We start from the raw sequence: 72,089 nt of genomic DNA, 5'->3' as shown, positions 1-72,089 counted from the left end.
TCTGTAATTTGAAATACACAAAGGCATCATAGAGCATCATAACTTTATGTCCAAGTTTGTTTATTCATACAATATTGCTAAGATCTGTTCACATAACCTAAGCAGACATTTTGAAAAACTCCATTCATTTAAATGCATGAGAATTCTAACCTTCAAGACTTTATATTCTATATGTCCTTGTATATGTTATGGGCAGGTGCCTGGTAAGGAAAATCTAAAAGCCATATAAATGAGATGTTTTAATCTATTATGGCTATTTTTCCATTCTCAAAGTCTATAAGCTTATAATTCTAATCAAAGCCCAACCATCTACTATTTCATAACTAAGCCACACAACAGGTATCATTTAAATTGCTTAGAAATATACTAAGACAGGGGTCCTTGATTCCCTTTTTAATCTACCCTGGAGTTTTGAGAGTGTTAATTAGAACATTTTTGGCATAATTTAACCAAATATCTTTTAGTTTATTGTCTGTCATAGAGATGGAACAATCATTTTATCATATACTCATTATACTTCTAGATAACTATTTACCATTTCACTCTTTTTCTCTCTAGACTAAGTAAATGTAATTCCCCTAATCTCCCATTGGATCGGCTGTCTCTGTAATCATGGATCTGGTGCTTCCTCGGTGACTCATTCTAGTTTCTCTACTTATGTTTCGAAGGGTAGAGCTGAATATCCATCCCATTATCCTAACAAGGGCCTGTCCTATTGCCAAGTATCTGAGGCTCTTGTTGGTGTGTTTCTTTCATAGACTGATGTGATTCAAAATGACATGAGTCAATTTACCAGTATGCTAGATACTTTCCTTTAAATGATCATTTCATGTGGTGGGGGAAAGAGTAATAATGGGGAGGGAAGTTTAAGTGAGGGAAAGAGTGGGAGGGTATGAGACAGAAAGGGATGGGAAGGATAACTAATACTAAGGACATTTGACACAGATACATGGAAACCTACTTTATGAGCTTCATAGATAGAGAACAGATAGATCATAGATGGATAGATGAGAGATAGAGACATAGAATATAGATAGATGATAGATAGATAGATAGATAGATAGATAGATAGATAGATAGATAGACAGACAGATAGAAAAATGGATGGAAAAATATTTTTCAAAATAAAAAGACTTTAACTAGGGATAATGTTCTTCTCAGAAAACAGGTTACCAAATAAAAGGCTCAGTGCCAAGTATGGGATACTGCCCCTGAAATTGCTGGCTAGGGGTATCCCCAAGACCCCAAAACAGTATTGACATGGTTCTTGTTTGTCAACAAGAATTTGATAGTAAGACCCTATTGCTTAAGATACCACATATGTTGGTCAGAAGACATGGAGAAATCAACTTGGCACTAAACAGAAAGCTTTCTCTAGGCTGGCTAGCTTACATAATACTAGAAGAAATTGTGTAGGCTATTGTGTGGGGAATCATCAACAGTCTTAACCAAATGAGAACTTGTGATAACTTGTGTGGCAAGATGTGCCTATTGGCACAATAGTGGTATGAATGTTGTAGATGTAACCAACCACCTTCTGTTTGACTTTAAGGGTTTCTCAACAGGAGGAAACACATGCCTGGTGCCATAAAGCTGGCTGAGAACACATGATTGAAAGCTCACGGCATGCAGAAGGCAAATCCGTTATTATTACTCTGCTAAATAGAAATAGTATAAAATCGCCCTCTTAACATATATTTCTGAAAACTCACCAGGAAGTTTTAGTGAAGTGTATAGTGATTAATGCAGAAACAGAACAACATTGCTACACTCATGGTGAATTCTTAGCAACTGTGATTATCTGCATAAGGCCTGCACGAGATCAAGTCAGTCAACATTCCTCCATGGAGGGGAAAAGGGACTCCCCTCCCTAGCTAAAGAACTATTGAAAGTTGATGGCTTCTGGGAGAGGGAGAATCATTTTTATTTGATGATGTGACCTTTGTTATGTTGGTTCTGCTTCTGTGGGTACCCCAACACTCAAAGATATGGACAGCAAAAATATAACTCAGTGTTATTAAACAAAAACAGTGGACATTAATTTGTGTGGGGGGAGTGAATCTTGGAGGAGTTAGAGGGAAGAACGGAGACAAATGTGATAAAATGCATTGTATTAAATGCTCAAAGAATTACAGAAATATTATATTAAAATATCTTCGTACATGCTTTTGCAAATTAGAATTTCCTCCTTTATGACTTGATTTTACTTTCTTTTTTTAAAAAATCATAATATTCCTCTATTATGAAGTATCAATTTAATTAATTTCAAGAGTTCTTTTGTACTAATGATTTCATTTCTTTGGTGTTGATTAATGTTTCTAATGTTCTGTGCAATCAAATGTATTGGCAGTTATTTCCACTACTGTTTTTATGGAAAGTTCTTTCCATTACTATTCTAGTTTCATTTGAACTGTGATAAAACTCCCTGATCAAAAACAACATAAGGAAGGAAAGGGTTTCTTTGTCTTATGATTACAAGTTATAGTCCATCACTGCACAGACATCACGGCAGCAATGTCATACACAGCACAGCCACAGTCAAGGGAAGAGAAACAAAAACACCCATGTTGACTCTTCCTGCTTCCAGCTAGCTTTCTTCACATCATTAAGGACCCTGCTCCTTATATGGTGCCTCTCACAGTGAGATGGGCTCCACCTACATCAATTAACACTCAAGACCATCACCGCAAAACATGCACACAGGCCAACCTGAACTGCATAATTCTTCACTAAGGCTTTCTTTCCAAGTGATCGTAAGTTAGGTCAAGTTGACCTTTAAATTAATCTGGAATGACCATTGAAGCTAGGAAAGTAGACAGGGACTATGGTACTGGGGGCCAGGCAGGGAAAAGGACCTCAATAGAGTGAGTGGCAGAACTGGGGGGAGAGGCATAACTAGGAGAGAGAAAGGAGGATGATATAGAGAGAGGCAGAACAAGGAAGGAGAAATAAATAACATTGTGGATGTCTGAAAAAGTCATGAGGGAGTATATACTGAAATATAGTGTGTGTGTGTGTGTGTGCGCGTGTGTGTGTGCATGTGCCTGTGTCTGTGTCTGTGTCTATGTAAAATTATGCCCCACAGAATGATAGTACCTAGTTATTTCCCTCAGTTACCTCCAAAAGTCTGAAGTTAAGCTTTTGTTACTGAAGACACCACAAACTTCAGAGACAGAACTTAGAAGATTCATTCTGGTACTGACCTAGAAGTCTCCTCCCTGAGGGTCTAGCTCTCACAATATCAGAAGATGCCAAGAGAAAAAACTAATCAATAGTCTTAGCCAGCTGTAAGCCTGTAAGCCACAATGACCAGCCCAGCAAGCGATACCCCATGATAGATATAATAGTGACGGTGAAGACATGTCCTCCTTTAAGACTATTCCCAGATGATTCTAGGTTGTCTCTGCATCCCTGCAGGCTTTGTTTTGCAACTTCTATTTCTCTGGAACTCTGTTGCAGCCTCTTTAACCCCTCTGTAACTAGCTATTCTATAGTGCACGCGTGCGTGCACACACACACACACACACGCACACACACATACACACCTGCACTCCCACACACAAAATGCACACACACAAACACACACATACTTCATACACACATACACACACATAAACACACACACACATGCACATACACACACAAATAAGATTGGAATAAAATAACCTGTGTTTGCATAAGCCAACAATCAAAAAAGGTAGGACTATTTAGCAAATTATTACCAACAAAACCACTGTACATTGTGAGTTTATTGTTTCTCTCAATTTTGACATTGCTATGGACATTGCATGTTCATATACCTTTCTGTAGATGGAGCACACATATATGTCTATTTGTATAAACATGCAGAATGGAAGCATAGAAGGGCACCATATTATTAACATTTGCTTGTCAGAAGAGTTAAAATTGTATGTGATAAAAATTATTAATGTTTTCTTTATAAAATTCTGGATATTTTAAACGTTTTGAAATTGAAATTTTTGAAAGTTAAATTAAAAACTATATAACGCAAGAAATCAATACATTTCAATGTAGGTTTTTCTTTGATTTTTCTATAGAAGTATAAAATATAGAAACACTGCCAAATTAAAAGGCCATATCAAATCACACTGCAAAAGAAGAATAATTATAGCATTTCAGAGGTCCCAATTTGCATTTGAGCAGAGTCTGTTACCAAAAAAATCAGACATGTCTGAGCATGACTGAACATGTGTAGAAGCTCACAGGTCAGACCCATTGGAGATTGGTTTGCATGAGAAAATGTCTTAAGGAGGTTCCTTAAAAAGTCTAATCTTGAATAGTTTAGAGTTAGGCCCAAGCTTTTAACAAGCAGAATTGGAGGAAAGAGCTAGTTTTCAGCACAATATAGAAATAAAAAGTAAACCTCTTTAGTATTTATTGTTTTCCCACCCAGCCTCCATATCTGAGGTCTAGAGTCAAGGACAGTATACTAATTGAACTTTAAAAATTACCAAAATAGCAACAATATTAATAAAAAACAAGCAAACAAAAACTTCTGAGATGCTGAACAGTTAAAGTTGTGTTCTTGGGGGACCAGTTATAGGCTTAGCAGTGAAGTGATTGTCAATACAAGACAACATCAGATGCAGGAACGGTTCCAACATACATGGTTCCAAAAGTAGCAGTCACATAACTGGTGGTGGCAGGGACCTTGGCAGTATCTGGAAGCCTGGTCATGCATCTACAGCGCTTTCATACAGTAGTGACATCACAGGCATCAGGGAAGCCTTTATATTCTGTTCCTTCAGTGGACATTATTGAAGTGTTTCTTCACATTCCCGTGATCTTCTCAACAAGCCTCTTAAATGAGCAAATACTACTTTATTACTATCATAATGTCAGCTAAGTAATGTGTGGGATTCAGTGTTTTATCTATTGTCTTAATCAATTAGACAACTATATAACAGAATGAGACTGAGGGCTGATAAAATTGTCAATTTTATTTCTCACAGTTCTAGAATTCAGGAAACTCATGACAAGGTTCTAGCAGACTCAATGTCTGATGAAGACAGTCTTCCTGGTTCATTGAAGAGTCCTTTTTATCCCATTTTTTCTCCAGTCAGAAACTAAGCCATAAACCATTTGCTCCACATCCTAAGTACAAGGTACTTTGCTTCAGTAGCTGACCTGCCTGTCTGGGTTGCTTTGAGATAAGAAGCTGCAGTCTCAGGTTTAGCTCCTCTTAGTAAAACACAGGAGGCTAGGTAAAGCAGCCTTTGTTCTACCTCAGCAGGGAATTGCACAAGGGAAGTCTTGGGAAGGACAGGGGAGGGAGTCCTGTCACTGTCCTTTGTTCTCAGCACTTGTACAACTTTCAGAGTGTGTGATCACGTGATAAAATGTTCACTGAGAGTTTGCACATAAATTTAGGTCATAAATTGAATAAGAGGTTTATAACAGAGAATGTCTACATGCATATCCACTAGGAGTAATTACTAAACATCCGTCATTTGTTACTAGCTTATAGGTTCATGGAAAGTTAAAAACCATAACTAAGTTGTCCTTGAAGTTTTGTATAGATAAACCCAGTCAATACCTGTGATCCTGTGGTGTATATTTTCTTTATGACCTTTGGTTAATTTTTCTTTGTAACTCCTTAGGATATATACTCTAGGTTTTAGAAATCTATTGTTATCTCAGAAGCAATTAGGCAGTTCTGTTATAAAAGAATATAATGTCTTTGTGTTGCCATACTACCTCAGTCTGGGGTCTTCCTTCAGCAAATTTTTGGATTCTTACATCATAAGTGTCTGCTTTTTCATTGTGGAGAGAGGGGGAGAGTCTCCCTGGGGTCACCAATCCCATTCATGAGTGCATTGGTTACTTTTTGTTGCTGGGATAAAATACCATAACCAGAGCCATTTAAGGAAGAAAGAGTTTGTTTGGCTTATGACCCTAAATGGATAAGAGACTATCATGGATGAAAGGCATAGCACCAAGACATGGCATCAGGAAGAGGCAGCTGGAATCTCACATGTTGAAATGCAAGCAGGAAGCAGAGAGAGCCACCTGAAAGTAGTTCAAGGCTTTATACTCTGAAAGCCCACCTCCAGTGACATGCTTCCTTCAGCAATGGGATGTCTTTTAGCTGCATGTTCTTGGCTACTGCTAGACTATTACTATTCTGTTTTCCCTTGCTGCTTGTCATTGTAGCTGTGTGAATTGATTATTTACATCATTTTTCCACAAGTAAGTATGCAATGGGAAGTTCATAAAAGGCCTCAGCTTCCATTCCCTCTGAATTCCAATGTGGCTTTTTGAGCCCTATTTTATTGTCCTTTGAACCCACCGCCCTGTGGTTTCTTAAAGCAATCTCTGGGAGGCACTCTTTCCCTTGCCAGCAGAAACAGTTCACTTCCTTGTCAGAGTCTTGGGAAATGTTTCCCAATTCTTCCCAAATGCTGTACCAAGTGCTTCTATAGTTCCTACATTCTAGTGATCCCACCTCAAAAGACAAAGATCTGGATAGCAACATCTGCTGTGTCCTAGAAGCATTCCAATTCCTCAGTTCCCAACAAGTCAGGAGACATAGGTGGGTATCAGGTCCATAGTTTTCTCCTCCTGCACAGTGTGAAAGCCTGTCTTGCTCCCACCTGGAGCCCATCTTTCTCCAATCCTTTTGCAGCCAGCACTTTGGGAAGAGTTTGCCACTGTGCTCAGCTCTCCTGGGAGTTTGCCTCACAGATGAGAGCTTGGGTGTCATGAGTCTCTCCCATCTTCTGGCCTACGTTATTCTGGTTGTGTACTTACAATTTTCTTATGTAACTGCAGGTGTCGATCATTTTTTCCTATGGTTTGCTCTGTCACTTCAAAGTTTAAAAGAAAATAATGGCCTCTCCAAAGAGTTGATAACATATTTTCCTCTGTGTTTTTTGTGAGCTAATATTTCAGCCATCCAAAGGTTATTTTGATTACTAGTTATTATTCTTATTACTTTTTACAAAGTATCCTATGTTCTCTCTCTCTCTCTCTGTGTGTGTGTGTGTGTGTGTGTGTGTGTGTGTGTGTGTGTGTGTGTGTGTGTGTGTGTGTTGTGAATGGGTACAAGTGTTTCCAGAGAGGTGCATCTCAATGGAGCATTAAGTACATCAAGTGGCCTGTTCTGTTGTTCTCTGCCTTATTCACCAGGCTGGTGGCCAGCAAGTCCTACCAGCCCTCTTGTTTCCTGTCCTCCAAGACATTTGGGATTACAGATGCACATATGACTGCATGTACTATTTTATATGGATTCTTGGATTTAAGTCCAGTTTCCACACTTTCACAGCAAGTTTTCTTCCTAGATGAGCCATCACCCTAGTCTTCATATCCACCCCATTCTTACAGAGTCATCCATAAGAGTTGGTCCTGGACTCACTTCCAATACCAAGATCTTCAGATGATCCACTCCTTTGCCTGACACTATGTCTTCAGGTAACCTGTAGGAACCTGTATGGAAATAAACATGTCCATCACTATGGGTCTGTCTGCCACAGTGAAATAAACCCTGGGTACTCCTTTAGCTTTGTCTCCTCATGAACAGACTGAAGGAAATGAAACCTCTACTCTGTATCTTATAAGCACAATTTCAAGACAGTGGCTTCCTCTGAAGGGGAGAGACAGGATACTAGGATCAAAGAAGAGGGCATAGGGAAATACAAAGTATTGATGCTGTTCTGGAGCTTAGATTGGAAGTAGCATCCTCAGAGATGATTATTACTGCCTTTTGTAATACATATGTACGTATCTTATTTAGAAGATATAATTTCAAATAAAATATAAATTTTACATAATAAAAACATTCTCAGGGACAATTAAAAAAACACACACGAGCATTCAATTAATAATTTCTGTTCCCTCTACCCAGTCTCATTCTTACAATGAGAGAAAAAGTACCTACCACGCTCAGGCCAACCTTCTCCCAATGATTGCTGAGAATAAGGTCTGGGAGTTGGCAGATTTACTTAGAGACCTTGCTTTGTGATAGAAATGAACTGAAGCATCTTCCTTAAAGGGTTGGACCTCCTTTTGTGAAAGCAAACATGTAGGCAAATTTACAAAGAAGACCATTTTCCTGTAGGTGCTTCCTACACACTGCAAAGGTCAAGGATGCAATTTAGTTCTTTTTCCAATATCCTAAGGGAACAAATGCAGGTCCTTGTACTTAATAGGTGGACAGCTGATTGCAAATCAACGTATGAGTGAAGAAGTCTGGCCTCACAGTTTCCAGGAAGACTTGTAAATGTCACTCTTGAAATGGTAACATGATTCTCAACCTACTGAACATTTCATAATGAACCACCCACAGACACAATCTAGTATGAATATCTCCTATGTTCCTCAAATCCTTTGTGACCTATGGACACAATTGTTAAATGTGAGTCATGTTCTGACCACGGCTCCCACACAATGGGTATTTTTAATGCTCCTGCTTTTCCTGAAGTCAAGCTTTCAGGAAATGGTTTTTGCAATAATGACCTCACCCTCCCTGTATCCCCTTACCCCCACCACAGCATCCCAGAATAGCTAAACAGGTGTCCAAATACCTAGAATTATCCAAGAAACTTCACAACCTACCTTCTGCTTTCTGTCAAAGTCACAAAGCTAACTTGTTCCTTAGAGCTCTAAAGGAATATGCTTATGAACCAGGCCTGCCCATATTTATGTGTTATTTATATCTAGATACACTTTGTTCTTGATGCTGGCAGTGTCTACACAGAACTAAATCAGTATAACAGTTAAAGTGTAAGTTCCAGAATTCAATAGCCCATGGGTCCAAATTATGTCTGTCACTGTGTATATGGCTTTAGGGAGATAAGTTGGCATTTCAGAGCCTTAATAGTAAGAAGCATTTCTTGGACTATGGTGAAAATCAGATAATAGAACACATGTAAGCCACTGGACTCCTCTTCTGACACACAGTAAGTGTGGAAGCTTGCCAGTTTTTACTGCTGTGTGGTTTCCCCATCTCTCAAGCCCTGTCATTCACTGGGACAATGTCAACCACATTGTGGTCACCGGGACTACTTAGCATTTTTGGAGATCATGATGCCTTCAGAACCATCAACCCCCTAGTTCAATCTGAGGAGCACTGTCTAGCCACTCTTTTAGAATCAAAGCCCACAAGGAAGCCTGGATGTAAGAATTGAAGGACAGTTATAACTACCTGGGCACACTTAAGTTTCAAGGCAAACAGAGAAGCCCCCCCACATGAGTGGAAAGTGGGGCATTTTTACCATGACATGAGCCCCCTGGTAAAAGTCTTTACAGCATTAAACCATGTGGTAAAAATTAATTAGAATGGATTATATTTTTTCAGAGCTCTATTAACTTGGGAACCCAACGGCAAAGACAGCGATTAAATGGCCATCTGATTACGGGAAACTGAAATCCTGCTAGTCAACCAGACCAGCTGACAAACTTCCCAAGGGTTTATCTGGGACCCTCCAAACAACACAGGACATAAACTACTAAAAAGAGGTCCAGGGCGGCCGACCCATCATGGTTGTCCTGGAAAGCAGACAGGAGCACCTCAGACATCAGGGCAGAGGTTGTGATACAGGCATTGTGTCCTCAAGTCACCAGTATTCAGCTCAGTGGAGGAGCACAAAGAAAGCTGTCCCAGGAGCTGGTAAGAATGACTTCACTACTTTATGTCACATACCACAAACCAAGATCCTCCTGGCAAGGCTAGGAAACACAGCAGTAGTCATTGTCTGGGCTCTGGCAATCAGTGATCCACCAGTTGGCTCAGAATGAGGCAAATCTTTCAGGGGACATTTCATGAAAATAGACCCTTTGAGGGCTCCTGCTTCTTAAGGTTGAGGATCAACTGCAAAAGAACATCAATCCATACCTAAATGTTATTTCATGACCCTCAACGCATCACCAAAGTCTAGTCAAAAGAATAAGCTGTCTATATAGACTGCTGAGAGATGCTTCCAGCGGTTAAGACTTAATGGCTGTCCCAGGGAGAGAACAATCCCTGAGGTCTCTCTATGAAGGCAGCATTTTAGACAAATGGCCTATGCATAATCTCGCTTAGCTTTATTCTTCCTGGACCCAGTATCTGGAGCTACCCTTTGCCCTAACTTGGGGAAAATAAGAAATAAACCAATTAATACTTCCATGAATAGACAAGGAGTGTTAGGTCAAGGCACATGTAGCTCTCCAGTTTTCATGAAGATACCTATTCTACATGACCACATGCAAGGAGTATTAGCCATCCGAACATCATTTTCCTTACCCACAAATCTTTTCTTGAAGAAATGTTTTGTGGGTTTCTTTGAATGCTCCCTCTCTGACTCATTGTTCATTCCTCCAAAACCAAGTTGGTTAAGGCTTAGCAAGCTTATCCAATTGGGTCACACTCTTGAATTTTTCAAGGGGGAAGAAAAACTGGGTGGGTAGGGGGTGCTGATTCTCTCCTTGAGCCATCTCTGGTAATATTACAGGAGGCAAAGCAAAGCACCCCGAGGCACAGAGAACATGTGGGGGTTGCCCTTTATGTTAGAAGTCCCAAAGTCCAGTCTTGTGGTGTTTGAACATTGAAAGGGGTCCCAGAGTATTCCTGTGCTCATGGAGTAGCCTAGATCAGGGAGGAAAAGGAAGGAAGCAGTGGTCTCAGAAGAAATATCTAGGTCACCAGAAAATGCCTAGAAAGATACTATAGACGTATCTGGGAAATAACGATTTCCCTTCTACCATTCAGGAGTGGCCATGATTGAATCCCTCCTACTTACTGGCTGTTTGCTGTGTACAAGCTACAGACTGTAGCACAGATTATCCTGTTAACTCCTCAAACTAAGCAAGGAGAGCCATGACGTCATCGCTCCTTTTTTTTTTTTTTTTTTTTTTTTTGTTAAAAAATGGTCAAGTTGGGTTTTGAACCCAATCCCTCTGTGACTGGAGTGGAAAGAGAATGAAGGAAAGATGCACAGAGAAGCTAAGAGCCAGTAGTCTGGGCTCTCTGATGGAGAAGCTGTAACACTCAGGAAGCTCAGGGTATTTGTTTTATACAGTCAAAGAGAACTGTAGGATTATTACACACAGATAAACACAGAGTCACGGTTATTATATATACATACAAACAAGGAGTAGGGTTAACTAATCTCCATAGGAGCCATCTCTGGAGGGATCGGTCTTTGGGTGACAAACATCTGTGGGGAAAAAGCTACAGTGAGCATTTTCTGCAGGCATTATGAACATTTCCACTCAGACCCAAGGAAAGCCTTGCTTAGCCTCAGCTGGGGATGTCTTTGTCACTCCCATGGGGCTGAGGCATTAAGGTCCTTGACATGGATGTGTCCACGTCAACAACACAAATTCACTCAGGACTTCCTTTGCCCTTTAGACAAGCCTGCAGATGCTAGCCCGGGGGTTCTCAACCTTCCTAGTGGGGCGACCCTTTAATACAGTTCCTTGTGTTGTAGTGACCCCCAATCATCAAATTATTCTTGCTGCTACTTCATAACTGTAATTTTGCTACTGCTAGGAATTGTAATGAAAATATTTGATATGAAGTAGAGCTGATATGCAGCCGGCAAAGGGGTCTTGACGCGCACAGGTTGAGAACCACCGTTCGGACATGCTCTTTTGTTCTCTTCATCTTTCCAGAAGCATTCTGCTCCACTCCTTAGCTGAGGAGCAGCTATGCCCCCCAAAGACAGCTCACTCCATTGGTTGCCTCTGAGGGTAAGCCTTGATGCTGTAAGGCCTTCGCTCTTCACTGTCCTCTAAATCTGTCAGAACACAAGCTGACTTCCTCTTTTCCCTCCCTCTTGAAAACCCTCTCCTCTGAATTAAAGCTGATATGTATCTCATTCATCTAAAATCACCATTGATTTTAGATTTATTTGTTTTACAGTATGCACGTGACTCTTTTGCCAGCATGTACATATATGCTCAACACATGTGTGCCTGGGCACCTGCAGAGGTCGGAAGATTAAGTCAAATCTTCCAGAGCTGGAGTGACAGGGAGGTGGTATGAACCACAGTGTGGGTGCTGGGAACTGAAGCCAGGTCTTCTGCAAGAGCAACATTGGATCTTCTCTAGCCAATTCATTATTTTTTATACATATCTCACTAATTCATTCAATAAAATATACATTGTCCTCTCTCCTCAAATATGAAAGGGCAGAAAGCATGATGCCTATTTCTTCTGTGTCTCCCAAATGATTACAGTGAAAATTTTATTTAGTGTAGGTTTGTGCCACCAATAGGAAAATGATACCATTACAGCCTACATTCGTTATCCAAATAGTCCTTCTTGTTTATTTCCCCAGTGTTTGCCCTCAGTCAAATTAACCTTCAAAGGTTGTTTAATTTTGTTGCCTCTAATGAGACTCTAGCATTAGACTTTCCACTCTTTCTATACATAGACTATGGAAAGTATGTATCTATACATTAGTAGGCCTGTGTACATGTGTGAAAAATGTTGTTTTGATAAAGCAAGGTACATCGAATAAAAATCCACTGCAGTTTGTGTAAAGCAAGCACCCAGTACCACATTACTGTCATAGTAACCGACAACTTCTCCGGGGATGTGAGCAACATTCTCAGGCCACTGCTCAGCCAGATGTGCTGACAGCCTTGGGAAAGGCTTTAATTGCAGTCCTAAAGTAATCTCTGCCCCTTTTCCCATTGGACCGCTTGTTTATAGTCTGAAATGGCTGAGCTGGTTCTGCAGGTTTTTCTAGTCCCTTCTCTGGGCTCAGAGCAAGAGTCCCAGGTTCAGTCAAGTGTAAACAATACCCTCCCCAAGGTCACTCCGGAGTGACTGCACAGCCACGGGAGGCAGAGGGATTAGGTTTCCGGATTGGACAAATGAGAGGAACACGCTGCATCTATGCCAAGCCATGTGTTTGCACAGAACAAAAAGTGATGAGAAAATAACAAATTGAGAATCATGTTCGAACTTGATCACTTCCAGGTTTTTTTTGGTTTTTTTTGTTTTTTTGCAAAATGCAAGATTGACTTTCTGGGGGGTGGGGGGACGACTTCTGGTCTTCGCTGTATGCCAATGTCCCAAACCCCTAAACTCTGCCATTGTGTAAACTTATGAAGTTACAAAGAGAGCAAGTATGATCAGTAGACTCCATATTAACAACACACACTTAGGGAGGCAATGAGCCACATTGCCATGAAAGAAACAGGAAACCGGGCTGGGCAGGCACGGGATCCAGATATTCCATTCACTAATAAGTCTTGAGTACTTTGCCGCCACCTGTCATGTGTGCAAGCTTGCAGTCTGGGGGCAGATATACATGTGTCTGTTCGCAGAATACGATGAAGAAGTCAAATAAACCATACACATAGAAAGAATGACAGCTCAACTCTTCCCATCTTCAATGGCTCAAGCCCACTATCTAAAACGATGAAACAAATGTAGAAATGAATGGAGGTTTTTGTTAGTTAGTTTGTTTGTTCTTTGCTTTTTTGTTTTTTGTTTTGTTTTGTTTTGTTTTTACAAAGCTACTGTTATGGGCTGGGGAGATGGCTCTGCAGCTAAGAGCACACACTACTCTTACACAGGACCTGAGTTCAGCTTCCAGAAGCAATGGCCAGGGGCTCGCAAGGGGGATTTGATGCCCCATTCCAGCCTTCGAGGGTACTGCATTTACACAAATATGCACAGGCACGAACACATACACCCACACATCTTTTTTTAAAAAGTAAGCTATTATTCCTTAAAAAACAAGGAATCCAATGGGAATAAGGGCAGACATTACTTTAGGACTGCAACTAAAGCTGTCTTTCCCAAGCTCAGCACTGCAGTGACCTGAGAATGTGTCTCACGTCCCAGGAGAGGTTCCCAGTAACTACACCAGTAGCATAGCACTGGGAGCTTGCTTTATACAACACCGTAGCTAAGATAATAGTGCAAAACCTCCCAATGCTTTTGTAGATCCACCAACTAGAATTCCTGGGCTGGGGGGTCCTTACACCTGTATATTTAACAAGTTCTTAAGATAGTTCTTAGGCAGTTCGTTCTGAGAGGGTCTTCATTGAGTATCCAAGTTTGGAAATCAGGCTCTAAACAGAGTATAACACAGGGATTCAGAATCACATAGACAACTGTCATTCAGTTCCCATATATCTGTGACTCTTCATAGCCAAGTCAACACTAGGAACCCAGAAAGTGCTTGGTAAATATTGAATACAAAGAATTTAACTTTAAAAGGGGCTCCTTCAGTGTTCTTGATGGACAGACACAGAGAGGAAAATTTGGGAGAATCTAAGCTTGACCTTAAAAAAAAAAAAAAGAGGTTGAAGCTTTATTCAGTCTTTTAGATAACACCAGCCTTCCCATACTGCTTACGCATTTAAATGTTGACTCAATCTGATTCTTAAAAAAAAATTATGATTTTGAAATTCCCCAAGCCACTACCACTCCCTTAGCTACACCAAGGTTCACATAATTGTTTAAATCTTTTTTTTTCCTTCTGGGACTAGGTCTTTTGTGCCAAGCAGGCAGGGTTACTGCCCTATAAACCTACTTTCTGTCATTAGCTTTGACTGTTGACTGTTTGACTGTTGCTGTAATGATTAGACAGGATTGAGCAAAGGGTATTTTTGCAGTCTGTAGGGAAGAGCCTGGAACATAAACATTGCATCTCATTACAAAGTCCTGAATGTGCAGACCATGCTGTTCCAAATGGCATGATTAGATAAGTACCTGCCATGCCTATTAACTTCAAAGAGAAATGGAAGGCAAAATTGAGCCCATATGCCATCTGTCTTTGCACTTCAGAAAGCCATATGACCTCAATTTCTGCATCGAGTTAATTTCTGAAGCAGGTCTACGGGATACTTATTGCTGCAGACTTAATAATTACCCCCAGGTTGGCCCCTCTCAAGCACACGATGATGGGTTTTGTACCTGCAGCTTCTGGAGGTTCAGATGATCCCTTGACCATACCTGAGTGTGTCCTTCTGAATGACCCGTCATTTGAAAAGACCCTGAGGGACAAAATGGTGAGGCATGTGAGTTGACCCATTCAGCCTCAAACATGAAGATTCAGATGTTGAATCAGGTACCGTGTGGGGAGACTTGTTGCTAAGCTGGCCAGGGTTACAACCAAGGTTCACACTGGGGAATTGAAGAGCGTATAAATCTGGTTTCCCTGCTCTGTCTGAGACACGCTGTTGGCAAACTCCCTGCACAGGACTTCAGAGGTCCACAGTAAGATTTCTAAGTCATTAAGTCCCAACACAAACCCCTTGTTTCTTCTGCCAAAGTTCTTGAGAGGTTCCTTGTGTGTATAATATTTATCCAAACTCCATAGCCAATGGGATTAGACATGTTGGAGATCAACCTGAGGAGAAGAGAGAAAAGCCAGTGAATCCAGCAAAAGAATCCAGGAAGGAGGGCAAAAGTTGGGACCTTTAGCATGGGGGCTTCCTTGAAACGTACTTCAGTTATCTCATTTCTGACATGTGTTTGAGACTCACCTATGAATAGGAGACCCTGTCATCCAAGCGAAACATCCTACATTTTGCCCTTTTTGTTTGTTATATGCTTTCTGTGGGGGGCACATCGAATGATAGGCTAGAAACAGGCTTTCCCTTAGGGTTTCAGGAAAACCTAGGCTTGTGACTTTTTACATGAGACTTGAGATTGGATGTGGTAGTGAACACTTGCAATCCTAGCAGTCAGGAGGTGGAGACAGGAGGTTAAGGAGAGTTCAAGGTCAGCATGGCCAAAAGAGACCAAGCCGGAAACAAAAAATAAACAACAGGTGCATTTGTAAATTAGTTAATTAATTAATTGTGTACAAATTGAGAAAGACCTCGTCACATCACACAAAATATAGGAACAGCACTTCAAGAAGAAAGAGAATTTGTATTCGGCAGATCTAGTGCAAATCTAGTACATGAGAACCCAGAGCAGGCAGCAAGCCTCCGGGCTGCCTGGTTGGGGGCCTCACTGAGCTGGGCCTGAACTGGGAGGTGAGACTGAAACAGCCCAGTGGTATTAAAGAGAGAAGCTGTGGTAGGAATCGGGGATGGCGGCGCAGGCAATTGGTCTTAGCTAGAATGGAGGGTGGAGGTTGGTTTTACTATTTTAGGCCAGTTGTATGGGTGACTTTCTGTTTCCATTCGAGCCCCAGCCGGGGTAGGTGCATTCCAGAGATGTATAAGCCACAACCGTGGGCTGATTCATCTCTAGTCAGCTCCCTCACAAATTCTCCACAGTCGCAAACTTGACATTTCCAACTCAAGCCCTGGTTACAGCCTCCCCTGACCCCTTCTAGATGACTGTTGGCTTAGATGGGATTTCTATCACTGCAACTAAACACCGTGACCAAGAAGCTAGTTGAGAAAGAAAATGGTTTATTCTGCTTACTCTTCGATAGCACTGTTCATCCCCAAAGGACAGGACAGGGCAAGAACTCAAACAGGGCGGGAACCCGGAGGCAAGAGAGGCCATGGAGAAGTGCTGGTTACTGGCTTGCTTTCCATGGTTTGCTCAGCCTGATTTCTTATAGAATCCAGGACCACCACCCCAGAGATGGAGCCATCCACCATGGGCTCCACCCTCCTCTATTGATCACTAATTAAGAAAATGCCTTACAGCTGGATCTCCCGGAGGCATTTTCTCAAGGCGGGTTTCTTCCTCTCAGATGACTTGAGTTTGGTGTCAGTTTGGCACAAGACTAGCCAGCAGACCTGAATTGTTCTGTGCTAAGACAGAGGCCACCACTTAAGAATTTTGTCACCTTCTTTCATTTCCATCTCAATGTTTCTCTCAATCTTTACCCTTCTGTTTGGAAGAAAGGCTTCCTTCACCCTTCAGGTAACTCTGCCCTTCTTTTCTGGAACCTGACTAACAAGCCAACCAGCTGGGCTCACTCCAGCTCATTAATTTCTCGCTGACCCTGGCTCATCTATTACCAAACTGACAGTTACTCACGTGTTGCTCTCTTGAACATTTCAAGCTGGGTTCTGGTTATTTGTTTAAGCCAACCTCCACCTCTCTGGGATTTTACCTCAGAACTCAATCTCTATCTGGCTTCCAAATTTGCCTGTGGATGTGTGGCTCTACTGTACCTACTTCCATTCCAGAACAGCTCTCTCACACCTCTGCTTGCTGTGAGATGCTAGTCCTCCCATGTTTCTAGACACAGCGTACCTCCTTTTGACTCTCTCCAGAAACACAACCTTGTGCAACACTAACACCATAGAACTAACCGGGAGTCTCGGGCAAAAAGAGATTTCTGATTCATGAGCTCCTCCCTCTGGAACCTGGCATTTGGTTTGGCTTAAGCCCCTCCTCCACAAAAGCATCTCTTTGTGGAACTACCCCCCCCCCCTTTCCAGCACTAGACTCTTGGTTTTGTTTTCATCCACCCTACTTAGTGAGTCTACATTACGTGCCAGGCTCAGCACCATACATCTGTCTCACCTCCTGTACATGACATCATTTCCTCCTCACAGCAAGCACCCCTCTACTGATGAGTTTATAGCACCCCTGTGCTAGAGAACATTTGAGAAATGTGTTCAAAACCACATGGGTATTCAGTGATGAAACAGGGCTGAAACTAGAGCCCTCTAACTATAGAACCTTTGCTAAATAAAGTAGTTGTAACTTTTAAGAGAGAACTCTCTAGAGAACGGGAGAGTGCGCATTTGTCTCTGGGTTGTGTGTGTTTGGGGTGAGTGTGTATGTATGGGCTGTGTGTGTTTGAAGTGAGGGTGTATGTGTATCTTTATATGGTTTATGTATGTGTCTGGTATAAATGTATGTATATTTTTATATGGGTTGTGTGTGTTTGGGGTGAGGGTATGTGTGTATGGGTTGTGTGTGGGGTGAGGGTATGTGTGTATGGGTTGTGTGTGTTTGGAGTAAGGGTGTGTGTGTGTGTGTGTGTGTGTGTGTATGTATTGTGTGTGGCAGTGAGTGTATATGTATGTATCTGTGTATGGGTTGTGTGTGGGTGGGGTGAGGGGTATATGTGCATATCTATGTATGGATTGTGTGTGTTTGGGGTAAGGGTGAGGGTGTGTGTATGTGTTTGATTGTGCATATATTTGTATATGGATTGTGTGTATTTGAGGGGCATGTGTGTGTATTTGTATAGATTGTGTATGTTTGGGGTGAGGGTGTGTGTGTGAAGCAGGGGTAAGGGAGAGAATAATGGTAAGAAAGCTTTCTAAGACCCTACTTCTCGTGCCAGCCTTTCTGGTCTGGATTAGCTGCTGCCTGGCTACAGAGCAGTTATTAACACTCTCTCCTGTGCTTGTCACTAGGCCTGTGGGGGCCTGCCCTTCCTTCCTTTTCTCAGCCTTCTGTTGATGGCTATGCCGGAAAAATGACATACTGGCTAGCTACCGCTATGTGGACCGGATACATGCTGTACCTGCTGGGGTGGACTTCCTGATGGAGCCTGCTGTCTGGTGCCTGGTCCATCACAGGGGCTAGTCTACTTCCCAGAGAGGTTCTTTTTCAGTCTGTTTTGTCTCTTAAGAAGACTCTTCCCTGCTTTCTTCAGAGAGAATTCATCCTCACACACTGCTGTGGTCCTTAGCTTTGGATTGATGCTCATTCTCAAGATAAGCTACAGTTAAGTTTCCTGGATTACCAGTCCCAGAACCTTCTACTAAGTCCTTCATTCTTCAGAACTTTAGATGTGTGCTACCCTGAGTTGAGTCATTAGAACATGCTCTTCCAAAGTAAAGATGCTACCAGAAACCCAAACAAGTTTGTTAAGTAAATTTGTCCTTAGAAGGAGAAACTGTCCAAGGGAATAAAAACAATGATCATCAAAACAGGGGACAACAACCAGTATTTTCAAAATGCTTTACAGTCAGCTATTTCCCTGGTCCTCATTTCCTGTGGAAAGACTTCTGTGATTTGTGGAAAGTCACATAGCAAGAATCTTGGGGACAGGACTCAACTTTCCAGGCTGACTTCAAAGCCCGTGTTCCTCCCAAAATGCTTCCTACAAGCTCAGTCAAATGACCTGCTGGGTCTTTTGAAAATCTCAAGCAGAAACTCCCCTGGTTGGCATTATACATTCTCTAAGAACAAGTATCTTCAAGCAGAAACCTAAAACAGTGAAAATCAAGACCCAGGGACTTCTGTATTCTCTTTAACAGTAGCAATTCTTAGTTCTTTTTCCTTACTACTTATGAAAAATTGTAATTCCCGGGGGCTTAAGGGGTTATGGGACTTTAGAAGAAGAAGCTAACCAGTCTAAGCAAAGCAAAGGAACCTCTGCTCCATACTCTTCCTTCATCTAGAACAAAAATGGGTGCAGATTCATTCTCAGGTCCTTTCTCTTGAAGGTAGCAAGGCTCTATCTTATAGGTAGCCTCCCTCTTCTACAACAAAACTAAACACATGACACATAAACTCTTTATCAACCTTTCTCCAGTACAAGAACCAAGCGAGGACATTTTAAGACTTTGGTTTATTGAGAACAATGAAAACACGGGAGAAAATAGTTTTCTATTGACACTGAAGTCTATAGAGTCATGGGACGTTGTGTTCTAGCCTAAATGTCATATTTGTGACACACTTATAAAAAGGTATGGATGATATAAACAGTAAAGTCGAGAAGGGAAAATTATCTTTTTGTTGAGTAGGCCATACCTCTGGCCAACAGACTTGCTGTCCTCTGCCTTGAAGAAACATTTTGTTCCCAGGTCTTGGGAACAACGAACCACACCCATTACAAGTTCTGGATAGCATTGTTCTTGGGGAGTAAGAAAACAACTCATTTAAAGGCCAGAGGTGTCCATTTTTATGTACAATATGTTGATGACCTTTCTTTTTCCTGAGGAATATTTGTCTGATATGTCTATGCACCAGAAACCAACCCAGATTAAAACACAGCCTTGCTTCTATTTTCCACAGAACGGTCAGTGCTTCTGCTACAAAGCTAGTTGCACCAGATTACATCAGTCCCATGATTCAAAGTTTTCTTTGGCTTCCCTCTGAATGGAGAACATATTTCCGCTCCTTTCATGGCATAGGAGACCTTGCCTTTGGCTTCATTGCTCACCCCTCTGTGCCATGCTCCAGCCACACTGGCCGACACCACCTTCTAGGAAGATATAAGGTTCCATTTTCCCCACCACCATCCCTCTGTATCATATAGTCTCCCCTAACTCTCCTTCACATGGCTGAAAGTGTCTGTTTCTACCTGAGTATCATCTTTCCTCACAAAATTAAAAATAGAATGGCTGTATGATCCAGCTGTACCACTCAGGGATATGTCCAAGGGGATCAGTCTGTTCCCTGCAGAAACACTTACACACCCGTGTTTATTATGACACTATTCACGACAGCCAGGGTTGAGGAATGAGCCTCCTTGTCTATCATCAGATTAATGAGTAAAGAGAGCACAGAATATATATATTCACAATGGGGCTTTATTCAGCCAAGAAGAATAATAAAATCATGTCATTTACATGAAAAAATAGACGGAATGTATCATGTTAACAGAATCCCAGTCTCACAAAGACAAGAGTCACATGCGTTCTCTCAAATATGAAGTTCAAGAGAAAAAAATGGTTCCTGGGGGGTTGGGGATTTGGCTCAGTGGTAGAGCACTTGCCTAGCAAGCACAAGGCCCTGGGTTCAGTCCCCAGCTCTGGGGAAAAAAAAATGGTTCCTGGAAGTGAAAGGGAGAGGGACATGGATGCGGAGGGGATAAGAAAGAATAATAAAAGAAGATATATCAACAGATCAAATGCTCTGTTGAAAATGTTATATTGAAACCCATTACATTCAACAGTTAATACACGATACAAATGAACAAATAAATGGAGGAACTGCACCACCACCACCACCACCACCACCACCACCACCAGATAAAAATATCTGCTTCTTTCTCTAAAATTTCTTCTCCTTCATTACTTTCCAACTCCCTACCCCCTCTTTATTAACAATGTTTATCATTCCTGGACAACACACTAGTTGATGTGCTTACTTTTTATTGTTTCTTTTCTCCTGCTAGAAAATCTTTGTGTGACTTTTTCCAGAACCCACTACCCTGAATCCAATTTCTCCATTCTCTCAGGATGCCACTTACAAGGCAAGTGGGTTTGATTTCTTCCTTGTATTTGGGAAAGTTGGAGGGTTCGAAGGTGCTGCTGACAGTTAAGGAGAGGACCAAGCTTTTCTCATCATTAAGTCCCTCTTGATTCACGTGTTTCCCTTTCGTCAAACACATGCACACACACACACACACACACACACACACACACACACACACACACACACACAACATTTAAGTCAGGAAGGAGAGTTTACCAAGCATCTTATCTCAATACTGAAGAAAATAAAGCAAACATTTGTCCCAACTACACTGGAAAGAGTCTAATAAACACAAGACCTCACACTCACCCAATGAATTCCTTGGAGTGGTTGGGATTGGTAGAGCCTTTTTTTACAGAGCTTTGGGAGAAAGAAAGCTTCATTTGTCTGCCCAACAAACAGTTGGAGTGCCTCACCCCTGAGACGTTTTCCCCCATGATGCTGTCTAAGGAGCCCCCTTAGCCTCCAATCACTTTATAGTTCATTCTACTCTTTCCTTATGGCATTTATCTCTTCTAAACACATCCTTCTGTTAATGTTTCTATAATCATTGTCTTATTTGGTGGTGGTGGGAAATAGAACTTTGTGGAAGCAGAACCCCTCTGCCCCCACCTGCCTATACACTGAGGCCTCTCCTTATATGAGCTCTTGGAACATAGAAATCCCCACAGGTTGAGTATAGGAAAGGATGAGATCTCTGCTCTGTAGAAGTTAGCACTTAGTCCCTTCACTATGCTAAGCTTCTTGCTATTCGAAAATTATTTTTCCATCTATCAGCCTTGCCAGTAACAACTTTATCCCCCCAGGGTCTCTTCTTCAGTGACCATGCCACATCACTGAGCCCCTTGCTACTGTGTTTGCTATATTAGATTCGCAGAAGCTGCCCAGGTTTGTTAGTGATTTCTGACCCCTAGAATTAATACTTCATTTTCCCTCAAGCCAACTGCAAGCTTTCCTCAAGAAAAGCATATGTCCTAAGCCAGACAATCAAGGAAGAAGAGACATTTTTGAAGAGAATATAATGAGGTAAACTTTCAGGATACTATTTCAGATGCCTATGGTACATGTGGCTACAATGTCCAAAGAATAATTTGTGCCTATGGATTTGAGTATCAGGAAGGTTCAAGATGAAATGACTTGCTGGAACTCATTCACATGCATTTAGTACTGCTAAACAATTGTTTGCCGGTGCTCTGGTAGGGACAGTAAAGAGACAGAGATGTCTGAGGAAGAGAAAAGAAAGTACAAGCCAGCAGAACATGGGCATTGAGAAGCAACCACGCCAGTGGTAAGAAAGGGCCAGAAGGTGGTTGCTGTGGATACCAAGAAAGTTTAAATTTTCCAAAAAAAATAAATAGATAAATAAAGTATTGGCCAAATGTCAATAAGAATCTACATTTTTAAAAGGCTAGACAAATGCCCATCAGATTCCGCAGCTGAACCTAAAAAGAGCAATTTCAACTGAGTAATGAGAATAGACGCTTGAGTGAGAGGGACTGAAAACAGACCTTTACAAGGCAAGTAATTAAAGAGAGTTAAGGCAATGCGCCCTGAAGACAGGGAGAAAGACAGGCTCATCCCTGAGAAGGGGCTTTTAGACAAAGCCTCAAAATTGGGCTCACAATTGGACTCTCATCATCCATGCAGTTCATTGTATGCCAATCACACTGCAATAAAGCAGTGTTTTCAAGAGCACGTTTTAGAGTCTCAGAAGATATTAGCGTACATTCTCAGTTGAGAATCATGTTTCAATTTTATTATGATACATGAAGATATTCCCAATCCATGAATGAAAAAATCCAATATGAGGAAAAGCCCAAAGCATACAAATCCACACTCTGGGTATACAACAAAAATTTAACAAGAGCAACAGCCACAAGAATGTGTAGGAAGCAGGAAGATGCCATGACTAGAGTAGGGACCAGAGAAAAGGTACTGGGGTCATGACTAGGGTGTGTGTGTGTGTGTGTGTGTGTGTGTGTGTGTGTGTGTGTGGTGTATCATATATATATATATATATATATGAGAGAGAGAGAGAGTTAGCAACACTTCTTGCAGAGTCTGGACATTGGTCAGGGTTATGATCCACAGCAAGGCCAAAAATAAAGCTAAATAAAGACCTCCAGGAAAGGCTCAAAGAATCGCCTGGACAGATGAATAGCTACAATGCCCTCAAAACTTCCCTTAGGCTCAAGTTGGAAAACCATGTAGACATGAGATAGTGGGTGGAAAAGGAGAGTTACAGCAAAATTAAGAACCCATTCCACCAGCATCTTATGAATGGAAGCAAATAAGACACCAAATTTCCACAATGATTGATCAGCAGACAAGAGGGATGTACTAGCTTGGTAAATACTGCTTATTCAAAGTACAACCATGTACAGTTTTCTGGACACTGCCTAAATATAATGTATTCAATGCTGTATGTCTTCTTGAAGCATAATTTCTCACTGTATGTTAAAATAATTAGAGCAGTGAGCATTGTGCCAGGGTGTTCCTCCCACCTCTACCCCACCTAGACTTTTGTGTTTTCATATTAGTAGTGCCAGAGAGGTAGAAAGTCTTTCCTTCTGACTGGTCAGATTTTCCACAACATTTCTTCAGAGAAGTAGACTTATCCATGGCTGAAAATAGAAAAGGGTGAAGAAGGGAAAGAGGAGAAGCACCATCTTATATCTGTTGAGATATGAATGGACATCGTCTTAGTTACAAGAGAAAATGTAAGCATGAAGGGTGGGTGAGCAACCCACTAATCACAGAATTGAACGGAAAGGCTACAGGTTGTAACCCTTAGTTCCTGATTGCAAAGTTAAACACCTGCCAGAGGATTGGAAGAGTCTTTACAAGTCTCCCCACATGACCTCAAGCTGTACAGTTGAAGTGATGGTCAAAGGATTATGGGATTTGAGAGACACCTCAAGGCAACATTAGTCACGCGTCCACTTCGGTCTTAAATATTATCTATCCCTTCTCCTCAGTGTTCCCACTCTAATCTTGCTTGTTTCCCTAAAATATTAGGGAATATTTACAGAGGCCTCAGTATGAATAATCAAGTATTTCCATAGCCTACGTCATTTAATGATCATTAATCTAATCTATTAATGATTATACATCCTAATCTATTTATGGATGGGACAGCTATGCCACGAATAGGTCAGGTCATGTATCCAGGTGACACACAGCTGGGGAGCTGGAGAGCAGAAATTCAAGCTCAAGCCCTCTAGAACGGGAGCTTTTGTGCTTAGCTCCTGGGATATGCTACCCCTGTCTTATTTCAGGTCAGCAAATCCACTCTCTTCCCTGGAACATCACAAGATTGGTTAGCTGGCCTTCATTAAATTTACTTGCTGTGTTGTTTTGTTTGTTTATTTGTTTGTTTTTTAATTATAGGAATCACATATGAATACATTTTCTAAGATAAGTCACATAATGGCATGAAGAAAATCCCATTTGACCGTGAGCAATGGTCCCAGGTCCCTCCTCTGTGGGGTGTTTTTTTCTTCCTAGATATTTTTCTTCATGCTTATAGACTTTTAAAAATAGTATGACTTGATAGATAGTTTCATGATATGTCAACCATCTGAGAACTTCACTTTAAACTCCCTCTATGTCTTTCAGGGCACTGTAAACAAAAACCATGTGACATTTGAAAGGTGAAAATTCTGTTTCCATTCTGGAAAACGTTGTGCCTTCAAGCAGGATTGGTGTCACCATACTGAAGTGCCCTTACTTTGCTCATCTTGGTACCAGTGACATCGGCAAAAAATAATAAATAAATAAATAAATAAATAAATAAATAATAAAATCCTCGAAAGAAAAGGACTGGCAAGCAATTAAGCAGTAACATTTCAAATGAAACAGAAGTGCCTCATCTAGAGCTTCATCATGCTTTAAGGTCAGGCCAAGTTCCTAATAATATACATACACATGTAACCACAACATTCAGTTGACCTATACATAGGTCATTCTTACACGCTTCTGGAATTGGTCCCACTCATTGGACCCCCTTGCCTCTTTCTATGTGGAAAGAGTGAACACAGAAAGGCACATTCACTCCCAGAGTATATCTTCACACAGACAGGGATTGGTGTGCCAATGAACCACCCCCAAAACACACCAAGGAGAAGGCAATCACATTAGGGTCTCTTTATTCAAGCTCGAGCTTGCCCCCCATCCCTGTCAACCCTGACAGAGCTGGAAGGTGGAGCCCCTAGCCCAGTTTCAGGCAAGCATTTATAGAGGCAAGAAGGAGGTATCCAGCCTGGTATACATCTGATTGGGGGGCCATGATAGCCTTTATCATAATTGGATGGGGTTGGGAGGCAAACCATAAACTTAACTTCTGTTTTCCTCCTGATTGGTGGTTGCCAGGAAGTGAAGTGTCAGGGGAGGGCTTGTAACCTGGGCGTGCAGATTTGTTGGGGAATAACCTGGAAGCTGTTGCTAGACATAGGTCTTGCTGAGGGATATCCCAGAAACGGGCGCTAAGTACTGGCCTGTTTATTAACTTGAGTTCAACCTTAGGTCAGGTTCTCTAAGATGGAGTCAGAACCCAAAGGATCTGGCCTCTCAGAATCTGATATGGTGTCAGTCCTTAGCTCAACACCTCACAAGTGACAAATGTGTGTTAATTGAATTAATGAATCTTCACATGAGTGGCTCCCCAGCCTCCCCAAAGTCCTACAAAACAGGATGATTCAATCAGCCATGACCTGGAAGAGTTAAGGTGACCTTAACTGTCACAGAGCAATAGCATTCAGTGAGAATGAAAACAGTACCTACCTGGGATGTACCAGGAAAAGCACTGTTTTAGTTAGACGCCGGAGTTAATGTCTTCCCTGTGGATTTTTCATATAACCTAAGGTGATTTTCTTAACCTCTCCCTTGAGTTTCCTTACTTACAATAATGATGATAATAAAAACCTTTAGGCCTTAGTGAGGATTAAATGAAATAATGAACAAAACCATCTACCGACGAGTGAGACAGGAGTAGGAGACAAGTAAATGCCAATCCTATGTCTGTTTTCCTCTCCACCCACTCGCACCCCCTTCCTAATAAGACTTTAAATTTATTTATGTGCATAAGTCTGTCTTTTCTCTCCTTTCCACTTTTGGCAATCCATGGAACAACTTCTTTATATTACTTAGAAGTCTTAGTTACCACAGTGGTTCTCAATCTTCTTAATGCTGCAACCCTTTAATAGAATTCCTCATGGTGACCCCCAGCTATAAAATTATTTCGTTGCTACTTCATAACTGTAATTTTGCTATGGTTATGAACTGTAAAATCTTACATGCAGGATAGTTGATATGTGACCCCTTACAAAGGGATCATGACTCACAGGTTGAAAACCACTGCCCTAGAGGGTTAAAAAGAATTTAAGGCAACACAACTAAAATAAACAACCATAATCCTTCCTCTAAGTCTGGTTCTTCCAATATTTAAAAATGACTACCCACAATAACAAATATAACGAAAGAGACAGAGGTTATCAATGTGAGAATGGGAGTTGGAGGAGTTCAAAGGGCAGCCGCTAGGAAGGGCTGATGGAGTGAGGAAAAGAAGGGGGAAAAGCAATATAAATATATATTAAAAACACCCCCAGCAGAAAGACAGGGCATCAAGTGAGGGATGGGCTTGCCATTCCACAGTCAAAAACTCTGACCCATAATTGTTCTTGTTTGAAAGAACTACAGGGACAAAAATGAAGAAAAGCCTGAGGAAAAGGAAGTCCAGCGACAGGTCCAAATTTGGATCCAGCCAAAAGGGAGGAGGCCCCAAGGCCTGACACTACTACTGAGGCTATGGTATGTTCACAAAAAGGGACCTATCATGACTGCCCTCCGAAAGACACAACAAGCAGCAGAAAGACTCAGGTGCAGATACTTACACCCAACCAATGGTCAGAAGCTGCTGACCCCTGTGGTCGAATTAGGGAAAAGCTGGAAGAAGCTGAGGAGGAGGGCAACTTGTAGGAGGACCAGTGGTCTCAATTAATCTGGACTCCTGAGATCTCTCAGACATTGGGCTACCAACCAGACTGCATGCATCAGCTGAGAAGAGGCCCTAACACATACAGCGGAGGACTGTTCGATCTGGACTCAGCTAGAGAAGATGCACCTAACCTTCAAGAGACTGGAGGCCCCAGGGAGTGGGAAGGTCTGATGAGGTAGAGGATGTGAGGAGGAGGAATGGGATGTGGAACGGTCAGAGGGTAGACAAAGAGGAGGATAAAATCTGGACTGTAAAAAAAAAAAAATTAGAATCTTGAAATAAAAGGATGACTACCCACAAATCATTGGGGCATACCTATTGACCTGAATGATCTTGCAATTAGTCATGTCTTTAAAGCTGTCCTCCACTTCTTCCTGAATTGAAACTTGAGCAATTCTCAGCTTAATGAAGGCAGTGTTCCTGTACTCTTTCTTAGGTATCTTATAAATCTCGATTAAAAAAAATAAATAAATCCACCTTCTGCTCTGAGGCCTCAGGAGTGTTGAGAATAATTGAAGGATTTCTTCATGAGCCCACGGCCTGAAGATTACATCGTTCCCTTAAAGACTTAGCAAGAGACACCCATTTAGAACTGTGGTCAATAGCATAAGCCAAACATACTACACCCAAAAGACAAACAACAGCTGGATTACTGAGGCCCAGCTCACCTATTGGTCAATGCTGATCTCAGACTTCCTTATTCATAAGGAAGTTCATAACCTTGCTGAATCCACCAGTTCATGCCTCACCTAGAAGAACTCTGAAGTGGGGATTAACAGCCTTCATCGGCTTATGAATAGCTATATTTTATAGACCCTCTACTCAGGACTCTTGCAGAACTCAGTATGAACCATTGGGCAAGGAGATACATCTGGACCATACAAATCCCTGTGAGTTTTTACTGGGCTCCATAAATAACATCAGAGTTTCGTGGATATGTTGTCAGTAGCAAAAGATTCAGTCAGGCTGCTGTGCTAATTGCATGCACATGCTATTGACCTGACTTATCTAGAAATAAGTCATGTCTCTAAGGCTGACCTCCGTAGCCTCTTCTTCATTGCAAATTGTAAGCTTTAGCAATGCTGAGCCTGATGCTCTATGTACGCCTGCGTGGCAAGGATGAAGATACCTGAAAGTAGAAATATTTCAGATAAAAACCCCAGCTCAGTTAAAGTTGTCAATTAAAATTTACACTAATCTGATTCCCTCCTTCCTTGTTCAGAGAAGCAATCTTTCCCTAAGCCCCGTACCGGTTAGACCACTAAATCATCTAAATTACAATGTCAAAAGCCCAAACTTTGCTCTGCATATTAGGACTGTGGAACATGCTGCATCTCGTGTGCAATCATACGCCATTCAGGGCACTCACCTGAAACCACTGGAAAAGCATTTTCATTGTGTGCTGTGAAATCGATTTTAAGCGGTCGGCTATTCTCTTACATCTATCTATTTTCCTGGCGGTGAGGAATAGATTGGGTGGGATAGGGCAGAGATTTGGGAATAGTAAGTATAATACCTTGATTTAAAAGATTAATTAGGATGGCAGAGATACAGGGGATGCTTAAAAAATGTATCAAATCCTCATACCAAATGCTTTGTTCTCCCGTGTGTGTGTGTGTGTGTGTGTGTGTGTGTGTGTGTGTAAGTGGGATGTGTGCACCTGCACACTTGTACAAGTGTATATTTAGACCAGAAGACAACCCTGGGCATTATTATTAAGGCACCACTGACTTCCTTTAGCAAGGGGTCACTGGATGGCCTGGAGCTTACCAATGAGGTTAGGTGAACCGACCAGTGAGTACCAGGAGTCCACCTCCTAGTATTGGCTGGGATTACAAGCATGGTAAACAGTTAATTGACTGGAGTATCTCCTCGGACTCCACTCTTAGTATTTAGGTTTATTATTTGATAAAAGGAAACCAAAAAAAAAAAAAAAATCCAGGAGTGGGGCGGATCCAAAATACTGAAAAATCTGAATATCAACACGTTTTCAAGGTTAATAAATGAAACATCTAACTCGAAGATTAAAAACCCTCCCAGAAAAAGAAAATCAGTAGGAAACAGCTTTGAGGGGGTTGGGAGAGCGATGTTTATGATAAATAACCCTAGAAACACACCTCTAGCCATCCCAGTTGGCAAAGCATAGACTCATCAGTTTTACAGAACCAACAAGATCCAGTTCATCTCTTACCATAACTGACCAGACTGCCCTATAGGAAGTCAAGCAAGTTTCTCTTCCCACTAAAAAAAAAAAAAAAAAGAAAGAAAGAAAAGAAAAAGAAATAAAGGGAGAGAAAAAAAAAATAAAAAGACTCATCTCTACCCAAAAGAACTGGGTCACATAGTAGATATCACACTCCACAATGTCATTAACATTGAGTTGTAAGGAAACAAGGTTCCCATAGGCCTGAAAGAGTTTCTTAAATGTGACCTACATTCAAGTATAATTATCTTTCTTTCCCAATTGGCAAACAGATACTGCATAACCCTGTCATAAAAAAATCCCATAATTAATACAGTTTTGAATGCTATAAGCCAAATTAGCTGACCTAAAATGTGGCAAGATACAGAAGAATGCAAAGCGATCAGAGTAACAAAGCTGCACCTTAGCCCTGGCCCCCACTACTCTGGAAACGATAACTCTCCTTTATGTAACAGGATTTACTTTGTACAGAGAAGTCATCCCCACGTTTGTGTAGTAAAAGCTAGAAATGCTGCAACCCTACCAAATATTCAGGACGAGTTTTAAATATTATTAAAAGCGTACCCAAGGTTTAAACTAAAGCATTCCCCCCAGGAAGCCCTGGGGCAGGAGGAATTTATGCAGACAGATTAAATCATTTGTTTGTGCTGCTGTATTCATTTGATTTTACCAGTGGGGCAGTAGAGAGATAGTGTGGTTCGGGATTTTAAAAGCACCGAAAGGTTACCCCTAAGCGCACCAGCCCATCAGCTCTTTGATCTTAAGCACATTCATCCTCTTTCTGAAAATCTCCATTCCCGGCTTCAATGGGGTGATGATAATATCTATTTCATGGCACTATTGTAAAGAACCCAAAATTGTAATAATTGAAGTATTGTTTTTTATTTTACTGAAAATGGATTAAACAGATCTATGAGTTAGCATTACATATTACAATATTAGTTCAATAAAAGGATTTCTTAATATTGGAACAGGAAAATAAAAGAAGCCAAAAGGCATCTGTTTTGTTGTTTGAGAATTCCATACATGCATATGACACATTTGCTCAAAGCCACCCCTTTTCCCTCCATGATAGCATGGGCAGTCTCTAAAAGCTTCACCCATGAAGAAAGAAAACTGACTCTCCTTCCCCTAGCAGCCCCTCCCTCACCCACACTGGGACTTTGGCTGGCTTGCTCTTGCACTGGTCTTGTGTATGCGGTCAGAGTTGCTGTGGGTTCACGTGTACAATAGCCCTGTTATGTGCAGTGGATACTGTTTTAGTACATATACCTAGTACCTTCAAATCATAATCTTTCTGTCTCCTCTTCTGAGATGATCGCCTAAGCCTTAGGGGTGTGTGTGTGTGTGTGTGTGTGTGTGCATTTTTCAAAATGATGTGAGCTATGAATAAATACTTTGTATAGAAATCTCACATCAGACAGGCTAGTCTGGGAGTCTGGATAAGGATGGTAGATTGTGAATGTGTTTATACTTTCTTCCAACCCAAAGCCCCACTAAACTGTTAACAAAGAATCCAGTGGCTGGGTCAATGGCTCAGGGCAGAAGAATGCTTATTGAGCAAGCCTGAGGGCCTGGGGTTCAGACTCCCAGCACTCACAAGCAGATGAGCGTGACAGAGCATATGTGTAACCCCAACACTGTGTGGGGCAAAGAACCAGGCAGATCTTAGGGGTTTGGTGGTTGCTAGCCTATCTGAACCAGGGAGCCTTAAGTTCAGTGAGAGAAGCTGTCTCATGGAACCAGGCAGAGAGCAGTAGAGGATCCCTGACATATGTCACACACACACACACACACACACACCACACACACACACATACACACAGAGGGAGAGAGAGAGAATATAAATAAGAACAGCTCATAAGGTAAAATAATAATAGAGTTGATCTCAGTTGATAAAACGGGTCTACAAGTTTTTGGAAGGTGGGAAACCTGTAACTGATGCCGGGAACTCAAAGACGGCAGATCAGAGGAAAATAGAGTAGAGAGATGGGAGATGAGGATAAATCACTGCTGAAAGAGCGCAGCACTCCTAAAGATTAAAACAGAGGCTGAAGGAACACCCATCCAGAGCCTGCCCCACATGTGGCCCATATATATACAGCCATCCAAACTAGATAAGATGGATGAAGCAAAGAAGTGCAGGCTGACAGGAACCGGATGTAGATCTCTCCTTGAGAGACACAGCCAGAATACAGCAAATACAGAGGCGAATGCCAGCAGCAAACCACTGAACTGAGAATGGGACCCCGTTGAAGGAATCAGAGAAAGGACTGGAAGAGCTTGAAGGGCTCGAGACCCCATATGAACAACAACCAACCAGAGCTTCCAGGGACTAAGCCACTACCCAAAGACTATACATGGACTGACCCTGGGCTCCAACCTCATAGGTAGCAATGAATATCCTAGTAAGAGCAGCAGTGGAAGGGGAAGCCTTTGGTCCTGCTAAGACTGAACCCCCAGTGAACGTGATTGTTGGGGGGAGGGCGGCAATGGGGGGAGGGTTGGGAGGGGAACACCCATAAGGAAGGGGAGGGGGGAGGGGGATGTTGGCCCAGAAGCCGGGAAAGGGAATAACACTCGAAATGTATATAAGAAATACTCAAGTTAATAAAAAAAAAGAGAGAGAGTACAGCACTCCTGATTCAGTTCAGACTGCAAAGGGACGTGTGCAAAACACGAACCTAGCATCAAGAGAACCCCATGGAAAACTGAACTTCAGGAATTGTTTCTCCACTGTGGAAATGACAGCCCAGTGCACACTGCCTGCCGCGCCCCACAATAGGAACAGATCCTCACTCTGGGGCGGGGGAGATACCAGAAATGAGGCTCTGCTGAGGAAAGTTTGCACTGTAAACTGATTCTCGCATAAAGCGGAAAGTATGGAGAGCGTATTTCTGTAAGAATTCTAATACTGCCAGAAAGATTCACAAGTGCATTGTCTGCAGTAGGCAAGAACAGAAAGGGCTGGGCAAAGGGCAAACCAAGCTTCAGAAAAAGGAAGGAAATTGTATAATTTCTTAAACTCCTTTAAAAGACAAAATTAAAATAGCCTAAAACACCACTCTCGGAAGACTATCATGTACTTTACTAGGAATTATGGGAAATTAGTGTAAAAGTGGAGGCCAGGAAAGAAGAAAGGAGGGCAGGACATTGTTCTTCTGAAAGATACAACGGAATTTTGTGCCTGAAAGGCTTAAGGTGTCAGATTGGCTGAGCTCTCAAGTGGCTGTCAATAAGCCATAAGAAAGACAGATACTCTCCAAAAGAAAAGGAAAAATTAAAGAGCATTGAACCAGCACATAACTCGAGAGAAAGGGAGGATGCCTTCAAAGTTCTAGAATTACTTTATAATTGTATCTCACACGCCGATTTATATTATGATGTAAGCATAGAACATACTTCCACGTATTGATTTCCATGCCCTGGGAGAACGCAGATAAACACATCTCCCCTACTCTCCTACATCCCACAGCAGCAGAAAGGATGAGAAGAAAGGAGGGTCACAGAACCGGGTCAATGAAACACAGGAGATGAGCACAAACACAGTGGTCGGATGCTCACACTTGTCTCAAAGCAGCCTCAGAAGGAATTTCAGAAGGGCGGGGGACAGGAATTATATAATTTGGATCTCTAACTGAACAGAAAAAGACAGACAACTTAAGAAAATGAAAATGAAGGAGGCTAGATGGGTCGATGGGCAGAAAGAGAGCTGATTTTGCAAGCCTGATGACTGGAGTTCAGATTCACAGCACCCACCCAACCCTGCAAGTCTATGGCAGCACGCCCATAATCCCAGCATGCCTGTAATCCCAGCACGCCTGTAATCCCAGTGTGTGGGACTACTCAAATTAGTGAAGTCTAAGACCGAGTGAGAGTCCTGCCTTATTGTATAAGGTAGATAGCCATCAAAGAAGCCTCCTCACATCGACCCTAGGTCTCCACAGGCATGTGCATGCACATGCAACCCACACATGCAAATACAAGCACAGCGCTCACACACACACACACACACACACACACATACACACACACACACGCACACACACACACCACCATAATAAGGAGGACACACGATTGGTCACTGTGAGAAGCAACCCCAACTTTCAGGGTACATGCCATTGATGAGCTCACACACCGTAGACAAAGAAGGTATAATTATGCCCAGAGAATGCATGGGAAGTGTTAGGAATCTTGACAATGTAGAGGAAATTTACAAAAACTGGGCCACAGAGGTGTCAGAGAACAGCAAGGCCACTCAGCCTAGACTGCTCTTCCTGCAGCTGCAGAGGTAACCAATGAAGCTGTGACAGAGAGATGCTGAGCAGAGGGATGGAGTGCCTAAGGTGCCGGACGTTCCTAAAGGACAATTCACAGTCTTAGACGAGTCCGTCTTGCTTTGCTATACCAAACCTCCTTGGGTTGTGGAATGATAAAAGATCTGTTTAGCTTACAGTTTTTCAGGCCGACGACTCAACCCTGGGTAAACCTAGAGTGTTCGGCTCTTGGTGAAAGTCCCCTGTGTGCGCTACCTTGCGGCAGATGGTGTTGTGGGGGAGCCTGAGCAAGGGAAGAGAAAACACATGGCAGAGGCAGGAAGCCAGATCATGAGAAAGGTGAGTGTTATGTTTTATAACAACCCACTCTAAGAGGAAGTAAGCGGGTTCCCATACATATGGCTTTGATCCCTTTCGTGTGAACTAATTACCTTGCTCTAATTACCCCCACCTTCGCTTAAAGGTGCCCATCTCCAGCATTACCACACTGGTGACCGAGGTTTAACACACAACCCTGGGCAACATACTCACGCTGCAATCAAACCATAGCTAACACCTAAAGGTAGTAGCTTAGAGACCAGCAAGACAAGCTGACTATTTCAGAGATGGAGTGGGTAAGTAAAAAACAGAATTAAAAAGTTACACCTGAGCAGAGAGAGCCATTGAGGCCAGAGAAGGGAGGAATGGAAAAGTCTATGTCTGCCTAATCGTAACTTTCATTGTTAGAGTGCGTGGTTCTCATCTATACTTTGATTAATTTTTTTTAATAATTGCTATAAAAATACAAAAGTACCTCAATTCCACTACAAAACATATAATCCGATATTATAAACGATGTATATGCAACTCTGGAGAAAATATTCCACAATGGATTGAAAGCTGAACGTGACTCGCTTTATTTTCGTGAACAGCCACTGACTAATTCCAAAGTGCTCAAGCCCAGTGAGAGGAAAAGTCTTTCCACCCTTCCATCCCAAGACATCTAAGCTCATCGATTACAGGGTGCAGGGAATGCCTGATTGCTTTATGATGTCATCGGCTGCTACAGAAATTATTCATGATGCCCCTGCAGCAAGCTGAGCTACTCTGGTGCCAAGTGGTTCGAAGCACTTGTGATATTTAGATGCCGAGTGACTCCATGCCAGTGCCTTCGCTCACGTTCAAAACATCTATTTTCCACCGGGAACTACAAGTGTATTTGCAACGAACATTCCTCCAAGCAACAAAGGAAATGTTCTGCAGAATGATGCCGAAACACTACCACCCAGGCTGGCCTTCTCACCAGCATCTTGCTGGTCAAATAGCCGGCCTGCCTGTGACTCAGAGACTGTTCAGACCGGAAAGACAAAGCCGAGACTTCTGCTTAAACGCGCAAACAGTGCCCTCTGCTGGCAGAGATGGGATGTTAATTGCAGAAGAACTTAAGTCACAACAGGGAAAGGAGGAGGGGGGGGAGGGGAAGAGGAAGTCGGGGGAGGGAAGAGGAGGGCAAGGGGGTGGATGGAGGAGGAAATGAGACAAACAGGAGAGAGGAAAAAAAAAGTGGGTTTTAGTCGTTTTTAAGGAAAGAAATGTTTGAAGCATACTACATACAAGACTCCAATATACTTCCTTAAATCCTAAAGTAACACTTGGCCCTGCCAGAAGCCGGCGTTAAGGAATGGTTTTACAGTGGCCATTCTCGTACAGGATCCCAGAAAGTCCCAGGCTGTTCAACATGTTTGTAAATGCTTGGGAAAATCTCAATGTTGTTTTGTTCTTTTTTCTGTTTCTGTTTTGACATAAGTGGTTGTTTGAAGGCAGCAAAATATATGCTATAGATACCCACATATTATATATATATATATATGTGTGTGTGTGTAATATATATATATATATATATATATATATATATATATTTAAGCCAGTATTTCTAATAACTTTCATTAAAAAGCAACTTCCCACACCACCACAGTACTGGGATGAACAATGTAAAAATGTTCTCTTTCCACTAGGCCTTTGCACTGGTGGATACTGTGCCCATATTTAAAGATGTTACAAAGCCAGCTTCTTAAACTGAAATGACCCCCACTACAGGGTCACTTAACTGAAGGTGACCGGTCCAAAGAGAGTGACAATAGCAGAAAACTCCTGAATGTCCGATGACCAAAGATAAACTCAACCTAAATTGTGTAACAGTTCCAAAGTGCTTTGGGCTAGGCTCGCCTGTGTTACCCTGCACAGCTGTGTGGCCCCAGCTTGGGACACACTTGTGCCCTGTACATGCCATCACTCCTCCCAACCGGTATACCGAGACATCATGCTCAGACATGTGGCAGGCTACGGACCGCACAGCGTTTTTACTTTACGCACAGTAGCTTTTGTGCTCTTCTAGAAGTGTAGCAGGTTAATTATAGAAAACGGAGATGTTCCATCAACTTGCCTCAGCCAGGAAGTGTCTCATGAGGATACGTTTGGATCATGTTGTGTTCGAACGTTTGATTGTGAGAATTGCTATCCAAGTTAGCAGTGAGCTCCTAAACAATACTGATAAATTAATTACTTTTAGCTTGCATCTCAGGCAGGACTTCTCACAAGCTTGACAACGGTCTTACATACACTTCTCTGTTTCAGATTGTATATTGACGGAACATGGCCTTCTCAGCATTGGTAACTATAAAACTCAAAAGTATCAATCAGTTCTTTAAAACACAGAAGAGCCTCCATGTCCTGGCATATTAACTATTCAGGTGAGGCACAACTCTTGTCATATTTACTATGGCTACACAAATCCTCATGAAAGAGTCTGCGAGCTAAACTAAGTACTTGTGAATTCATGTTCCAGTGAGCTGGCAGTGTGTAAGCACATAGACTAGAGTTCCTTCCCCGCCCGGCGCCTATGCACACACACGCCTTGTGTGCTGCCAAGTACTTCTCCCAGCCTCCCTTGCCTTCCTCCGTATAACTCCACAACTTCCTCTGCTGCTGACTTCATCGTCATTGTCCTGTTTCCCCGTGCGCCCATATGTTTGCTACACTTTCCATAAAGCACATCCAAAACCAAAACGTGTATCTGTCCCTTTATCTCAAGACTCTCTTTTACTGTGAAGGCAGTGCCCATATCGCAGAATAAAAAGTCTTGGTGGGGTTGGGGATTTAGCTCAGTGGTAGAATGCTTGCCTAGCGAGCTCAAGGCCCTGGGTTCGGTCCCCAGCTCCGAAAAAAAAAAGTCTTGGTGACTGGTTCTCAAATGCGAGTAACAACTTTAACTCTGCTTGGGTGTAACTGGACATCCTTAGAGGCTATCAGGTATGCCAGGAGATTTGAGCTTCGGGAAGAAAGTTACAAGTTGCGTCCCTAATAGCTCATCAGGGTCATCCATGTTGGCAAAGTCACTGGCCCTCTCAGAGTTTGCCTCCCTACTTAAAAAAATAAGGCCTCAAGGATCTATACCGAGGACTAAAGATGATACGACTTAATCCTTACACAAGAGTGATGTGTCATAGGTGTTCGATAAGCATTTGTTGACATCCTGACCTACAACAACACGCGAGTCACTGTGACTTGTTAACCTCCCCTCCATCTTCGCCCTTGTGACTTGGCAGATCTGACCCCACGGAGTCCACTCTGGTGCTTGGGTCTCAGACAACCTTCTCCCACCAACCTCAGTGATAGCTGGACACAATGTCTGCACTCTGTCTAGGAGAGAGAGATCAGGCCTAGGAGGGTTATACAACCCGATGTTTTAATCATGGCATTTGATTTTAGGTCAGAAAGATTTATTCCTGACTGATACCTTCCCGATCAGGTAACTGACCTTAATAAACCCCCCAGAGAAAGCTTATCTCTAGCCCCACACTACTCCAGCAGTGAGCTATGACTCCTGCAATAATGGGCAGATGATGTGATTTCCTGACATGGGATCCCCCTCCCCAAAGGAGACAGGATAATGTGTTCCATGGAATTCAATGGAACTATAGCCAGATCACCTGGGGTCAAGTGTTTCACCAGCACAGCTCTGCGGCCTTCAAATGTAGGCTCGCCCTGTAAAACTGAGCTCATAATCTCAGCTTGGAGGGTTGTTTTGAAGGGAGGAGATAATCCTGTGTGGAAAGGAGCCAGGTGTGGAAGACAAACTCACTGACGGGGGGGCGGGGGTGGGGTGCGGGGGTTGTTACATAACCAAAGAGAATCAGACCACAGGCCTCCTGACCCTCCTCCACTTCCCCAAACACCTTCTATTCAGATCCTATAAAGTCAGACGAACCACAGTCATTGGGACAGTGCTTTGGATATGAATGTTAGACTTTCAAACTTACAAATGAAGAGGAAACAGGGACTTCTTTAACAAGATAAGCCGGGCTCGGGATTCAGTTGCCAGATACAGCTCCGTGTCCCCGGTCCAATCCCGGCCCCCAGTGTCAGCAACCCCAAGGATACAGTTCTCATTCAGGCCCATACTGGGAAAACAACAGCAGCAAATCTTCCCTTTGTTTATTTTTAACAAACTGCTTGATCCCGGTGAGCGGCTCATCAGCCTTGCTGGTATCTGCGGCCCTAGGAACTAAATCACACACACAGCACCTGTGGTCCGAGCTCAAACCCACACGGCAGGAACCATGAATCTGCCTTGGGTGCATGTCCGCCTTCCTGACTTTAGCCTGGTTTGGCCGTGTCACAGCCCTTGGTACATACACGGTAGCTGCTTGCATCTGCCCACAAAAGGGACTCTTTGTAGCGGGTGTGAGCACGAGAGGAATTTTTTCCAAGGATGTTGAATGATTGCCAGAATCTACAGGAAGCTGAGGGGATTTGCCCTTTAAACATGTGTGTCTGGAAACCAAGCCCACGAGGAACATGATAAATCATAACCAAATAGCATCCTTCAGTGTGGGCTCCCGCTTTCAGTCTGGTCACCACTGAAGAATAGACGCTGCCCTTGACATGAACCACCTCATCTTTGGGTCCCTAAGAATCACAGCTGCTCGGGTTGGGGATTTAGCTCAGTGGTAGAGCCTTGCCTAGCAAGCAGAAGGCCCTGGGTTGGTCCCCAGCTCCAAAACAAAAAAAAAAAACGGGAAGAAAGGAGGAGGAGGAGGAGGAGGAGGAGGAGGAGGAGGAGGAGGAGGAGGAGGAGGAGGAGGAGGAGGAGGAGGAGGAGGAATCACAGCTGCCTAGCCACTCCACTGCCCTCAGGAGCCAGCCTTGATGCTACAACAGAACTTTCAATCTACTGGAACAGCTAATTGCAACTAGAAATAAGAGTATGTATCTATACCAGCCTGCAAAGGAGTCTGGGAAGGCTATCTGACACCAGAGGTGACTCTCTCCTTGGCAAGATGTCCGAGATGTCCGAGATCATGAATGCCCTTCACAGGACAAATTCCAAGTCCTGGACAGTCCAAATTGTAACAGCGGCAGTTACTGCACCTGTCTTTTAGCAAGGACTTGAAGCTTTGCTTGCTTGGTGTACATCTAAAGGTCACAGTGCTCAGTAGCTCTTGAAACAAAGTAATCGGAATGAAACCTAATATTACTTAGTTTCATTTGCTTTGGGTTCCTGCCACATCCCCTCTGATTCTTCCATTTGTTCTGAACTTTTAACGGCACCCAGACTCAAGCTCCCTCTCTGCCGAGCAGAGTGGCTGCTAAGAGCAGTGTCTTTGTCATTCTGGTCCCCTCTGACAAGCTGGCACCAGCACTGGAGCTTTCTGGCTTCCCTGCTCCTTGGCTGTGTCTTCTTTTCATCATTCTCTTGCCCTTTGGACTGCTGACTCCACTGGGATCGCTTGTTTTTTGACCCTGGGCACTCTGGTGTTTCTCAATAGGGGCGCTATTAATGATCGATCAGAACAGTTCTTTGTCTCCTGTCTCAAGAACTTTTAACAACCCTGGCCATGCTTTCTCAATGCTCGACTAATTCTGCAATCTCCGTGACAACCCAAAATCAGATGCACATTTTCAGATCGTTCTTAGTTTACAATTAGGAGCAGGAGGAAGAGCAGTGCCCCATCAGCAGGGAACATTCTATGAGGAAGGCCCATTTTACCACCTGGTCCCTTGGTTACCAGCTCACCCCTTCCTGCTCTCACAGCTGGATTCGAACCCAGATGCTATTCTACCCTGACAGCTTAGAATTCTACATACCTTTAGGGGTAGGGAACTTGTTGACCAAAATCAGCATTGGGAGAAAATGTGGTGCAATGATTGAACATAGAGCGGAACCCAACTGGCATTTGCAGTGGGATGCAAGCTATTTCATGACTCTGAGCTCCATTCAATTATTTCTTAGCTGTAAAATTAGATGCGTTGTACATAACACTCCACAGAAGCAGAGCTAAAACTCTGTGCAGGTGACTTAGTGTGAGAGTGGTCTCAAGACATGTGCAGTAAAGAAACAGGATGGAACTCAAAAGAAACCAAACAGGGAAAGCCTGGAACATAGATCGAACAGAGCCTACCCTACCTCAAGACCAGAAATTGGCATCTGGGACCCCAGAGTCAAACAGAACTTGGCTGAGGTCTAGTTGGAAGGAAGTTCCTCTTCTGACACAAAGGAAGTGGGTGAGTTCCCATCAGCCAATGGGCCTGGCTGCCAGGATATAGGTAAAGAGCAAGAAAGGAAGGCTGGGCAGGGTGCTCAGAGTGTCCATGGCGGGGAGTTATACAACATGCTTAGACCACAGTGTTTGTTGCAGAGTACACAGACATTGAGTGTCCCAGATTGGGCACATACTGTCATTTCACCCTGACAGGTGGGGAAGATGGCGCTGCAGATGAGCTAAGGTGACAGAGGTCCTTCTTCAGACACTAGTCACTCACAGGAGCCTGACCTTAGTCAGGCTCTAACCTTAGTCCCCACTTTGCAGGGTCACACAGTCTCTTCTGTTTTCCATTTTCAGAGTGAAAAGAAGGACCAAGCCAGAACAGCCAAAAACTGGTGAGAAAATACTGAAGAAAAGGAGCAGTCCTAGCCCTGACTAGAGATTTTTGGAGCTACAGTTACTAGAGTTGTACTCCATACATTTTTCTATCCCTTCCTCCTTATCTTTTTCTCCACAGAATTCACAGAAGTTGATGTTGTGTGGTAAACTTTCCCTGGGGGAGGTATAATGCACATCTACTCACCCCAGATAGAAAACCCAGGACAGACCTAAGTAGAGATAACACCAAAGTCCAATTTGGAGAGCCAGAGTTTTATTGGAGTTACCTACAGGAGGAGGGGTGAGGGGCTATTTCCAGGAGCAGAACTTACTCAACAGAGCTTATAGCTGAATTACCAAAGCCCAACCTTCAATGGGTAACAGCTCACAAAGTGTGGAACCTGGAGCACACTTCACACCCTGCAGGCAGTTGAACAGGTTAAAGAACATGATTGTTAGATACCTCAGCTGGTCTAAACCTCTTCCAGGCAGCTCAGATGGTCTGCTTCTCCCAGTCAGTTGATGGAGTCTGAGGCTGCTTTGCAACTCAGTTTGTCCGAGTCTTCTTTGCAACTTAGCTCTACTGACTCTAGCAGGGCAGAGACTAGAGAATCTGGTCAGTTTCAGGGACTTCCTGAGGCTATTCTGAGTTGTTTACCTTCTTGTTAAAAAGCTTCTCCATAGGATGGAATGTTTCAATCTCTGAGAAAACTGTTTCACAATGGTTGATGTGCATGATATAATGTTTTAAGATATGAAGGACTTGTAATTGAACCATGTCTTATGCTAGATGCAAGGACAAAGACAAAGGAAAGAGCTGGAATGGGGACATGCTATTTTCCTCCTTAGCCTTATTAAAACGCCTGATGGCCTCTTACATTTTGCTGTAAACTCAGATTCTGCCTTTGTTCTTTGTTTCCCACCAACAGGTGCCTTGCTCGGGAGCAAAATGATGCTGAACTGCTGAGTGGTGATGCCTACCTGCCTGCACCAAGCAGATCCTGCATTCAATACCTTAAAAAAAAAGTTAACATCACACTACAAAAAGTATAAAAATGACAGCATAGGTTTAAAAAAAAAAAGGAAACAAAATTTTCACTATCCCGAAATAATAACTACTAGCACTATGTGGTACATGATTGTGGACATTTCCAACATACATGTAATACATATATAAAAACATATGAATATACATAACACATCTTAATAGTTTAGGTTAACACTCTGTTCACCAGAAATTGAAATGACATCTTTTACATCAACTATTTTGGTTTAGTGCAGTGTGGTTTGGAATGGAATGACCCAGTGTACTCTCAATTTATTGGGAATGTAGGAATCTACTGTATGACTCTATTTTAACCTTTTTAACATATTGTCTTTGACCTATGGGCTATTTGCAGCTTTACACAGTGCTGTGATAAACATCCTGAGCTGGAAAAATATGAAGCGCATTCATAACTAGTTTCCTGGGATTGATTCCTAGACAGGACATTACTGAGTCAGAGGATTGTCACACTGGCAGTAACGTTTACATTGCCAAATGACCTTTCTATGCTCACAGACTCTACATAAAGATATGGTTGGTTCTTCTGACAAACTGTGCAACTTTGTAACCTTGGCAAATTTGGTGGTTGCTTTAGTCATTTCCTGTTGCTTTAACAGAATGCCATAGGCTGGGTAACTTTCAAAGAATAAAGGTCTTTTTTGTCTTGTTTTGTTTTTTTTGTTTGTTTTTGTCTTTGTTTTTGTTTAACCACAAGAGCCTATCCTCTACTGAAGGCATATTTTACACAGTATTCCAAGCATCTAGTACATAGGTAACAGTAGATGACTCTCACATCAGCTTGACATCTGGAACTAGGGCTGTCTGTGTCTGGGGCCTTCTCTGATGTCAGGTGTAGAGACACGTGCACTACAGGCATACACAGTGACTCTCCCTAACTAGACAGCCATGGAGCCCCAGGCATGGCATGGGGCCCTGGGGGGCTCCTGGGAAGAACCATTGTGTCATATCTGGAACTTGACTTTGGCTGCCCTGGGGGGGGCTTATACTCCTGGGTATTTCTTATAAATTTGAATGTTATTCCCTTTCCGGTTTCGGGCAAACATCCCTCCCCCTCCCTTCCTTATGGGTGTTCCTCCCAACCCTCCCCCTTGCTGCCCTCTCCCCAACAGTTGTTCACTAGGGGTTGTCTTCATATCTAGGATATTCATTGCAACCCTACGAGGTCAGAGAACTTGAGTCCCTTTGGTTCAAATAGCACGAGCTCCTTCAAGCTTTAGTTCTTTCTCTGATTCCTTCAACAGGGGTCCCGTTCTCAGTTCAGTGGTTTCCTTTCTGTATTTGGATTCTGGCTGTGTCTCTCATTAGCAACTAAAAACATTTTTGATCATCCGTCTTAATTTGTTCTGCATCTTATACTACATACCATGTATGTCTTTCGATTTAAGGAATTTTGCAATGTATGTAATCACGCTTATACTAGCAAATGATTTAAGGAATTTTACAGTGTACGTAATCACATTATTGGAATCCCTTACAACTCACAGGGTCAAGCTATTGTGGAACAGCACCATCAAATACTTAGATGGCAAATTTGAAAACTAAAAAGGGAGCGCATACACTAAATCCCCACTGATTATGCTATATTTAGCATAGCTTTTAGCAGAGCTTCTTTTCCCTTTAAAGGCTAATGCTTCTTCGGCTGCCCAAAGGTATTCTGCCCTAAAGGAGACAGAGACTAAAGTATATGTTAAATGCAAAGGTCTAAAAACCAATCCATTGAAGGAGCCCAGTGGTCTTCTAACATCGGGGCAAAGTTATGCTCCTGTCTTCCCAGAAAATGAGCCAAGTCCCAGATGGCTCCCACACTGATGGATCCAACCAGGACAGTGGCCCAGAGACCATTGGATACAAGAAGTATCTGAAGATGGACAACAAATCCATCCAGAGAAGGTGTCCCAAGAGGCAGAATGAGTCAATGACTTAGGGAGGTGACAAGAACATAACACAGCTGGGCCCCAAAATTATGCTGTTATGTTTACTGACTATATTACATATCCATTCTCAGCTTGTCAGTGTAGAATCCAGATGCCTATGTGGGGGGAGGGATAAAAGGCACCCTTGTAGTAGGAAGGAGAGAGTATAATTTTGTTTTGCCATGCAAAGGATTGTTTTGTTTTAAAGATTTATTTATTTTATTTATGTGAGTACACTGTAGCTGTCCTCAGACACACCAGAAGAGGGCATCTGATCCCATTACAGATGGTTGTGAGCCACCATGTGGTTGCTGGGAATTGAACTCAGGACCTCTGGAAGGGTAACCAGTGTTCTTAACCGCTGAGCCGTCTCTCCAGACCCCAAGGATTGTTTTTTAATTACCAGTCCCAGGGGTCATTACTAGAATACAAAGAGAGGTCTCAGAAATGACCTGCATTATTAGTAAAACTGCTAATATTACAGTAAAGATATTAGCAGAAATTAATGAAGAACTAGACGCATTAAGAACTACAGTTTTACAAAATAGAGCTACTACAGACCGTCGCTCAAGCACGATCCTGGTTGTCAACTATTTCCTGGTATGTGTTGCTTTAACATGTCTGTCAGATTTCTCTCACACGATAAATGGCCAAGTTAATAATATGCGTAAAGAGATAAACAAAATCTCTCAATGACCCTTGCGTGGCCCTCATGATAAAGATGGCTTTCCCTTTCTCTTGGTCCTCTGCTAGATAGTCTTGTAATTCTGTTTTACTTGCTTCTATGAGTTAGACTAGCCATGAAGGCAATGCTTTTCACCTTCGACCTATTACAGCCACGGTTTCCTCTTAAAATAAAATAAAATAAATAAGGAGGCAACTCGGGAGGTAAAGTGGTCCTTGTGCTTACAGATAAGCACCAGGGGAACCAGAACGGTTAAATACCCAGGTTTCTCCGTGAAACGAAGAGACGCATGACCCGTTATCTGCCCAGAAGGCAGGGAGCAGACGTGGTTTTCAGCCTGGAGATCTTTGCACTCTAGCTATGTGGCCACCACCACAGTAAAGCTTCCTCCACACCCTTATCACCAGCTTGCTTTTGGTCTTTGTTTCATTCTGTTTTGTCTTGTTTCCCAGTTGATCCATAGAGCACATCTCTCTGGACAGTATCACAGGGACTGCACAAAGAAACTCGGGGTGGTCACGTCTGAGGCTTTACTGTGCACGGGAAACAGAGTTGTTATCTCCAGGAAAGCTTTTACCACATCGGGCTTGCTTAAAAGAAACTATTCGAGGTTAGAGTCCCAAAGTTTGAACCAACACCAGTTACTTAGTTGTTCTTAACTGAGCTACCTTTCTTGCCTCCCAAATATCGATGCCCTTCTAGCTGTGGTACCAACAGAAACCTCAGGCACGGTTGTTCTTAGAGGCTGGGAAGTCCAAATCAGGGTAGCTGCGGGTGATGGAAAAGTAAGCAGGTATGTGAGAGAGGTAAACTCCCTTGGTAGTAGAATCCTTCTATGGTGACAACTAACCTGTTCCCTTGATAAGCATAGTAATCTATTCCTGAGGGCTCCATTACAGCACCCACCATCTCCTACTAGGCCCTACTTGTAACACTGACACATATAGATTCATACAGGATCGACCTAAAAATAAATTCCAAAATCCAATACGTAATATACTCCATGTATAAACTGTTGGTCGACAAAGAAAGTTTTTCACGGTAAAAACCAGCTTCTCTGATGTTTAAGTTTGAATATGAGTCCTTCAGTGCGTAGATTGGCGGTGCCACTCACCCATCCAGCTAGTTGACAAGTAAGGGGGAAAAAGTTAGCTGAAATTAGTTGAAAATTTGTTCAAGTAAATAGAACGGAGAGGGTGAAACTATTCTTGATGAAACATAATGTAGTCAGCAAGCAGGCGAGCATTTGTGGGATTAGGAAACACAGAATTTGTTCCCAGCCACAGCAGGGATGCGCTGGCAGGGAGGAGTGACGTGGGACTGTTCTAGGAACCAGGAACATGGCAATCGCTCTTGCCCTCCAAGTCTTCTTCAGCTTCCAAGCCACGGTTTATGGATTTTGTAAGACCGCCATCTGCTAAGCCCTTTGAACTCTTGCAGAGGGATGCGTTATAATTAGAATTTGAGCCTGTGGGGCCCTACCCCAGGGAAACTGATTTCTCATGTTTCTTTAAAAAAAATATATTATTGCACAAGTGACCTAATACAAGACAAACAAGAGCAACCAAGCCCCACAGTCGACTAGTTTTTATAAAGCTTCTCTGGGAGTCTCCTTTCATGCATGACTTAACGTTTACCGTCTTTGTTGGTGACATTTCAAATCATTGTCTTTTTTTCTCAAATAAACGCTGGAGAGACTGGAAGACTGGAGAGGTGTCTTAGCAGTTAAAAGAGGACCAAAAATCAGTTCCTAGAACCCAGGAATGGCAGCCTATAACCCCATCTTTAAAGGATGATACCCTCCTCCAGTCTCTTCAGGCGCTGGTCAGACACGGTGTACAAATACATACACACACATAAAACTAATTTAAGAAAACGATCTTTTAAAAGCAAAATAAAATATCCCAGCCTGCAAGAAGCGGTTTCTGAAGACATGGTTTCTTTCTCAAGAACACGCGTGACTCTGGAATTTGTTCTTAATTTAGTGATAGGTAAGGGACACATTGTAACAGCAGTACACGCTGAAGGAATCTGCCAACCATTTAGTGAGCAAAGGGTTAACGTCCCAACTATATGAAGAATTACTGTGAGACTCCGCTCAGAGGCAGCATCTGGCTGCCTGCTCGCCATGCCAGGATCTTAGGCACTGAGCTCAGTTCCCCAGTGCCTAGTGAAGGTTCCATTCAGAAGCCACCACCCTGCCTTCATCCAGGCCATGGGGAAGGTAGGACTTAGTGATCAATAGGACTTGCCGGCTGCCAGACGGCCCCCAGGAGCCATGTTCCCTCTGCTCAGTTATCAGTTAAGTCTAAGGCCTCGTAGCTTCTCAGTGAAGGAAAGAGCTGACATGCAAATGTTGTCAAAAAAAGGAACATTGCTGGGAGGAACTTCAAGGAACCTAAGCCACGCCTACACTTCTCTTTGTTGATTCTTCTTATGTCCCTCATCGGAAATAACGCCCTTTGCATCCACGCCTATTGCCCTCAGTCTGCTAAAGGTATGCGGTGTTTCAGATACACATTGGGTGTCTTAACCCTGCCAGACGGACTAGACGAAGCCTCGACGGAGAAAACCCTGCTTCTAAAAGGGATGTAAGGACACGGAGGGATGGATGTGTGAGCGCGGAATGACTCAGATGAGGTAACAGCACCTGGGAATGGCCAAAGGTGAAGAAGAAATCAACCACAAAGGCTCCGTGGCCTCAGAGCGCTACACAGACAAATGCTCTCCTTGGAAGCCCGGCTTCCTGTCAACAGTCGCCCTGTGTTTTATCTTTCCTCTTTCTCAGCAACAGCAGTAACAACCACCACCCACACTGACGGCTTACCACGTCCTGGGCGCTGTTCTAAGCAAGCAGCCCTTGTTCACTCTGGTTTCTTTGCGGGAGAAACTGTCTTCGTCTTACAGACGGGTGAACTGAAGGAGAGATCAGCGTTGCGCTTCGGAAGTGGAGAGTTGGATTGGAACATTTTTTATTACAGTTCTTGAGAATGGACGGAGGCTCCCTCCTTCAATGGGCAAGAGTCCCACTTCTCAGTAAGCTGAGCCCATAGGACTTTTTTTTTTTTTCTATTCTTTTTTTCGGAGCTGGGGACCGAACCCAGGGCCTTGCGCTTGCTAGGCAAGCGCTCTACCACTGAGCCAAATCCCCAACTCCGCCCATAGGGCTTTTAACCAGTGCCCCATTTATTCTGTCTCTGCCATTTATGTTATGACTGCTATCTGCCAAGCATAGACACACACACACACACACACACAAACTTACATGTGCATGCTCAGACACACACATACATACAGACACACACACATGAACTTACATGTGTATGCTTGTATACACACACACACACACAAACTTACATGTGCATGCTCACACACACACATACATACAGACACACACACATGAACTTACATGTGTATGCTTGGACATACACACACACACACACACACACACGCACGCTTAGGCTCCCAAATTGGTACACTGCATGGTGACATGGTGAACAAACGGTCACTGTGGAACTCACACAGCCTTCTCAGAGGTGGGTGGAGCTGACAGAGATATTACTGGGCATCAGAAATAGCAAACGGGGACCTCATTCACATACATCTCTAGACAGCCACTCTAGCAGGAAGTTCTTGAGCTCACCCACCTGACAATAAATGTGTGAAATGTCTCACCTCTCACCGCCATAACAAACACTGGGGGTAATGCTGTTATCTTCACAATAAGGAAACAACACACAGGCTATGAGAAAGCCATAGAGCCAGGAAAGAGAGAGTCTTTGAGCTGCTCGGACTTGTGTAGCAGTCAACTGCTCTTCCATGCTCTCTAGTTTTGTTGTAGAGTCTTCTTTTGTGAAGGTGAAACAGAAAAAAATGCACAAGAAGTAAGCCCAAATAAACTCTAGTGTTTATTAATAAGGTACCAACACACACAAGAAGTTATCCCCAAACAATCTGGACAAGGACGATCTCTAGAGAAAAAGACACTCCAAGAGCTTCTGGGGGTATTCCCCATGCTGTATTCTTTGCCCTAAGTGGTAACAGCATTGAGCAACTCATTTGTTTGGTACCTGTATACGTGTTATGCCACCATATAATGCTTTTTTTTTTTTTCAAATCTCACCATTTCTTCCAGCAAAACACGGTCTGCCGTCCATTCCAGTGGTTTGGATGAGAGGGGCAGTCTGCATTACAGTGGCCCCAGCAAGAGAGGAGTTTTTGTATATTAGTTTTCTGCAAGACCCAAAGGGACAAATTCTTGAGAAGGTGACTGAAAGAGAGGAGGTCATCTTCTTCCTAGCTCTAGGTCCCAGGATGCTATGTTCCCTCTCATCAGTCCAAATATGAGTCCAGAATGCAAGGAAGGGGCTTCATGATACAAGAGGAGGCCCAAAGGAACACATACCAGGCCGGGGAATGACCAAGGAAAATTCAAGGACCACCACAGAAACAGAATATTCTGATGTCTATAAGTCTCCATTTTTCTGAATTCACTTATATTAGAGCAGCGTTATATTTGGTTCTCTGGCCTAATTTGGTTTCCCCAAAGCAACACTTGAGGTATAGAACTTCTGTCATTTATAGTTCATCATTCTGAAACAGATTCTAGAATATGGACATTGACCCTGTAGTGCAGACTGGCCATGTACAAAATGTATACATTCTAACACCACTGCACAAGCACTACACACACATGTGCATGTACACATACCCAGACATACTCACAAACTCAAATGCACACACACAAAAACACACCCAATCTTACATATACTCAGATGTTCCATACACTCGCACGTGTGTGGATATGTTCACATATATACACATACAATCACGTAGGGGTGGTTCTGATGCTGTCATATTCCCCAATTAGTTCTTGATCTGTCGGTAAAGAAGCCATGGGCCAATTGCTGGGAAGAAGGAAGAGACAGGACTTCCGGGTTCTGGGAGAAAGAGACAGACTCAAGGGAGTAGAGTTCATTATCCTTTGGAGAGAAAAGCAGCCATGTGAGGTCTCCGGAGGAGCAGGGCAGTGGGGGTGTGGGGTGTGTGTGTACAGTGGCTGCTCCTACAGATGGGTGACCAGGGGTATTTAGCAGGGACTAGATGTAACTAAAGTTTATAGCAGATAGGAGGTGCAAAGATAAGAATATTTTTAAGGGCACGATTTTTTAAGCAGGAGATAGTAGCACCCAGCAATTGTGTCCAAAGGCAAGTTGAAAAGGTGTGTGTGTGTGTGTGTGTGTGTGTGTGTGTGTGTGTGTGTGTGTGTGTATGTTTCCATGGATTCAAGGGAAGCTGGGTGGGGGCTGGCAGCCCAGCCCATTCCTGGAGTTTTGATAGGGTAGCAAAAGTTACACACACACACACACACACACACACACACACATCTTTTTCTTCCTGCAAAAATGTGATATGTGCTGTGACATACATCCCAGAAGGACGCATGAACTATTTTATTTCTTTTTATAGTTAATTTTCCTTCTCATCACTAAATCACTTTAGTAATTACTGCCAACGACCTCATCTAACAAGCAGCATCTCGTTTCTTAAGAAGCAAAATTACTATTGAACCTTTCCACTTTCTTTACCATCTTTAAAAAAATAATAATAATAAATCAAGTTCCTAGCATACTTTAGTGCTTCAAAAGGCCAAGCCATTTTAAACAAGTGAGACCCGGACAGACGAATTGGTCTCTCCAAGCCTTAGGTTCCCCATCTGTACACAGGAACAGTGGCATGTAGGTCACAAGACCATAGAGAAAATAAGCAGGTGAAAATGTGGAAAGAGCCACAGGAGCCCTCCCCCTCCCTCCTCAGTTTACTGGCATCTCTGGAGGACATCGCAGACGCGCGAATGACACCTCGGGGTTTAAAATGTAGCTCTTGAAAGCAAAGAGTGTTTCAGTTTCTAAAATATCCGCCACAAATCCCAGGACAGCTCTATTTATAGCCACGTTTTATCCATCTGGGTTCACTCAACCTCCAATGTATCAGAACGTCTCTCACACTGCGTTTAAATTTCACTTCCCCAAGGAAGAGTTCCCCGGGATCTTCACCTCAGTACAATCCCTCCTTCATAGCAGACATCTCCTAAGATGGCGTTAAACACAACCTTAGCCGTGTCTGTGTTTGCATGTGCTCCTTTGTCAAGCTGGATACTTCTAAGGATGTAACCAATGCCCAGGACAGTTTCCGGCACCCACACAGTTAATAAATACATACTCACTGGTGGATTGATTGACTAGAGGATCAGTAGATAGGTAGCCAAGAACTTAACTCCTTTCTTGTAACTACATAATCAGCCTGTGTAATCTACAGTCTCTTCGGGAGCAGAATTTCCCCCCCAAGGAATCTAAGGATCTATTCTCCAGCAGTTCCAAATGCCCCCATTAATAATTGAGGCGAGATCACTCAGACCCCGTGAGCCAAGCCAGTCTGAATCTACTACAACTTCAACAACTTAAACTGTTTTTCCCCCTTCCCCAGCTAAGCAGTGAGCCGGTTCCTTCTCCACTGAAAACAAAAACATTTGTCCGGTTTAGCAAATGTCAGGCCCAAGCAGCATGAAGAACAAAATATTGAGTGTCATTTCCTTCAAGCAAAGTTACTGGGCCAACAGCAGATGCATCCGCTGGCACGGAGCGAAGCCTATTATGTTACTAGCCATAGCACCAGAGATCAAGAGCGCACAAAGCCCAAGCTTTCAGGGCTGTGAAAAAGCCCTTCTATTGTTCTCTGGCATACAGTGCTAGAGAGAAAGGATCCCGGAGACTTACGGAAGGCAGGCTGAAAATGCATGTGCCAAGCCAAAACTAAAGCGAGGCTGCACAATGTAGCTACTGGAGGAGCAGCTGGTCCCAGTGGCACCAGACTGTGTCTTTCAACCCATGTCATCAACAGTTGTCCACATAGTAAACACTTTCTGAAGGGGTGCCTGTCAGTTTCCATTTATTTATAAATATAGATGAATAGCATCCAACTTACATTTTTCATGGTCATTTTTCCCCCTCTCTTTAAATTCCAAAACCAGAGGAGAAAAGACACCACACGGCAACATAGTAACACAAGGAGACCACAGCTCTGTCCAGGAAGCCTAATTGACAACTGATGGATAATACTTTTGGCCCAGTGCTACGGGGCAGTTTTTCAGACTATTGTTGGAACAAAAGAAGGTCAAGTTTTATTCTTTTCTCCTGCTGGGACACAAAGAGTTGGTCTCAACTTTTCTTTTAAATGAAAGAGAGGAACGCATTCTTAAATCAAGGCTACCCAGGACCACAAAGACAATCCCAGCAGTCCTTAACTATGGGAATTGGTTTGTGGACAAACTCGTCTGTCCTTTGAAATTGGGCTCCCAATCTTCTTGGTCCAGCTGCCAGGCTAACAAGATTCTTTTGAATGCAAATGAGCTGTAGTCAAGTCAGTTCATCCGCCACCTCTTGGAAGTAACAAAAAGAGCTTCTTGTGTTATCCTCTGTGGAACTTCATGGTGTTCAGTAGTGATGCAGAGAGTTCCTTTCTGTAAAAAAAAATTAGGTTTAGTGTCCTTCCTCCATTGTCTCCATCGGGTTCTTTTGCTTAAAAAATAAAAGTAAATATTTAAAAATAGAGGTAAGTATATAAATTGAATCGATCTTAGACCAGAGGCTAAGATCAAAAACAAATTCAAAGACTTGGGATATTAAATAAATGCTTCTTGTTTGAATCCAGCGGTGGTATGTTTTAGGCCCAATTCTGACAGTACACAAGGCAGCATGATTCCCAGCAAAGTCTTGTCAGAGCTCCAATTTCAATTGCCATCTGTTAAGGTTTGGTCTTTTGCTATGTATTGTAATGCTAATACTGGCCTCCAAGATCTGGTTGCCTCAGCTAAGAGAGAATCCTCACATACACCAAGTGATGGTACGTGACCTTCTTGCTCATTAATTTAAAACTATTGGTTGAATAAAGATGCCTAGAGCCTACAGCTGGGCAGCAGAAAGGTAGGCAGATCTTTGGTTCCTGGGCTTGAGGGGTCTGAGGCAAAGACCACAAGGAGAAGGTAAAGAGAGGAGACGATGCCATTGGGTACAGGATCATGAGACATGGATGAGGGCTGGCCAATTGGAGTTAAGAGTGGCCCAGATGGAATATGGCAAGTTATAACTGGGTTATTGATAAGAAAGTAGATACTAATAGCTTAGAGATATCTGCCCAGCTCTAGTGCTTTTAGGGCTTATCATAAAAATAAAGACTTTTGATTCATTTATTTGGGAACAGAATGATCAAAGACAGTGTAGAAACCTTTGATGGAGATGGAATAATTACCATAACAGCCATCTATTAGCAAAGAGTAGATACAACACACTGTTCCTCAGTTCTTTCATATACATAGGTATTCAAGTTCAGAGTGCAGTCTCGGCCATATGCTTTTCTTTAGCCTAATGGATATTACCAGGTAGATTGTACACCAAGAGTGAATGGCATGTTTCTAATTGTGAACAAAGGCTAGCCCACCAGAAGGTGAGAAGCAAGAGGAAGACGGTCAAGGCTTCCCACTTCTCTTTGGCAAAGCTATTCTAACCTGCTGACACTCCCAGGCAAGTATATAAGAAGCCCAGCCTAGCTGGAAGAGCTACTCAGCAGAGCCCAGCATGTATCACCAGCCCTCAGACTGATGAGCTAAATAAACACTATTTTAAGACTTCGTGCTACTTGTCATAAGGCATTATTGTGGCAAAAGATGACTGATATACTATATGAAGCCATGCAAATCACTTTACTTGACAAGATTTAATTTTCTTTTAATATATTTATAAGCAATACGTGCATATTTTACTGTCTTCAAAAGGTGACTGTCATGATTAAATTCATGAAATTAGACAAGGTAGGGAAATCATATGGTGGCATCCCAAGCACATAATTGACACATTTTCATGACCAGCTCCTGACCGACATTCCTCACATGCGGCCTTCACAGCTGTCATTTTGGGAGAGAAACTATCTGACCATTCTCCTCCTTGGACCCATCCACTGTAGTAGTCGTGCACTGTTGGGAGCAGGCAAGGACAGACTATAGATAGGAAGGGATGGGGAGATGAGTGGACTTGGGGTGCATGATGTGAAATTCACACACACACACACACACACACACACACACACACTCACTCACACAAAAAATCAATAAAAAGGTTAAATAAGACAACACTGTGGAAGACTCATTGCTTCTCCATGTGAAAGACCAGCCTCAGCTTGGAGATGGGTTCTGAGACAAGGGGTATCTGGGAAACAAATGGCTCAAAGTCAAATCCCAGGTTACAGGCTGGGATTTCTGCTGGAGACTGCTGTCCAGATTGTATGTGTTCTCTCTCCCTCTCCTTCTCCCCCTCCTCTCCCTTTCTCTCTCTCCCTCTTTCTCCCTTCCCCCCTGTGTGTGTGTGTGTGTGTGTGTGTGTGTGTGTGTTCTGCTTGAGATAGCTTTTTAGATTTCTCTCTGTGTTCTGCTCCAGACAGCTTTTTCTTGCTATTTTAAAAAAAAACTCTCACTCAATTCTTCATAGAATTAGAAAGAGAAATTTGCAAATTCATTTGGAATAACAAAACACCCAGGATAGCAAAAACTATACTCAACAAAAGAACTTCTGGGGGAATCACTATCCCTGACCTCAATCAGTATTACAGAGCAATAGTGATAAAAACTGTATGGTATTGGTACAGAAACAGGCAAGTAGATCAGTGGACTAGAATTGAAGACCCAGAAATGAACCCACACACCTATGGTCACTTGATCTTTGACAAAGGAACTAAAACCATCCAGTGGAAAAAAGAGAGCATTTTCAGCAAATGGTGCTTGTTCAACTGGAGGTCAGCATGTAGAAGAATGCAGATCGATCCATTCTTATCACCCTATACAAAGCTTAAGTCCAAGTGGATCAAGGACCTCCACATCAAACCAGATACACTCAAAGTAATAGAAGAAAAAGTGGGGAAGAATCTCGAACACGTGGGCATTGGAGAAAATTTCCTGAACAAAACACCAATGGCTTATGCTCTAAGATCAAGAATTGACAAATGGAACCTGGTAAAACTGCAAAGCTTCTGTAAGGCAGAGGACACTGTGGTTAGGACAAAATGGCAACTAACAGATTGGGAAAAGATCTTTACCAAACCTACATCTGATAGAGGGCTAATATTCAAAATATACAAAGAACTCAAGAAGTTATACTCCAGAGAGACAAATAACCATATTAAAAATGGGGTACAGAGCTAAACAAAGAATTCCCGGCTAAGGAATATCAAATGGCTGAGAAACACCTAAAGAAATGTTCAACATCTTTAGTTATCAGGGAAATGCAAATCAAAACAACCCTGAGATTCCACCTCACACTAGCCAGAATGGCTAAGATCAAAATCTCAGGTGACAACAGATGCTGGTGAGGATGTGGAGAAAGAGGAACACTCCTCCATTGTTGGTGGGATTGCAGACTGGTACAACCACTTTTGAAATCAGTCTGAAGGTTCCTTAGGAAATTGGACATTGCACTACCTGAGGACCCAGCTATACCCCTCTTGGGCATATACCCAAAAGATGCTCCAACAAATAACAGAGACACATGCTCCACTATGTTCATCGCAGCCTTATTTATAATAGCCAGAAGCTGGAAAGAACCCAGATGCCCTTCAACAGAGGAATGGATACAGAAAATGTGGTACATCTACACAATAAAGTACTACTCAGCTATCAAAAACAATGACTTCATGAAATTCATAGGCAAGTAGATTGAACTAGAAAATATCATCCTGAGTGAGGTAACCTAATCACAGAAAAACACACATGGTATGCACTCACTGATAAGTGGATATTTGCCCAAAAGTTCGAATTACCCAAGATGCAATCCACAGGCCATAGGAAGCTCAAGAAAAAGGATGACCAAAATGCGGGTACTCTCACTCCTTCTTAAAAGTCGAGAAGAGAAATATTCTTAGGAAGGCAAAGTTTGGAGCAGAGATTCAAGGAACGGCCATTCAGAGCATGCCCCACATGTGGCCCATATATATACAGCCACCAAAACTAGATAAGATTGATGAAGCTAAGAAGTGCAGGCTGACAGGAACCAGATATAGATGTCTCCTGAGAGACACAGCCACAGCATGTCAAATACAGAGGCGAATGCTAGCAGCTAGGACCCCCATTGGAGGAATTAAAGAAAGAATTGAAAGAGCTGAAGGGGCTTACAACCCCCATAAGAACAACAATGCCAACCAACCAGAGCTTCCAGGGACTAAACCACTACCCAAAGACTACACATGGACTGACCCATGGCTCCAACTGCATATGTAGCAGAGGATGATCTTGTTGGGCACCAAAGGAAGAAGAAGCCCTTTGGTTTTGCCAAGGTTGGACCCCCCCCACCCCCAGTGCAGGGGAATGTGGGGGGGTGGAGCAGGGGTAGATGGGGAGGAGAACATCCTTATAGAAGAAGGGGAAGGGGAGGAGTTGGGGGCTTATGGACAGGAAACTGAGAAAGGGAATAACATCTTAAATGTAAATAAAAAATATATCCAATAAAATTAAAACAACACAAAACAAACAAACAAAAAACAAAACAAAATACTCTTCAGTTGAGACAGCTCCCTTTGCTGCTAAAAATTCTAAAAGCTTTCTGGATCACATATGGGTTTTCTGACCAAAGTCAGAAAAGCTGCTATTAAAAAAATTTTAGATTTTTCCAACCAAGACAGAAATCCTGTTAGAAAAAAATTTTAGAAGTAATTCTTAGATTTTGAGATCAAAATCGGAAAGCCAGGAAACATTCTAAAGGAGCTGTGTTCACTCTTCAAACAGCCTTCTCTGGCTAGTGGCTAGGAAACATTCTAAAAGAGCCTTGTTTGCTCTCTTAGTAACTCTGGGAGTTTCCTACCAAGGTCAGAAATTCTATTTTAAAAAATTCTAAAAGAGCTGTGCTCACTCTCCAGAGGTCTCCGGACAGCTCAGCTTTCCCTAGGAAAAAGTTCTAAAGTAGGAGGTGCTATCAATTTCTGCTAGCTCATCTCATCCAGACCAAAAGCCCAGTTTTTTTATTTACATATCATTTCAATTATTTATTTCAGGTTCCCTCTTGACCATACCACAAATCCCCCATGACTCTAGGAAGAGACAACAAGCAGAAGCACTGACAATAAGGAAGTTGAGTGGGACACTGCCCTGAAATTACCATTCTGAGCATGTCTAGACCTAAATTCTCTCTGTCCCAGGCTGGCCTTGAACTCAGGAATCTGTCTGCATTTGTAAGCATAAAGGAAAAACTTTGCTGGGTGGGATCACCTTTCATCACCACTTCCTAAATCTATCTCCTTCTTTAGTATCTTTCTGTCAAGTTGGCTAATGCAGCTGCTTTTGTTCTTTTAGATTAGTGAAGCCCCTCATATGATTCATATTGCATACTGATATTTTGCAAAGTTGAGAAATTATGTATATATATTTTAACCTACCTTTTCAGAGTTCTTTCCCACAGCCTTAAGGACCATCCTGAAGTTCTCAGTGTTTAACCTTTTGCTGAGACATTAGCCACACCTTTGTCCCCCAGACTCATGCTGCCTCTGATTGTCATGGAGACATTAACGTTAACAGGGAAGGCATTTCTTGAAGGAAGAATGTGAAAATATATACATTATTATTATACAGGTAAGGCTTATGCCCACAGCAGCCAACAACACTCATGGAGGCACATGCCTACATTCCACCCCTACTAAAGCCATGCCAGACCCAACATCTACAGTCATGTAAGCAAATCCTATGACAGCAAGAAGACCATCTGTGGGCCTGAAACTCCATTTCCTCCAGATCAGAGGTTCATATTGAAGTCCAAAGAAGACCATTGACTTCTTCCTTCCTGGTGTTTTTCTTGAAGGTACAAGTCCTTACTACCTAGGCTTTGCAGCTCTCAGGTAATAGCAGAACTGTTGCTCTACAGAGACCTTTTTCCCTACCGGCTAATTCTAGCTTCTGGTCTCTACTATCTCCCAGATATCTGGGGGTGGACTCTCCCTGGTCCAGAGCAGTGGTCTCACCTCCAGTGTAGTGGGATTTGGAAGGCTGAGGCATAAAGATTCTAAATTCATGGTCTTCACTAAAGGCCAGCATCCTCTCATAAGTGCATCCCCTCCCCTAGTGACACTTCCTAGTCACAAAGAGACCGTGGAAAAGTCACATTTAAATAACACCAAAGAGCCATATTTGTGTGGAATCCATCTGTAAACCCTGATTCTAAGAGACAGGCCAATAAGACATAAGGACAAAGTCATCCTCCCATCTTAATAGCATGTAGAGAGGACATACTAAGTTCTTAGTTCAGATTCCACTCAGGCTCCAAATTCAAAATTGTCCCTCAGAATCTCCTTTCTTGGACTTTTCTAATCTTGATTCAAGTGTTCTTACTTATTTCAAAGTTGTGCCATCCCTCTCCCCCATCCCCCATCCATCCAGTGCCCATTTTCCACACATCTGTCATGTGGCTCCCTGACTGAAGTTCTTCCTTCATCTGCAACTGTCTTTGTGTTGAGTCTACTAGCCCTAGAATAGTATATAAGACCTTTAATGAGCTCATCATCTCTGCCTTCCTCTTCTGATTCACCTGCTACCTTCCCTGCACCTTCTACTTTGACCACAGGAAACACTTAGAAAATCCTGACTCATATGGTATGCTATTTTAACAAGCATAGATTATCTTATCTGTATTCCATTCCTCAGTTTCGTCTCTCTTCTCCTTCTCCTCCTTCTCCTCCTTCTCCTTTTGCCTCACTCCCTTCCCCTCTGTCTCTCCCTTCCACACTTTCCTCCTCCCCTCTTCCTTCCTTTCCACTTCCTCTCCCAATCTAGTTCTGGAGATTGTGTTAGAGCTTAGCACTATTCTGTCACTAAGGTACAACCTCCCTCTTCTTTTGACCCTATTGTTGTTGTTGTTGATGTTGTTGTTGTTGTTGCTGCTGCTGCTGCTGCTGTTGTTGTTGTTGTTGGACCAGACTTTCACTGTGTAGACTTGGTTGGCCTGGAAGTCCCTAGGTATACCAGGCTTGCCTTAAATTTACAGAGATCTGCTTGTCTCTGCCTCCCTGAGTTCTGGGATTAGAGAAGTATGCCCCCCCATACCCACCTTGAGTTTTTGGAGACAGGGTATCACTAAATTGCCCATTCTGTCTTTGTACTCAGTCTGTAGTGAAGGTCCTAAGCTTATAATCCCCATGCCTCAGCCTTCCAAGTAGCTCAGATTAAGGGCCTATATTATCTGGCCCAACCCAAATCTCTTCAAGACAATACTTCCAAAACATTTCACAAACCCATCCTTTTCTCCATCACCTTCATTACATTTTAAGAATTTTAATTATATTGTATGTTTTATTGATATTTATGGGCAATTTAATTTTTCATTATAGAGGAGATTTACATAGTGAACTCCTGTAACAGAAGACCTAAGACTACTTTAGGCCCTATGGGTGATGTTTCTGATATGGAATGTATCTTCCTACAGAATGTCACTCAATAAGTATTAGTCAAGCATTTAGTAAAAACATCCCTTCTATTTCTAAACTTGCATCTTAAAATCATTTATATTATTTTTCAGCTAACACTCTATACTGATGTATTTGCCATGACAGGTTCCCCCAGCATAACTATGATATGACGGTCCCGTGGACTTTATACTGAGTCCAGGAGGAAGTTATTGAGATGATTACTGAATTGAAGACTGTGAGTTGCCTGATGTGGGTGCTGGAAATCAAACCCAAGTCCTCTTCAGCAACTGCTCTACCTCCCCAAGGCATAGATTCTCCACTTGTGAATCCTTTCTACCAGAGAAGCTTTGATGGAACACCAGATATGCAGGCATATAAAGTAAGTCTACAAATGAAACACTTCTAACAAATCATACTGAAATTTATTTTAAAAAGCTTTGTATACACACACAATTTATCATTTACTAAAGACTAAAGTCTATTTGCACTCGGATGAGATGCATGTGTTTGTTTCTTTTGCATAAAGAATTAAATCTTCTGACTATTTGATATTCAGAACATAGAGCACTTTCAGTCTTGATCAATATTTTGATTTATATTATACTTATATAACCTTCAATGTTGAGTGCCATCTCACATAAATAGGTAGTACAAAATGTCAGAAGTGTGCTTCGGAGCATTTCGGAAATAATTGGGAATTCTATCCTAATTGCAAGCCAAAATTCACCAAACAGGTTTTTTGTAAGACTCAAAGAAAGAGGAAGAGAGAAAAAGGCTATTTGTATATTTTATATTGCTCAAAATTTCCTCAGGACAATCATAACTGTATATACACAAAGTAAAATGGACATAGAGTATAAGCACAGCAGTGATATATGTCACAATCATGTCTAATCAGGGAAAACTTGGAAGTGACTCTATGATAGCAAAATTTCAGGATTCAGAAGCACCCATTGGTCTAAGAGACCGATAACAAACACTTTGGCGTCGTCTACAGCAACTGATAACAAACTATAGCCACCTACAGTCGAGTTCAACACCCAGTCTAAGTCTGACTGCCTCGGTAAGAAGAGCTCCCTACAGCATCTCCGCTGTGGTCTGGAGGGAATAAAACATGTCCAAAAGTTGCATTGAAATTTGCCTCATTGCAGCTTTGATTTATCAGTTCTAATTCTCCACCCTAGGCTTAAAGACAATGATGCCCCATGTGGACCCTTCCAGGATTTCTCGTCCAATTCCTGGCAAAACTGAGCTTTATCTTCTCCAAAGTAAACATCTCTCTGTCCTCCAGCCATCCGTATGTGATGCCGAAAGAATGGCAGGAAATCAATGAGTCACGGCCGGGACTAGACTGTGTGCTCCGAACAAAGCCAAGGGTAAAGGGTGCTGGACATGTTGAGATGGTATTTTGAGAAATAAAGCCAAGATTTCAAGAAAAAACAAGTACTTGACATGAAGGGAACCGAGCATCCTCTACACTGAGGGAAGAGTCTCGTTGGGGATGGAGAGGAAGTAGACAGGATGGGATGTAGTACCCAGGCAGAGAGAGGCTAAGTCTAATGGAAGGGTGACAAAATAGAGAAGATAGTGGGGGGATAGATAACTCAGCTACGACAGTCTGTCCCAGATGAACTGGTCATCTACTGTGGTAAAAGGAGTTAGGAAACGTGTTACCTTGTACTGCTGACTTGGGAAGATGCATTAAAAATATCACAGCGGGCCTGGCAAGGTAGAACAATGTGCAAGGCACTCAAATCGAAACCACTAGAATTCAGGTAAAGCTGACTATGGCCTAAAATCTCAATATTCCCACAGCAGGAAGGGAGTCAGAGGAAGACAAATCACCCCTCCCAAAAGCTTGCGGATCAGATATCCTAGCAATACACGCTGGCAAAGAGAGACCCTACCTCCAACTGTAAAAAACAAGGATGGGCCCACTTCACCTACTGTTTTACCTTTTGACCCCTGTACAACACGTGCAGTGGTACCCACACAAGACCCCACACACACACACACACCCTTATCAAAATGGCCACAAAGGAAACCAAAGAAAGAGGCAACAGCAGTTAAGTCCAGGCTTTTGTGGTGGCTGAATGTAGGAGAAGGACGTGGGCCTCCTGACAACATTGAGCATCTCGGTGTTTTCTTCACGCACTTCTCCTTTCCCCTGCCTGTCACCCGCTACATGGCCAGAGCAATTACAGGATTGCTGGTTGGTGAGTGACCTACAAGGCCTACTCGCAGAGCACAGCAGTGGTTCTTTGTTCCCATATCCAAGGGTATGTGCACCTTTGGTGTGTGCAGATCTACAAGGTCCTGACCCGGTAGAAAGATTCCATTCTGGACACTTATTAAAGACTCACAATACCTTCCCAGATTGCCTGAGTTATTACAAAAGCCCAGCACCCCACAGTGTGAACTGCCTGACCTCTATAGTCAGCCCCAATAGGAAATAGATTTAAAGTGTTACATTTTCTTGTTTTTAAATTTTCATTACTCCCCATGGCATTTTAGTGAAGTCATTGAAAACATAGTTCTGTGTGTTTTCCCTTCCACCCTAAACTATTCACTTTGAAAAATGTGGGGTTTTTTTGTAGTTGTTTTGTCTTTTAAATCAAAAGATGGAGTGGCGGGCTTCTCCACCAGTGGTTCTCTGGAAGTCTACTCCCAGCAGAGAGGAAGACTGGGTGTTTGGAAGATCTTGGGCAAAGATAGCCCTGTTCCACACAGATCTCAGCCATTGTCTTTCTGGATTACTCCTGCTTATCCTCCCATTCCTGTATTCACTCTTCTGATATTGGTCCTACCTCTCTCTCAACCACGCATATTTGCTACCCAATAGCTTTCAGTCACCTGAGCCTGAGTATCCTACCTCCATCCCTAGGCTTTCCAGCAGGGTTGACCCACTAGAGGACTGATCTCTGTCAGAGAAGATAGGAACTTGTCAGAATCAAGATACCCAGAGGTACTAAGACATGAGGATACCTTGAGGATCTTGGGAATTACAATTTACCTCTCTATACAAGCAGCAACAGAGACATTCTCACCAAGATTCGCAAGCACAGGGGGAACATGTTTTCCCATCTCCTGCGGTTACAAGCTTCTCCTTTTAAGTGTGTTTTGAGTCATCTCCTGCTATTTCCTTCCTAAAAAAACTTACCAGTATTTGACATCAACCCCAGCATCTCGCAACTTGGGTCCCAAATGAACTAACTGATGATAAACAGTGCAAGACGATACTTGCTAGAAGGTTCTGAAACGTTATTTAAGTCACGAATCCAAAGACCCTATTCCTTCCTACTCAGCTTAGAGTGTTTCCTAGCATGCTTAGTCCTTCGTGTGAGCTTAATAATATGGCCAAATACAAGTTCAATATGTGGTCATTATCATTTCTTTACAGAGGTTTTTTTTTTTGCCAGAGATATGAAAAAGAAGGAGAAAGTTAGCATGCAAAGAAATTATGAAGTTAATACGTCTGTGAGTGGAAGCTGGCATAACTCTCACAGCTAAAAAGATTCCAGGCTCCTTATGGCCCCTCTGTTTGTAAATTATGCCCCATCTACACCAATAGTGTGTGCATTCCAATGTCACCATAGGGACAATAGAAAGAAAATCAAACCCCGGGTGTGTGGTGTGTGTGTGTGTGTGTGTGTGTGTGTGTGTGTGTGTGTGTGTGTGTGTGTGTGTGTGTTAAAGACAGAGAAAGAATGTTTGTATGTGTGAGAGAGAGAGAGTATGTGTGAGAGAGAGTGTGTGTGAGAGAGAGTGAAAGACAGAGTGTGTGTGTGAGTGTGACTGTGCATATGCATGTGAGAGAGAGAGAGAGAGAGAGAGAGAGAGAGAGAAACAAAGAAACAAAGAAAGAAAACTGAAGCTTGTATAATACTTAGTGTGACACATGCTCTTAGTCTACATGGCAGTGGTCAGCCCTAGCCCTCATAGATCAAAGAAAAGCCAGCAAAGCATGCCATGTGAATGTCCACTTCAGGCCCTTTGTAGAAGTCCTTTGTTAGAGTCAAGTTTTTAAAAAGATGTATTTATTTATTATATATGAGTGCACTGTAGCTGTCTTCAGACACACCAGAAGAGGTCATCAGATCCCATTACAGATGGTTGTGAGCCACCATGTGGTTGCTGGGATTTGAATTCAGGACCTCTGGAAGAGCAGTCAGTGCTCTTTAACCACTGAGCCACCTCTCCAACCCTAGAGTAAATTTTAAAAACAATTATAAGAGAACCAAATCTGGCAGGTCAGTCCACCCCTATTCAAAATTGGATTTGAAATAATAGATTCACATGTACCTTTCTTCACAGCAAATTTCACCCTAACTATGTATAGAAATATTAATTCTCTACTTTAGAAAAATCCTTAAACACCAAGAAAGCTGAGTGTTAACATTTTTCAGTGGGAAAAAAATTGAAATTAAACATGTTTCAAACGAGCTTGACTCACGTTCATTCTGTCCTTTTAAGTATCCACTCTTAATTTTATGCTGTAAAAAGTTATTAATATAGACACTCACGTACATAATCCACAGACAGACATAAGTCAGCACAACTTGCTCAAATGTTGTGGGCTACACATCAAAACATGGGAGAGCATAGGTCACGGTGACTCCAGCTGTATGCCTCCCTCTGGGGTTATGCTGAAGATCTTAGTTGAGGCTACAGATATGCAGAAGCACTGACTGGGTGATTTGGACAGCAAACACAGATTCCTCTTGGTTTTAGCCAGGTAGCAGTTCAAGAGGAGGATGCTGAGAGATTCTGATGAGGAGTCCACAGATGGCTGTGCTCGCACTGTGGTCTAACTAGCTTTGTGTGATGCTCTTTCTAAAGATCCACATCCCATTTACCAGCGATCCAATTCTGTTCCAATTCTTTAATTAACATACAATTTATGAGGGTTTGTTGGGGCCTTTTCAAACTTAATTTCTATTGGTTGGTTTCCTACCCCTGATCTTCCTTGCATTCCCTTGTTCTCTCTTGCACCACCCTCACCTTCAGTAGCTTCTTATCCTTAGGTCACATGTGTCTTCTTATCTCTGTGCCCTTCCTGAACACCACGTTCCCCTTCTCCTAGTCCCCTCTCCAGTTCTGTGACTGACAGTCCCACATACATACAGTCTTAGGGTTTTACTTCTGTGAACAGACACCATGACCAAGGCAACTCTTATAAAGAACACTTATTTGGGGTTGCTTTAAAGGTTTAGAGATTCAGTCCATTATCATCAAGGTGGGAACATGGCAGCATGTAGGCAGGCATGGTGCGGGAGGAGCTGAGAGTTCTACATCTTCATCTGAAGGCTGCTAACAGAACACTGGCTTCCAGGCAGCGTGACAACACACACTCCAACAAGACCACATCTACTCCAATAAGGCCACACCTTCTAATCATGCCACTCCCTGGGCCATGTACATACAAACCATCACATATACATGTACATAAATATTCAAAGCTAAGGATCTGCATATGAAAGAGAGCATGTAGCATGTGTCTTTCTGAGCTAGGGTTACCCCTCCATGAGATTAAAATACTAATTTTGATTTTATCATTTGACTTTTCTTTAAAGTGCAATGTAAATCTGATGCTCTATGTTACGTTTTCATTGACCCTTGATCTGTTATCTGTTGAGGGTCAATTAGGTTAGTTTTAGTTTCTTGCTATTGTGAATGAAACATCAATAAACAAGAATATACAAGCATCACTGTGGTGATCTATAGAGCCTTTGATCATTTCCCCCAAAGCTAAGTTATATGGTAGGCTCTATTTTTAAGGTTTTGAGGAAGCTCTATAGTGGCTGTATTAGTTTACACTCTTAGCAATCATGGATAAGGGATCTCCTCTATCCCCATCCATACCAACATTATCCTTTGTTTTCCTGGTGGCAGCCGTTCTGACTAGGGTGAGATGGGATCTCAGAACGGTTTTAATTTGAAATTTTTCTGACGTCTAATGACGTTTGTGCTGGTTAGGGTTTTGTCAACTTGACCCAAACTAGGATCATCTGGGAAGAGGGAAGCTTTGTTGAGAAAATGCCTCCACAGGCAAGGCTGTAAGGCATACTTTTGATTGATGTTTGATGTGAGAGGGCCCTGCCCATTGTGGGCGGTGGCATCCCTAGGCAGGGTGGTATGGGAAAGCAAGTTGAACACAATCATGAAGAACAAGCCAGTAAGCAGCGTTAGTCCACAGCCTCTGCTTCGGTTTCTGCCTCCAGGTTCCTGCTTGAGTTCCTGCCTCGACTTCTCTCAGGAATGGCCTGTGACCCGAGAATTGAAAGACAAAAATAACCCTTTCTTCTACAGATTGCTTTCAGTCATGATGGTTTATCACAGCAATAGAAATCTAAGATCATGTTGAACACTTTTTAGAGTATTGATTGGGCATTTATATTTCTTCTTTTGAGAACTACCTGTTCCTTTCATGAACGCATTTATTAACTGGCAACTTTGTTCCTTTGTCATGACATCATCGCAACCATTTCTGCATTCTCCATAAGAGCCCCTTGTCTCTGACATACAGCGGGAGAAGGTTTTCTTGCATCCTGTGGCCTGTCCATTCACTCTGTTGGCTGTTCCCTCAACTCTGCAGAAACCCTCTAATTTCCAATGTTCCTACTTGTCTATCCGTCGGCTTGCTTCCTGCAGTGCCAGCTCTGTATGGAAAGTTCGTGTCTATTCCTGCATCTTGACCTGCTTCACGTGCCTCCATTTTCATGACCCCTCAGAGGTACTTCCTAGAAACACTGTCTTGAGGCTTGACCCGCACACTTAGGACAAAGCAAACCTTCAATCCACAGTGCCTAAGGCAAGATCTGACTTTAATACATCTTTGAATAATGAATATCATCCAAGTCTAAGCTCTTGGATGTGGAGAGCTCTTGATAAACTGGTCATAGCCCTTACTCTTCCATTTTTCTTGGTCTGGCAGTTAACAGATTGGCACCAGGCTACAAAGACAAAGGCAGAATATAGAGTGAGCACATAGTATAGAAATATGAAAAGATAGAAAGAATATCAAGCCTGTCTCCATAAGGTATTTACAAGAAAGATTTCAGGGGCATATATGAACCTAGTCCTTCGAAGATGGATGCAGCCCTCTGGAGGCTACTAAAGACAGAGCACCCTTCTCTCTTGCCTGCTTCTATTGGCTAATGGCAACATAATGGAAGTAGGTAAGTCACAGGTAAGTCTCCCATGATGCAGAATTATATGGAGAAAAATGGGAACTGGTCCTGGGAAAAATAATAGACGATATTAAAGCCAATATCCTTCCAAACTTTTAATCTACTCATTGATATATTCACTTTTTATTCACTAATTCCTACCAAGTGCAATGTCAGGAACTATCGTGGTAACTAGGGATGGTTTTTGATCATGTCTTAAACTAGCTGCCAGAGAGCCAGGCAGGCAGTAAACATAGGGACAGCTAAAATAGCTACAGACTAGGGGGCATTTGTGACATGTGCCACACTAGGAATAGCAGAGTACCTGCTACAGGAAAAATGACCATGAGTGGCCTTGATGAGGATGTAAAACCTACAGAGAGAAAGGAAGAATTAAAAAGGTTGAAGAATGCTCAGAATGTTCCAGCAATAAGCAGTAAGTACAACCGCCCCTTGGTAGAATCATGTTTGTCTGCTCCAGGAACAAAATGGAGCCAAGGCAGCTGGGCTGTGAGGCAAGAGACAAGTTTGGAGCAGTGGATAGAGCAGCTCCATTGAAAGCTCTGCCAGCCGGGATAAGGAGTCTGGGCAACCGTGTGTGCACCTTCAGAACAGTAGTGCTGCCAGACAGTGCTGGCTCCGTGTGCTGTGCCCCCAAACCTTTGTACACGCATTTCCATCAGAAACTCGGCCCTTCTTCAACTTGATAAACAGTGACTCACCCTTCTTGGCCCAGTTTCCATATCATTTCCTGTGTGAGGCTTTCTGACATCTCCACGAGATGCCTTAGTCACTTCCTCTTCTGTGCCCACTTAACACAGCGTGCATCTCTTGGTGCTTTGCCATTGTTTACTGATCTTCCCTTTCAAGGGACTCAGGACTTTGAAGGCAAGGAATAATTTACAGTTCTTTGTAGCCCGGCTCCACCACACCTGTCATCCCTAAACCCTTTAAGAGCTGAGGACAGACTGTGTTCATCTCTGCATCCTTGTCCTACTTTTCCTCCAGCCCCAATACACCCAGGACAGGAGACACCACGTTAGTAACCCCCCGAAATGCAAACAGTAGACTTTCCACTAACCTTGGCCTTCACTGATAAGCAAAGCCGACCCAGAAGATATGTCAATGATTGGAAACATCCTAGGGTTCCCAGGCATGGAAGGAAAGACAGTTGCTGGGATCCCCTGATGTAGCTTGACATCTGGTGTTTTGCTGGAGTTTAGAGGACGTTTTCATCCATATCAGGCGGGTAGCAGCTGCCATTTATTAAATACTTGCTGTATACCAGGCTACTGCAGCAACTGTGCATAAACATCCATTTAATCTTCAGAAGAATTCGAAATTGCTTCCCTATTAACCCACTAAACAGATGAGGGGTGGGGTTCAGTGAGCATTTGTGACTCAGTGTAGGTCACACAGCCCACAGGAAGTGGGGCTGGAAGTCATACTCAGGAAGCTCAGCTGCAGAGACGAGCCTCTTAATTTCTGATATACTTCCTTTGGAGATTTAAATGTGGTAATTCAATGTTTAAGAGTACAACCAGTAACAGCAAAGGCTTGTCTTTTCCTTCCTTTTCATATATAGTCTCAGCACCTGTCCAAGAGAGGTGGACTTGGACAGATCCATTGCATTTCTTACACCTCACGTGTGCCCAGTGGCTGTCTACAGTTGACAAAAATCAGTGGCCATTCATCAGTTATGAGTGACCTCGCTCAGAGGCCATCTAACCCTAGTCAGGATAGTTTTGAGCTAATGAGCAATATTGGTTCCTTACTTCATGCTTGTAACCAAATACCAGACAAGAGCAACTTCAGGAAGGAGGGGGTCATGTGGGCTCAATGTTTGAGGATTCAGTCCATCACAGAGGGGATGGCAATGGTCGGAGAAGCTTGACACAATAATAGGAGGAATGTGGATGCTTTTCCTTGTCTCTGTGGACCAGGGAACTGAGCCAGGACCAGAAGCAAGATAGTGTTGTAAACTCCAGCCTGGCCTCCTAGAAGTAGGCTCCTCTTCCCGAAAGCTTTACAAACTCCCAAAACAAGGTCAAACAAGGTCACCAGTTGGGAACCAATTTCGGACACATGACCCTGGGGGTGGGAGAGGCATATTTTATTTCCTAACCATAATATTAGTCAAGCCATATCTTACCCCAAGGAAAAAGTAAATAATGAAGCCATTGATATGAGTATAGCTAACGCCTCTGGTCATAATGGACTTCCATAACAAGTATAGTCACTTTTACTCTCTTAACCATAAAGCCATCTCTCTAGGTCCTTCTCCTAGTCTCAAAGAAAGAAAATTTGGTCACTGTATTGAATTGCAGCAATAGTAACCCTTAGGACAGCAGCTGACAAGCAATGCCTTCCTTTAAATTTCCAAATCTCTCCTGTAAACTGGTTATATGGTGAGGCAGACCTGCAATCCCAGAGCTTGAAAATTGGAGGCAGGAGGGTTAGGGATTCAGTGGAATCCTTGGATATCCAACAAGTTTGATGCCTGTATCATTTCTTTTTTTTTTTTCTTTTTCTTTTTTTCGGAGCTGGGGACCAAACCCAGGGCCTTGCACTTGCTAGGCAAGCGCTCTACCACTGAGCTAAATCCCCAACCCCGATGCCTGTCTCAAAAGTGACAAAGTCTAGCCTGCAAATGAGGTCAGGAACTTAACTCTTATGGTCCTTTATGGTCCTCTGTTGTTTGTTCTTCCACATTATTAGAAACTATGGCCTTTCCTTTCTCTGTGTCTCTTGTCTCTGTCTCTGTCTCTGTTTCTCTGTCTCTCTGTTTCTCTCTCTGTCTCTCTCTCTGTCTCTCTGTCTCTCTCTGTCTCTCTGTCTCTGCCTCTTTCTCTCTCTCTCTTTCACACACACACACACACACACACACATACACACATGCATGCATGCCCACATGCACATGTACACAAGGTGTTTTCACTATAGGACACTCATATTCCTTCAAACCAATCAACCCCCAAAGGAGTGGGAGGAGCAATGAACCTTGAGTAAGAAGAACTTACTCATCCAAGAGTTTACTCACTATAGACCCAGCCCCATTACCACGCTAGGCATCAGCTTCCTCATCTATAAGAAAAAAAACTGGGTAAGAAATTCTCTAGAACTCTATGCAGCTCATTTATATGCAGCTAGCCCTTCTTTAAAGCAGGTGTCATATGTCCTTGTGCTTTAAGAGTATCTACTTAGCCACATGTGCTCCAAAATATCACAAAATTGGTGAGAGGAGTCACCATTTATCAAAGTTCTAAGAAAAAGAAGCAGAGTTCAGAACAACCAGGGGTCTGTCATGAAGGTTCCATGGTTCTCTCCTGTCCCAAGGCCAGAGAAGACAGTACAAGAAGATAGGACATATTTTCTACATATTGATGGTGGCCAAGAGCCCTTGCTCACAGGGCACATTGTGAACAGCAACCACTGTGGGCCTGGCAAAGAAGATACAGCCAACGTTCACCCTGTGCTGTTCTTGGTATGTGGAGTCAGATGTGGCATCTTTAAACTGCTACCAAAAATTGCATTGGTGGGGCAGTCTACTAAATAGAGCCCTGATGGCATGGGAGGTGGGAATGGTAAAAGGCCAGAAAGCAAAGAGGCAGGATAAGCATTCTTTTGCCAAGGGTAGATTAGAAGAAAAGTCTCAATACAGCAGGCTGGTCCAGGAAGGTTACTAACTGCAGAATGCAGGTAATAGCTGTTCATCTCCTGCTAATGAAATGAGGTTTGACCTGGTGCAGTAGCTGTAGCCTAGGCTACAAAACCAGGTCAAGGCCAGCTTGAGCTGCACAGCAAGATCTTGTCCCCCAAACCCAAAACAAATCAATAAAGATATAAATAAGGAAAGTCTGGATCTAATCAGTAGTTATCGAATGTAATCTTAAAACACAGGTATCTTATGATAAACACAGTTAGAAGGTGAGAAGCAAAAGGAAAGTTGACCAACCTCCTTCCTGGATTTCCATATCCTACACAGCCATCTCTGGTTTTTGGTGGCTTGTATTAGAATTTAACAACCCACCTATCTCAGGGAGGTATGCTAGTCTAAAGAATAATGAATGGGAAATATAGGTTAGATGACCTCAAATATCTCCTATCTGATATTGGGGAAATGCCTCAGGGTCAAGCTTTTTTCCAAACAAGCATAAGGATCTGAGTTCAAGTCCTCAGAGCCCACATAAAACCAGGTGCAACGGCACACAGCCGTAACGCAAGTGCTCCTGTGGTGTGATAGGCAGTAGAGACAGGAGGATCACTAGAAATCACCTGACTGGCCAGCCTGGTGCGCTCAGTAGCCAAGAACGATGGGGGCCTGTTTCAAATGTGAAGGCAAGGACTTTTTCCATACATGCCTGCCTTCTTTTTCCATATATGTTCCACCCACATGTACCTACATTGACACATTCTCTGTCTGTCTGTCTATGTGTCTGTCTGTCTGTCTGTCTCTCTCACACACACACCACACCACACCACACACACACACATACACACCCCTTCTAATTCTGAATGCACAAAAATATTAACAAATAAACAGGCATAAACTTTTTGCTTTTTCAAGTTATTACGCAGACAGCCAGAAAATGTTGTCGAGTGAATTCAAAATAACTCACCACTACTTGACACATTTTCCCTCTTATCCAGCAGTACATTTTGAAGCTCTTGGGCAAAATTACCTCAATTATAAGAAATCAGCAGTGGTCTCTCTGTGCTAGGAAATAAGAGTGACTTTCATCAGAAAACCGATAAGACTTCTTACACCCATTTCTTCCCATCATCAACCCTTCTGCTTCATCATGATAGTAATTGCCTTTGTCAATTTTCGTGGGCCTTTAGAGAGTCCTTGGCTCATTGCACTAACATCAGACAGAAGCCTTCTCATCTTACCACCTATGTTTGGCTTGGTAGCACCCCTACCCCCCACGTTCAGCAAAAGTGCTGCCACTCCCCAGAAAAATCCAGCCTTGTCTGTAGCTTTTGTTCTTAGTCACCTGAATCTTCTGAAGGGTTAGAAGCAAAAGTTCCTGCGGAACCTGAGGGATGACTGGAAATACTAGAGTCTAATTCACTGACATGAATAAACAGAAGCAAATGGTCTTTGCACATGAAATAAGAGAGAGGTTGAGAACGATCTACCATGCTACCAAGTATATCCATGGCATCATGATGATTGTCTCAGCCAGACCTGTAGAATATGTCCAGTATTAATGGCAGTGTTTCTCTACCTAATGGATCCAAGAACAAGTCCACATTGATAGCTCAGAAGGCTCTATCAGTCAGGTTTGGCTTAACTACCACAGTTAAGAAACTCTGTATTTCAGCTCTTGGACTCTGTTGCAGGTTCACACCACATGCACAGTCCCTTCAAAGATTAGGGCTTGCCCATTGTGCAAGGATTGAAATGATATGCCCAATGCCACACTGGCTAAAGCATTTGCCCAATTTGCTTTCTATGCCTGAAAGAAGGAATGTCAGCAAACCCTACTGACTTATGAGGGTTTTCTCTGGCACCAAGGGCCACCTGGAAGTCAACACCAGGCATATTTCCACCAAATCCAGAAGCAGTCTCTGAGCAGTTCTCCAAGAGCCTGCAAAAAGTTCATCAGAATTGTCAGCTAACACACAACTCATTCATGGGTTTCGTATATTGTGGTGGTTTGTATATGTTTGGCCCAAGGGGTGGCACAATTAGGAGGAGGTGTGACCTTGTTGGAGGAAATGTGTGATTGGGGGGAGGACAATGAGAGCCTCCACCTAACCACATGGGACTCACTCTTCTTTTGGTGGCCTTCAGATGAAGATGTAGAACTCTCAGCTCCTCCTGTACCATGGCTGCCTGGATGCTACTGTGTTCCCACCTTAATGATAATGAACTGAACCTCCTAGCATATAATCCAGCCCCAATTAAATGTTGTCCTAATAAGAGTTGCCATGGTCACAGTGTCTGATACAGCAGTAATTATCCTAAGTCAGAGGTACTCGTTTCAGCCATTCAGAAGTCCCTGCCAAGACTTTGCACAAAGGTGAATCAGTCAAGATGGAAACAATCCCCAGCTGCTCAGTCTAGCAGTCCCTTCTTGGAATCTATATCTCAAGACAGTCGGGGGTCTATTTCTAGAGTAACACACAAGCACACTTCTATAAGTAAAAACATAAACTTTGTGTGGCCAGTTCTAATTAATTTGGAAAGTTAAAACTGTATCTCTACAGACCCTTCCCTGAAGTTTCCAATTATTTAAAACCATTGACGGTCATGGCAACACATCCTCAACCCTGAGTCTACCCAACCTCCACTGTCACATTCTGCATGACCCTCCACTATGTCCTCGGTCCCAACTGC

Source organism: Rattus rattus, chromosome 1 (genome assembly GCF_011064425.1).
Source record: "Rattus rattus isolate New Zealand chromosome 1, Rrattus_CSIRO_v1, whole genome shotgun sequence".
Classification (NCBI taxonomy): domain Eukaryota; kingdom Metazoa; phylum Chordata; class Mammalia; order Rodentia; family Muridae; genus Rattus; species Rattus rattus.
The sequence above is the reverse complement of the archived record's forward strand: the minus strand, read 5'-3'. Positions refer to the sequence as shown.